Genomic DNA, 61,624 nt, shown 5'->3' with positions numbered 1-61,624 from the left:
CCGGGGAGGAAGTGCCGACTTTGAATGTTGTGTTTACACAACTGACTAATCCTGCGTAGTATGCCTTTAAGTAGAGCACTTGAGTAAATGTACTTAGTTACTGTGTGAGAAACAGAGCTCTACATGAAGACCAGCAGAAGAAGAAGAGGCGGCACGATGCAGAGCGGTCACTAGAGTTTATTTGAGGGGAAACAGCATCACGTTTTCTTCTGTACAATATTCAACAATCACCTCCAACAGAAGCCCTCAAACTGCCCACAGACAGTGAACGCACCACGCTGCCCAGGAGAATAATCAGGGGTTTAATTGGAATAAATCAAACAGGAATTTATTGGTTTTCATGTGAAATATCAAACAGTAGAGTCGTCCTGCAGCAGCAAACAAACATCACATCCAGCTGAAACTTTAAACATCTGTTGACCAACATTTCAGTTTAATTCAATCTTTGCTCCTTGTTTTCTTTCAGTAATAATCATGTAGTAAGTTCATATCTGCAGCCGCTCACAGTGACGTCAGATATCAACTTGATGAGTACAAAGTTTTTTATGTCTGATAGAAATGACGGACAGACCGACGAAAACTAATAAACTGGAGTTACATTCATTCATCTGTGAGGACGCTTCAACTGTTTTTACTGAACAACTGAACCATTCGAGGAGCCGACGACTGAATCCACTAAAATAAAAGGAAACAGACTTCCTGTCGGATGGTTATCAAAATAAAAGGACTGGGCTACAGACTCTTTATGGGTCATATGATGATATCCTTAAATATGCACAACAATAATTTATGAAATTCAAACTCAACTCATTATTATGAGTTTTTTATTATTCATATTCTCAAATCAACACTTCACTTCCTTTTCATTTATTAAAGAAGTTTTTATTATTTTATTTTCCTTTTTTCAAAAGTCAGTTTTTATTTCATTTTTTTCCAGTGAAACTCTAATTCACACACTGATGGTGCAGCTATCAGTAGAAATTTGGGGTTCGGTATCTTGCCCAAGGACACTACAACATGTGGACTGGAGAAGCCGGGAATCAAACCGCCGACCCTCTGATTAGTGGATGACCCGCTCTACCTCCTGAACCACAGCCGCCCCAGTATGTAGAAGTATATCTCGAGGCCATTGGCTGTAATCATATAAGCTGATACATTGACCAATCACAGATCATTTCTCTGTTCTCTGGAACTATAATAGATCAGGTTTGCTCTTTGTTCGTTGAGACAAGCTGATGCAAATCTTTGTGTGTTCTGTCTCCTTATTGTACAATAATAATTTATAATCTTCAACCCAGCAGTGTTTTGGATATTATTTCATATGTGTGTTTAATGTTTCCAGACGATTTCCACAACAATATACATACATACATATATGTGAGCTCACTGTAAAGTCACCAAACCTGCCAGATATTAGATATTAAGTCCCTGTAGGAATATTATATCAGGAATAATATAATATTAGGAATATTATAGGAATATTTCAGCATGCAGGGTTTGAACCATACAGTGAGTGAAGTAGTTGCTTTATATTGATTGTTGTTGATGACCTGCTTTATTTTTGTGTACAGTCCTGTTGAATAATAGAAGCTGTGATGAAACAGCTCAGCCGTAGGCTTGTAGAGGACAGTCACTGCAAATGTACGCAGGTCAACAGGTGGCAGAAATGCTGCTACTTTGAGCCCAGCAGAGGGCAGTGTTGACTGTGGAATGGTTCAGTGTCAATAGTCTAATACAGTGTGGAGGAGGATGCATCATGTTTATTGATATTAGATTATAATGTCTCACAGGTTATTACCATGTTGGTGCTTGTTATATATGTATATAATGCTACCAGCTTAGATCATTATTTTATACTTTTTATTCTCTCCACTTCAGTTGAAAGTGTGTGCTGACTGTGTGGCAGTGATAAATAAAGTGTTCAGAGCTTCAGTGGCATCCTCTTGTGTTTCTAACTGGACATGTTGCAGTGGGACAGCATGTCTAACCACTATGAAGTGATGGTGGTGAACTCATTAAGCCACTTCAACAATAGAAGACATCATCAATAATACTGATTTAAGTCAAGCAGATCAGTTTATTCAACCCTGAAATATCACTTTACTGTCAGAATATTGTTCAAGAATTTTACTGATGTTAGATAATGTAAAGTATATTCACTAAACCTAAATATACATCATATATAAAACACCAAATATAATAATAATAATAATAATAATGATAATAATAATAATAATAATGATAATAATAATAATAATAATAATAATAATAATAATAATAATAATAATAATAAACATAACAAGGTGCTTTACATGGAAAAACTAATTAAAAAATTAGCACTACAAACAAATAATATCATTAAATAATAGTACAGAAAATGAATAAAATAAGAATAAAATATTGTTTGTTTGTAAAGCAGGTTTACCCAAAATACACAGTCTGTGGTTTGCAGCAATGATTTGTGTCTGTTTTAAATGTATTAATACTAATTAAAAGATAATTGTAGTTCGTCAAGTGCAGTTGTTTCTTATGGCGGATATTTTTGGTCATAATTAAAATTAAAGTGAAAATGCAAAAAAAAAGTTAATTTAGTTATTTCTATTTCCATTCAAGCTTTACCATTTCCCATTTTAAGTTTCAATTTGATGTTTCCCTTTTGTTATTTCATTTTTAATTTCATCATTTCCATTTAATTTTTTTTCATTGTCACTTTACACTTTCAAATGACCATTTTACATTTTACATTTTCTTTTTAAGGTTAATTATGCAGTTAGTTATTATTAATTATTATTCCTGGTAGTGTTATAGAATAATTATCTTTTTAATTTTATCTCTTTTAATTTTCTGTTTGGACTTTTAATTTTAATTTGTCTACAGACACTTTACAAACTCTCTACAGACACTCTACAGACTCTTTACAGACACTCTACAGACTCTCTACAGACTCTTTACAGACACTTTACAAACTCTCTACAGACACTCTACAGACTCTTTACAGACACTCTACAGACTCTCTACAGACTCTCTACAGACTCTCTACAGACACTTTACAGACTCTCTACAGACTCTCTACAGACTCTACAGACTCTACAGACTCTCTACAGACTCTCTACAGACACTTTACAGACTCTCTACAGACTCTCTACAGACTCTACAGACTCTACAGACTCTCTACAGACTCTCTACAGACACTCTACAGACTCTTTACAGACACTCTACAGACTCTCTACAGACTCTCTACAGACTCTCTACAGACACTCTACAGACTCTCTACAGACTCTCTACAGACTCTCTACAGACACTTTACAGACTCTCTACAGACTCTCTACAGACTCTACAGACTCTACAGACTCTCTACAGACTCTCTACAGACACTTTACAGACTCTCTACAGACACTTTACAGACACTCTACAGACTCTCTCACACCTGAACCTTTATTCTTCGTCCTGTATTCGTTCATTCACTCCTCCTCTATAACAGACTCATTAGTTTACTCTGCAGTGAAGTGAACTGAGATTTCACACACTGATCAGGTTGCTTCATCACTCACAGCTTCAGAGTTGCACGATCAATGTTCGCATCTATAAAATGTGACACATTGCATTGTGGGATTGTTGGCAGACAGTAGTGTTCATGAGGCTTCATGTAGAGGATACATTTACACACTCAGTGAGTTCAGACACTCAAATAAAAAGGTGGACAGTAAATAGAGTTAATTCTACAGTAAATGCGGAGGGATCTGAGACACCAGGTTCTCCAGGTTTAGTTTTGACCTCCACCATCCTCGTCTTGACAAATGGAGAGAACCATCACATTCTGTAGAGTAAGGTTTTAATATTTGGCTGATTTTTAGTCATTCACATCATTATGAATGTCAGTGTGAATTTGAACGAGGTTTTCTAACTTTAGCATCAAAATATGTAGACTGATGAAGACCTTAACAAGAGGAGTGTGATCATACATTGATCTGTGGATTTACAGTTCTGAAACTTGTACTTGAATAGGAACATAAACATGTGCATAGAATCAAAACGTAGAGGTTAAGATTTGAATAAATAGTAATAATAAGTCTTGAGCCTTTGTTTAAAAGAACTGAGAGTTGCAGCAGACCTTCTGTTCAGATATGTGGAGCATAAAAACTGAATGCTGAAGTTCAAGTACTGTGGAACCAGAGAAGCTAATATCAGGAAATGCACTGGGAACTAAAAGTACATTTTGTGCATCCTGTTTGTGTTTCCATCTCATCTGAGGAACCAGGTAGATGACTTGATTTGTGCATTTTAACGTTAGAGATTAAAGCTGAATGCTTCACGCACAAAAACAATGATCTGTTTCATCTTTGTTTACTTAAAGAATCACCACAGATCTACATCACAACAACATACATTTCAATAAGAAGACAATAATGCTGTTGACTACAAACATTTGAAATGCTTTTTTTATTCAGTCAACATGAAAACACTTTAAAGGTTCACAGCTGCTCACTTCTGATGTGTCAAATCTAATAAAACAAATCAACATTTTCTTTCTTTTAATCTGTAAATTCATGTTAGTTCTTCATGCTTCAAAGATATTAGATGATCATAATTAGTCTTTTTATTTATTTCCAAACAGACAGAAACATCTTCAGGCTGAAGTTAAAATTGTTATTGAATATAAATATGAAACAGCAACATTAACAAGAAACACAGAATGATATTTGATTCTAGTTATATAATTGTATGAATTTACACACTGTGGCTGCAAATAATCATTTTCTTTATTAATAATGAATTGATTAGTGTGAAAGGAGCAAATCAGACTTCTGTTACACACACACACACACACACACACACAAACAATACTAACAGGAGATAATAATAATAATAATAATAATAATAATGATAATAATAATAATAATAATAACTTCATACAGCAGATAGATAAAGTTTAACAGGATCAACTTTATTAAACAAAGAACACTCAGGAGGAAGGGGTTTAATAAATGTGTATTTCTCTGCTTCTATAATTACTGAGTGTTTTAATGTAATGATGCTGCTGCTTTCCTTATTTCATTCTTGTTGTTGCTCAAAATGCAACTGTTAAGACCACGACCTCCATTTACTGTGTTTCTGTAATTCTTTCTGTATTTGAGCGACTGCCTGATCATTCTTTGGACAGGTCAGTAATCCGCTATTCGTCTCGTGGAAAAGAACGTGAACATCCAACACAACGTTGTCATACACGTCAGACCATCTTCTTCCATCAGTTGAATAGTCGACATCTCGGGTGTGATGCATCAGCACCAGGATCACAGGTTTCTGACCACAGGAGCCTGAAACACCAGAGAAGAACATGAGACTTCCTGTCCAGAGGAACCTGCAGGAGAACGTTCTCCTCCTTCAAATAAAACCATGACAGGAGTGTATGTTAGTGATTCTGGCACATTCATGACTTCAATAACTTATTCTTTCCTCTCAGTTTATTACATTTAAATGACTTCATGTGTCTCCTTCAAGTGTTCACTTTGTTTAGGCTCCTCACATATCAAACTGCTACAAGTTAAGATCCTTCAGTTACTGATGAAGACACAATGGAGCACAAAACAAAGTGTTTCTACTGCTAAACTAACGAGAAGAAGAATCTACATTCTTACCACAAGAGAAACTTCATCTGAGAAAATATCAGTGAAACAGTCTGATGATGTCATCAAAACAACAAGAAAACTGTTATGAAGAATCAATGTGGGAGATTTTTGTTGCTTCCTCAGACTTCTAAAGGAATATTAATATTGAACGATCACATCATCTTTAATATTCCAAGAAGAAGCTAAAGACAAATATTCTGTTAATATTTAGTGTTTAATGATAAAAACACATCCATGAATCTCCCTCCATCAAAATCCATCTCCTGAGTGTCAACAGGACAAATGACATGAAGTAAAAACACTGAATCAAAGAGCTTGAAATATTCATGTAAGGGGAACATTGAGTAATGTGACTATGAGGAATATTAAATGAAGGGAATTAAAGTTTCTTAGCTCAGTAATTAGTTACGTTCTGTTTTTCTGTGTGAGCACAAAAGCCTGAAATATTACAAATCTAGATTTTATTAAAATAGTATATTACTCATAAATAACACATTAAAGACACAAGATGAACTAATGTAGAGCAAATTAAATTAAATCCACTCGCCAGACAAATTAACTTCCTGCTTATTCTTTACGCCAACATGAAAGTGTTTTTAGAAACGTTTCTGATTCAGAACAGAAACTGTAGTTTTTATGCTCAGAGTCTATTTTTTTTAATCTGAACAGACAGCTGTTTAAATCACACACAGCTCCAGCTGTTCCTATGTTCTGAACTTATTATTGATATCTGTATTGATTGATCAGGACTCCCAGTGTGGCGGTAAACTGCCCAGTTTGACTGCAGGCAGATCAAATCAATAAATACAAACACTGTTGACTTCTTCATGAAAACTATGTTGGTTCTGATGTCTGCTGTCAGTCGGCCTGTGAAGACAGTTTGTCCTCTCAGCTGACGGACGGCTGAACGCAGGTTGGAGTCGATGTGGATTGAACGTTAGAGGTTTGCTGGTCGTTGAACCAGTCAGCTGACATTAGGCGAGAGGCGGAGTCTACCTGGACAGGTCACCAGTCAGTCACAGGGCTGACACACAGAGACAGAAAACCCTTCAGGCTCACACTCTCATCGATATTTAGAGTCAAAGCACCGAAGCTGCAGGAACCCTATTTGATTTTGATTTTGTTGGCGTTATTATTTTTATTCTGTTTCCGCTGATAAAAGCGTTTGTGCATCTAAAACCATAAATGAAGCAAAAGTGAAATTTCATGGGAAGGTAGTAGATCATATGAATCAGCTCCAGATTAAAAAAATGATCCATGTCAACCATAAGGGGGCGCTATAATGAAAGGCAAACATGTTTTGGGCCACAATTCGCTAAACGTACACGACACAATCAAGTACTTTACTTTTGTTTGCATGAAAAAACTCCACAGGGAGCTTTAAACTGTGGTTAATTCAGAGTAATATCCTGCTTAAAAACCTTCACGTTAATTGTTCATCTAAAGCTCCTTGTGGACTGCAGCAGCTCAGAGTGAAATTTGACTTTTGTGTTAAAATATTTTTGCTGATCTGACAGATGGAAACATGCTAACAGCAACATATCGGCCTGTTTGAACCAAGATGACGACAGAAACAAATAAAAGCATCAGGAGAGCAAAACCCCATCAAAGCTGATCAGATGTGCTGCTGTAATGTCAGCTACAGGTTGGTGCTGCTGTGTACTGCTGAATGTCCATCTCTGTTACAGACCAGATCCATGGTTCACTCATTTCATTCCCCACCTCCCCCTGTGATGTTCATCCTGACTGAAAGAAGCTTCAGACTCAACATGAACTCTGGTTCTGAGTGTTGATCTGCAGAATCTGATCTGAACATGATGTCTGAGCTGCACAGATTTCAGTCAGAACAAGTTAGAAACAACAAGTCTTTCCTTCACCTTTAATGTCTGTCATGGCTGCCTCCACATCTGATCCAACACGAGACGTGATTGGACAGAAGACGATAACGACGTGGCTTTCCTGCAGGTCTCCGGTGGTTTCCATGGTAACTGTCCATTTAATATTCTTCACTTTGTCCAGTAGGACTTGATGGGCTCCAAAGGTTTGACCAGTAACCACCGAGTACACCTTCACCTTGAAACCTGGACCCCATGAACTTGATGATGAAGATGAAGGTTTCTTTGCTGAAAGATGAAGACATTGTTAATATTTCTACATTTACAACATGAATGAAACCAGTAAAAAGACACTCACCTGTCTGTCTGGACTGTTGTGGCCTCTCCTGCTGGACTTTATTCCCTGAAGAGAAACAAAGTAGAATTCACTGTCTGTAAATGTTTTGACCTTCTGTCAGTCAGACAGTTACTGTTACTGGATGAAGGTCGAGTTTGATTCCTCTGTTTCTAACGTTGATTAAATGCTGTGTGAAACACGTCTGTACTGTAAGAACTGTGAAAAGAATCAAGGACTGAATGAACAGAAATACTACAAACATTTAACATTTTATGATTTCTTTGGAAGAACTTAATCAAACTGAAAAACAAACATTTGCAGGTTTACTACAGATAGCAGGAACAAAATGAAGCAGGGAAACAAATCTATTTTATCTTTGTTTGTTCATCTAAATCATCTGCTTCTAAACAATAAATAAAAACAGCAGCGTTATCTGGATCCACTATCATCTAGTTCTCTCTGTAACATTCACATACTCATGAATTCAGTGTGTATGTAACAGTATATTCAGAAGAGTCATGTGACTGTTTCTTCAGTGTTGAAGATATAAAAATGTTTTTAAATATATGATATATAACCTTTGTCAGATATGAGTTGTTTCAAAAGAGTAAAGTGATCCTGAAGACTCTGTGGGTCAGTTGGGGTCTTGTTGATGCAGTCGATCATCAAACGTTCAGCAGCTACAAAATGAACAGTTTGTGTGTTAATCACTTAATATTTTATTTGTATTATTGTTGTATTATAAGTATTTATATACAGTACAATCTGTAAAAACTGAAATAGAATACAAATAACAAACAATAATTGTAAATAATTGAACATACATTTATAACATTCATCTGTCATCAAATCCTTCAGTTCCCATAGAGCCCGTAGAGGTCCCCTGGTTTCACTGGTTTCACTGGTTCCACTGGTTTCTCTGGTTCCATGTTCCGTGTTCCTCTGAAACAGTGAGCACATACACATACATGTAAACTCAGAGACAACAGCACACAGCAGAAAACTAGAACATGTTGTGACCACAAGGCTTCAGTATGTCGTGAACATGTTCATGGAGAACCTGTGAACCAAGTTTCATTTTATCATCATGTTATATTGTTACTGTAGCGCCCCCTGTGGCTGAATTACATCACATGTTACACACTGTGCAGTGCAGCTGTATGTACAACATCCCACATTTGTTTCAATTCTGCATTGAAGAGTTATGTCAAGTTCATCAGGTCAGTAACAGACAGAAGGAGTGAAATCCACAAACTAATGCATACGTTTGTTCAGGATCATCTAAATATGGTACAAACCAAATTATGTGAAGACTGGAAGAAATTTGCACATCTGTGATTTTTGACTTAACATGACACGTTACATTAATACAAAACTTTATTATTATTTATTGCACACTGCATATACTGTTTTACACTGTGAACATGTACATTTGATTTCATTCTCTTATATTTTACCAGTGTTCGGCAAGTTACTGAAAATTAGTAATTAGTTACAGTTACTAGTTGATTCTCTTAAAGAGTAATTGAATTACTTTACCAATTACTGCATATATAAAATAAAGTAACTTTTGCGTTACTTTTAACTTTTAATGTGTAACTCGTCCCACAGTCTCAGTAAAGGCTCCGTTTTGTTTTCTCCAAAACACCAAATCAATTCAGTTCACAACTCAAAACAGGAAATCAAAGTTGGAAAAGAAGCTGCAGTTCAGTAACATTATTTACAATATATAACATTATAACTCCAGAGACAAAGCTTATGTTTTACCACGTGCCGGTTACATTCAAGAGCATTTGCTGTTCAAAGTGTGAGATGACTTCTGTGTGGATGAATTAGAGATTCTGTGGATTCAAGTCCTGCTCTTTCAACAACCAACATACCAGAATAACATATGTGATAACATTGACCTAGCCTTGGATGAAAGGAGAGATTTATTTGAGACTGGAGAATACAACATTGGCTGGAAAAGTCTGACGGGAAGAAAACTAAGTTTAGTAAATATATGGAGAGCAGGAATTGATCAGTACATTATGCTGTACCAAAGTCCTCAATAAACAGATGCAGCAGTGCAACTGAAACTATTATTGACCTGAAACTTTGTAATCAACCAAGTAATAAATACTCTAATGCTAAATGTGTCCTGCTGTCTTTACATTACACTATACGCATCACTGAATAAGCCAAAGACGCCTCCTCGAGTGACCTGGCTGTCCTGTGTGAGAGGGCTGCGCTCTGATTGGCTGAGACAGCACCTTCAGTATTCACAGATGTCAGCAGAGTTCAGGACTTTGAGGACATTTAAACACACACATTACAGCGTCTTCACTGACCTGTGAGACGTTAGTTCCCTCAGAGACAGAAGACGACTCCCTCACATTATCTGCAGACTGTTGGTCAACAGAACTGCTTCCCTCTGTGGAAACAGGTTCGGTGAGTTATTGATTTACAGTTTTAGTTATAACCAACATCTCTGCTGAGTGTCTCTTACCTTCAGATGGATGAAACATGTTGTATTCTGGAGCAAAAGAAGAATTAAAAATAAGAAGAAGCAGAAATAGATTCTGTGTTTCTGACTCATTTAAAGTCAGCTGTTAATCAAAAACACAACAAATGTCAGTTATGAGAGAAACATAAATACTCACAATGTCATTACAGGTTTTACTTTTAACTCACGTTCACAAATGTGATACGATATGATTTGTTGAGTCCAGATTAATCAGGATGAATGGTTTGATTAAACGTGAATATAATAAATATCCAGATTTAATCTAATATTCAGATGTTTCATCTGTGTGTGGACTGATTCAGTCCTGCTGACATGAGAATAAATCCTGAAGCATCACATCAGAGTCAGACTCAGGTCCACTGAGGTATTTATCACAGTGCTGCAGCACCACCTGCAGGTGACACTTGGTATGTGCACGTGGCCTCTAAATTCAGCTCACTGAATCACACCTGCATGAATTCCACTCACAGTTCATCAATATGAAGAAAAACACATGAACAAGTCTTCAGCTCAGTGAAATATGTGATAAATGAATCAGATGATATGTGACACACACTTTGTCTCCTGTGTACAGATTTATACACTCTGAACATCACTGGGTTAAAGTTGAATCCAGTTTGGATCAATACAGCAGCAACAACATCAGGTTAACTTTATCAATCTGTTACTGTGAGCCAGTGTTACACACAACAAGCTTTAACTAAAAACTGTCACAGATTGATTGTTTCTACAAAACGATTCAAAAGAGACACAAGTTATTAACAATCAATAACAAACTGTGACATGTCAGTTTAAACAGAGTAGATTATAACAAGCTTTAGTTTGTGTAAATAATAAAAAATAACAGTAAAACTGGCTCAGAACAACATTAACTCAGTATTGTATCGACTCAGACTGGGTCAAACTCTAACAGTGATGTTTAGAGAGTGATAAAAGATTCACAGTATGTCCATGTGATCAATAAAAAGAAACAGTTTCCTGTTAATGACGAAACAAACGTTTGAATAATCTCAAAACTAAAATCCTAAAAGTTAAAGAAGCTGTAAAACAGCTCGTCATGTGACGTCATTAACATAAAACCTTCATTAACCACAGAGAGCATGTAGTGCTAACATGCTAACATGCTAACATCATGCAGCACATGAAATAAATAAACTGAGGAGAGAAATCTTTACCTGCAGCTTTCTGTCACTCTGCTGGTCTTCTTCTTCTGCAGCAGCAAAGTGGAGACAAACACGAGTCGTATAAACGTTCCTCCTCCTTTTATCATCAGTTTTTTTTTCCACTTTCAGAAACCATGTGACTTATAAGAAATCCACCAGCTTCTCTGAAACCATCAGTGTGACTTTCACTTTCACTGTGTGTGTGTGTGTGTGTGTGTGTGTGCGTGTGTGTGTGTGTGTGTGTGTGTGTGTGCGTGTGTGTGTGTGTGTGTGTGTGTGTTGATGCTGGCTGTTGTATTTATGTTGATCATGACTCATGAAACAGTGAAAGGAAAGTGAGAGGAAACTGCAGATAGAGTCAGTAACCTGTTGGTTCCACTGTGCTGCAGAACTACGACAGCAGAAGAAGAATGCTCCCTTCTCGTCACCCTTTGTTTAAAGGTAGGAATATTTCTCCTCAGATTATTCAGTACAATTTAACTAAAGCTACTAATACAAATATCTGCAGAAAATACGTTTCTGAATAGTTCTAGTTTTGGTTTCATTTGTCTGATTTCTCAAAAGCTTCAAACCAGAGTTCAATAAAATGTGGTGAAAAGTTTAATCATCAACAAGTGATTCACTTTAAACATATTTCTGCAGTTTTTACACTTCTCTGTAAAACTGTTTTTGTCACTCCTGCTGTGAACAGAGATGTGTTCAGTTACTGCTAATGCAAACACAACGTTTCCTGCTTCAAATTAAAACCAGTGAGCCATGGACTGGCTTTTATTGTGAAACAGGAAATGTGATGTATTTGTCCCTGAGGTTAGCGCTGATTGTCTCTCTTCACTAAAATGTCATCAGTGTAAATGTTACTGTAAACTTTTATAAACTCAGTTCTGTTTCTTATTGTAAATATATTTTCTTAAAGATCAGAAACATTTATTACATTTATTCATTAAAACATTAATCAAAAGTATTGATCATGACGTTCTTCATATCTTCCTCTCTACAGCACTGTTTCCTCATGTTCATGGTAAGAAACACATTTAACAGCAGAATATAGATGACATGTTAACAATATGAATATTATTCTCCTTCAGTGTAAAACTTGGTTTTATTGATGTAAATCTGTTTCTTTTAAACTAAATTCTTCTTAAATTGAAACTGAAAACTGACTTCTGTTTAGTTTGGTTTCATCAGTTTGGATGAAATAAAAACATTAAAACAAGAAACAGTTTCCTCTTTGATACTAAAAGCTGCTTTAAATCACTGAACCTTCAATTCATTGTAATTTGCAGTATTTTTGTTTATTCCATGTTAGATTAACATCAAATAAAAAGTCTTGTATTACATGTTCATGTTTCCTAAATGTTTGTCTTTGTAGAATCTGAGCCGCCGCCTTCTCCCAGTAAGACATTAAAATCTGTTTCTGAATTCTGATCTTTATTGACACAGAACGACACATGATGTTAATGAAAATGTTTGTTTTCTCTTCAGCTCTCAGTGAACCATGGAGACAAATATCTTGGGGGTGAGTTTATGTCTCTGCTGTTTAACATAAAGGATGGAGTGTGACCGACATGTTTGTAGTTTTAGTGAGCAGCAGCAGCACAAACAGCTTCAGAGAGGCTGAATATATTTTACTGTCAGCAGGTGGAGTCAGGTGAGCTGCAGTATTGTTATTATGAGTCATATCTGCTCATTATTGAAGGCTGCTTCAGGCAGTTCTGTGGATCATAAAACCACAACTGCAAACATGTAGAAACACGGTGCGACCGTGGAAATCAGTGTCATAATACAAAACAGATGAATTCTGCTGAGGAGTTTTGGTCTCTATAGCTGATTTGCCCTTTCATGACAATCGTATGGGGGGCACGTTTTTTTATATCTCACCTGTTTACAGAGACAATGAGAGGGATCTGCAGTATGTGCAGGAGTACAAACCTGAAAACGAGGAAGTCAAACACATCCGAGTTCTGCTGTACGGGCTGGCCGGATCCGGAAAGTCCAGCTTCATTAACTCTGTCAGCAACGTCCTGCGACGCAGAATGAGCATTCCTGCTGCAGCCAGTGCTATCACCTCTGACAAGAGTTTCACCACAAAGGTAAAAACACTTGATCTGTGTCAAAAATGAAGCTTGTTAAAAGAACATCACTTGTTATTTGCTGTTTGGTTAATTTGTAATTCTTGGAGCAGATATCACAGTGATTCATAGGACGGTTTATGCAGGTGGTTTCACAGGCTGGAAATACTGCTGTAGGTTTATGTTCTGATCATCAATTTGAATGATTTACAATTTGTTTTGCACAAATGGGAACAAACCTCATCACTTTACTCACTGAATTCATTCCAAACTGATCCAGAATCTGATTTAAACAGCTGAGAGTCGAATCTTTAGCCTCATTCACAGAGATGTATCCAGGGCTTTTATACAAAGTCAAAGATGCATGTTTCTCTGTTTGTGTTTCAGTATGAAACTCATGAAATCAGGAAAGGAAGAGGAAACCCAAAGACCTTCTACCCGATCGTCTTCAATGACATCATGGGTCTGGAGGAGGGGAAGAACTGTGGTGTTCATCCTGAAGACATCAAACTGGCCATGAAGGGACATGTGAGGGAGGGTTACAAGGTACAACTGTCACATTATCATATCATATATTATGTCTGATCAGGGGTCTCCTTTATATTCAGCAGCTCCACCCAAACACAACACTGGACCGTCACATCATCACATTTCATGAGGAACTTGTTTCTGTTGTCAGAAAGCCTGTGTGCTCCTCTGATGATGCTGCATTAACTTATAAAAATGGCTCCATGTCTGGTTCCTCATTGAACCCTCTTGAGATTAAAGAGCCCATCCTACAAATCCACAACACCTCCCTCTTCAGGATCAGCTGCTCCTTAAGGGTCAGGGTTAGCCATCCCCCAGTTCCTCATAACAGCCTTCTTACTGGTTATTAACTGTATTTAAAGCAAATATCTGCAGCTTCTCATCACGCTTGATTCACAGAAATTACAGAACCAAACAGTTCATTTTAAGGCAGCTGACATCCTGTATTTGTTGGAACACGTTACATTTCAGCATCAAATGATCCAAAGTCTGCAACATGTGTGACGTCTGAGTGACTGTTGACTTCTCACCTTCAGTGTGATGAACAAAGAAATGTCTGAGAGTCGGAGGCTGTGTGGTCGTCTGTCTGTCTTCCACGTTTAATGATCTGAAAGCTCAGTATGAAGCTCTGTTTCACATTTCTCTGTTTTATAGTTGGTCAAATGTTTATCTTTAATGTTCAGTCCTTCATATAATGTGTCATTCATTCAAGTTCTACATTGTTTTCCAGTTCAACCCAGTATCTGCACTGTCAGGCAGCGATCCAGGATACAACCCGTCCCCCTCTCCAGACGATCAAGTCCACGTTCTGGTTTGCATCCTCTCTGCTAACACAGCAGAGATTAAAGAGCCGGTTCTAGAGAAGATGAGGGGCATCAGAGAGGCAGCCAGAGACCTGGGTGAGAACAGAGTTTACTGAAAGTGTGCATCCACTGATCCTGTTTTATTCAGGTTAACTTGATCTGAACTCCTGGTCTCCAACATTAAAACACATCGTTCAACTTTCAACGTTGACTTTATTTTCCTGGAGGGGAGATGAGTCTTGCATCCAGTAAACACAGAACCAACAGACAAACGTACATTAAATACATGAAACATGTACATCAAGTACATCAACCTAGTGTTTCACCTTCTAATAGTTAGATGGAAAACTTTTCAAGAGAAGAGTCATCACAAATATTTAAGTTTGATTTCCTGAGAGATAAAAGAATTCGAGACTAAACAGACACCTGCTGCTAGTCCGTGTTTCTTCATATTATTACATATTATTATTAGTCCAAGACTCATCTATGAATAAATCATCTCAGTTTGATACAGTCCATGATACAACGGTCAGGACTAAATATATATTGAAATAATGTGCAGACTCGTATCAGATTAAAGCTTTAAATACACTGAAAAAAAGTGTTTACAGCCGTATGTTTGTATTTTTAAAACTCAAAAAAATTAACAAAAATGATTTTAGACAATGGCTAACATGTTATAATTTATTAAGTCCATAAAGGCCTTTATGAACAAGATTTTAAAGATAAAACATTTTACTGTGAACAGAGGTTAAAACTGAGACATTTTAGTTTGTAGAAAACAGAAACTTTCTCCTCCTGTAAACAGATTGTTCAGCTGTTACTTTAAATTGACTTTGTTGTTTAATACAGTGATAACACACTGAGACAATCAACCCTCTGATCCGTGAATACACTGAACATGTTTTATTCACAGTAACAAAACTTTATTTATATGTCATGTAGAGAAAGTGCTGATGTGGGATTTTCATACAGGATCTCATTTATGTGTGTGGATGAACAATTATTTAAAAAAAATGAATTATTCATATTTTTATTGATTTATAGGCACATAAATACTTTCAATGATAAAGGCACAATAATGATATAAAATCACTTTACATGTAAACAGACTGAATTACAGTTTAATTTCTTACACATTTCTGCTGGATTTGTGTGTATGAATAATGAAACTAGATTTTTTACAACTTTAAACTGTTTTATAAAAGTATTTTCAGTGATTAGCACTAAAATGTGCACATTTATCAGCATCTGTATCATTTTTCTCATCATTTGGGTTTCTGTCAGTTTTATAATTTGTTAATTGACAAAATAATAAGTGAGACATATGGCTGAGTTTGAGCTGAAAGAAAGAGACCATGTATGTGGAGGTTTAAAAGGTAAAAAAGACAAACATGAATGCAGAGAAAGTAAAAATGAAGGTAAATGAAGCTGGACTGCAGAGGGTTAAAACCAGGTTTCAGTTAGCCTGATCATGTTAGCTTTGAGTCGAGTTTATAGAGCTGAGTGTGTTTCTGTATCTGCAGGGATTCCTCAGATGATGATGATCACAAAGATCGATGAGGCCTGTGCTGAAACTGACAAGAATCTGAGGAACGTTTATAAGAGCAAATACCTGAAGAAAAAGGTGAGTTTATACAGAAATGTAACCTGAAGCTTTGCAGTCAAAATAGTTTCAGCACAAAAAAAGTAAAACTTCAATGTTGTTTCTTTAACATGTAGATGACAGGTTTCAGCTCAGCAGTCGGCATCCCGATGAACTGCATCTTTCCTGTGAAGAACTACAGAGATGAAATCGACCTCAACGATGATGTGGACACTCTGATCCTCAGCGCTCTGAGACACATGATCAACTTTGGAGACGACTTCATCGACAAAATGTAAAAATTATAAACAGAAATGAGCAATAACACTTTATTAGTTTTACTTTTTGCTAATTATCTTTTATTTTCCATGTCTGTATTTTAAGGAGACATGGAGTCTGTTGCTGTCTCTATGTGCCACTTATAGAAACAGAGGTTATCTGAATTTTCTTGTAGTCGGCTGAAAGGAAAACAACAGTTTATTATAATTAGTTTATTTTCACAGATCAGGTCATTGATTCAATCAGGTCAGAGCAGGAATTTCTGTGGTCACATAAATATGAAGGCGTAGCAGTGGAGTCTTTCTCTTTTCTTTTAATTTAAAAATGTATTCTCATTTATTTAGTTTAACAAACAATGCACTAATATCATTACAGTATTAATCAGTCCTTATGAACCCAGCTCTATCTGGCTCAGCGTAGAGAGCTGAAGTCATGACATCACTTCCTGTTCAGCCTCTGTAACTCACTGAAATCTCTCATTCAGCATCTCTTTCTGAGAAAATGAAGCAACTTGATTTAAAGGAAATAATCTATCCAACCTGCCCTTTCTAGAGGCTTTCTTACATAACAATGATATTTATGAAAAATTTCAGTCTGGTTTCAGAGGTAAACATAGCACCGAGACTGGTCTCACTAAAGTCATAAATGATCTTAGAATGAGCGCAGATAAAAAGAACATTTCTGTTCTTGTTCTCCTCGATATGACCGCTGCATTCGACACCAATGATCATGAGATACTTCTGAACAGACTCGAAAGCTGGATCGGTCTCTCAGGAACCACGCTGAGCTGGTTTACGTACCTCACAGACAGAAACTACTTTGTTAGTCTTGGTGACTATGTTTCTGAGAAGCAAAGCATTCTCTATGGTGTTCCTCAGGGCTCGATCCTTGGTCCCTTGTTATTTTCTCTTTACATCCACTTGGTGAAATCATTTGTAACCACAGGATTCATTTTCACTGCTATGCTGACGACACCCAGCTGTATTTATCTGTAGCACCTGACAATAAGGATGCCCTACACCCTCTACTAAACTGCTTCTCCAGTATTGTACAGTGGATGAATGGCAACTTTCTCAAATTAAATGAAGACAAAACTGAAGTTTTGATCATTGGCACGGACGCTCAAAGAGATGAAATAATACATAGACTTGGAAATCTGGCCCTACAGGTAAAACCAATAGTGAAAAACCTGGGTGTCATTCTTGATCCTGACCTCAATTTTGACAATCATATCAGCAATGTTACTAAAACAGCCTTTTATCACCTGAGAAACATCGCAAGAGTCAGACCCTACCTCTCCCTGGAGGATGCAATAAAACTGACTCATGCCTTTGTACTCTCATGGTTAGATTATTGCAACGCACTGTATACTGGTTTGCCAAAAAAAACTATTGATAGACTGCAACTCGTCCAAAACTCTGCAGCAAGAATTCTAACAAAACCAGTAAAAGAGTTCACATTAACAGCAAGAGGTACGGCGACGCTGCCTTCAGTTGTTATGCACCGAGGATTTGGAACATGCTCCCTCCTCATATCAGACAGGCCACCTCGGTTGACAGTTTTAAGAGGCAACTCAAAACCTACTTCTAAAACCTTGCCTTTAATCGATTTTGTTTTACCCCGATGATTTTATCCCTTCTCTAGAATTTGTCTTTTACTCCTTTACTATGTTTTAACTGATATTTATCCTGTTTAATATGTATGTGTGTATATGTATGTATATGTTTATGTATGTATGCATATATATACGCATGCATATGTATATGTATATATATATATATACATGTATGTGTGTGTGTGTATCTATGTGCTTGTGCAGGTGTATATATCTGTATCTATGTTTTACATTTCTTTTGTGAAGCACTTTGAGCTGCATTTTATGTCATGAAAGGTGCTCTATAAATAAAGCATGATGATACATGATGTGCTGTCACTGTGTTATGGGTGTATAAATAGGTAGAGGTCTGGCTGAAATGAGGTGATGAGTAAAGTTTTAGTTCAGTAGTCAGCGCAGTCGTCTATGATCTGGGAGACTCCAGTTTAAGACCCGATGTGGGAACCTCCTTCATAAGGTAGTTTATTCATGAACACTTATTGTAACACTTTAATTTTCTAAAATTAAAAGTGTCATAAAAACAAAAACAGGATTTTTAAGTCTCTTTCTACTTTTATTCGAATACAAATACAGATACAAATACAAATACTGGGATCTCTGCACATCCCTACTAATAATAACACTAATAATACAAGTAAATGTCCTGCATCCAAATTTATTTCAAAGTACAGAAGTATCAGCAAATGTACAAGTACTCATGATGTAAATGTCTCCTCTCAGAGGGTTTGTGGTTTATTATTACAGTATTTGTTATATTACTGGATTAATATGACTGATGTATTAACATGTAAGGAGCATTTTCGGTGATGTAGCTAATATTCATTATCGTTGTTATGTGAATGGAACTCAAGTGCTGGATGGGTTAGGGTTAGAACTTCCTCCTGCTAAATAAAAAACAATCCTCTTAAGTCCATCTCCTCCCTACAGAAGAGTCTCTGTTGCTCAACTTTTAACAACATTAAAGAGACCAGATCACACCAGTCTTCTCTTCACTGGTCACCAGTCACTGTTAGAGCTTCATTTTAAGATTTTATTGATCACATTTAAAGCACTTCATGGTTAAGCTTCCCGTTATGTTGCTGCTGCTCCTCTATGAATCAGATCCAGTAATCACCATGTTTTCCTGTGTAATAGCTTGTGATTTTACTGTACATCATGACGATCCATACAGTAACCTCTGTAGTAATAATTATATATATAAGTAGAATTTTAAAATGTGGTTTAGTTTTTGTATGTTGTATTTCTTTATATCAAAATCATTTTTAAAGTTTAAATCCATTTGATCTGACTGTTTTTTACCTGCAAAAATAACTGCTGACAGTTTGGGAAGGAAATAGTTGCTTATTTTAATCTTTTTATTGCAAGATACATGTGATCCTACTTTTGTATAAAACATGTAAAACTGGCAAAGACTGAGAATCTAACTATGGATGATACATCTGTTGAGGAACTGACTGGCCTGTTGCTAGCTATCCTTACTGTACATCCAAGTAATATCAACGTTATTATCCACACTGGGTCTTTTGACATTCTGTGAAAGAAAACAGGCTCTGAAATCCTGCCAAAAGATTTTTCCCTACTACTGGAAAAACTGAGCGACTATAAATCACAAGATACACTAATTTCTGGACCAATCCTGACCTGGAAGAAAGGAATTGATTCTTTTAGCAGACTCGCTGGCCTGAATACATGGCTGACATCGCTGTGCATCACCCATGGGATAAACTTAAAAATAGACAATTTCAATATTTTATGGAACTAAAGAGGCTGCTTTAAACCTGATGGGATTCATCCAAACATCACTGGGTCCAGACGACAGGCTCCCCCGTCACCTGACCCTCTGCTTCAAATCACTGAAGGCATCCAAAAGATGGACCCAACGACCCCCCTCCCCCCTGCAACACAGGACTTAGTTATAAGTACCAGACTGAAGTTCAGTCAAACTGATGAACTATTGAACATAAGAACCACAGTCATCACCGCTCAGGTGTCCACCAGAGATGAGACAGAGCCCATGCTGCTTCATTAAACATACTGGTGATCTTAAACAGCCGGTGGCGTGTTCAAACACATCATAGCAATCACAGACCACCTGGTACCTGTCTAATCCATCTGTTAATCCTGAACAGAGACCTGAACATTCATATTAATAAATAGAATGACTCCAAATCTGTGGAGCTTGTAAATTTACTGGACAGTTTTGAACTCACCCAACATGTAAATGAAGCCACTCATCACCATGGTAACACTCTAGATTCAGTAATAACAAAAGGGTTAAACTTTGATAATGGTCAGTATTTGAATTATCATTTCTGATCATAACTGTGTGTTTTATGATGGAAAAGCAGGGAGCTGAACAACAGATTCTTGAACAACAGTTAAGCGAGCTGCAGGGAGAGTTTAACCTCAACCCTTCAGACGACCTGAGACCTCAGACTGACACCACTACAGCAGCTCTAGACCCTCCTGTCTAAAGAGGCTCAGAAGTCCGTCCTGTTTCACTGCATGAAAAGTGTGATTTTCATCAGTAAGCAGCACTGTTTATTGCTGTTTAGTGCAGGTTAACGACTGTTCACGGGAATTTGTAGACAGCACAGACAAACTGCCAGGAACTGATGTGGAGTTTCAATCCTGGCAGTTTCACAGTCCTGAGAAGCTTGGCAGGTGACCCCCCAGCCCCCAGGACTGGACAGGACTGTGTGCCACTGCTAAAAGCAATGATCAATAATGTTATAAGAAAAGATACACAAGACAGTACAATTTATTTTATTTCTTTGAAGGTCAGTAACTTGTTTTACAAATCAGTACATACATACATGAAGGGATCGTTATATTCTGTTTCCTGGACTGAGACACAAACCTGAGAACTGAAAACTCACCTCTTCAGTCTCACCTGTCTATAAACTCTATAATTGACAACATATTTTATTTATATTTAAAAGAAAAAAACAATGTATTACATGTGTTTAAAAGAAAAAATGCCTTTAAAAGAGAACATAAGCACTCGTAAAATCATGGGAAAGAATCTTCAGTTGTGACTGATTCAGAGTCAGTTTCACTTTTCTTTTCACACTATTTTGGTCTAAATGTTATTTCCATGTAGCCCTTTTTCAGATAACCAGGTCATTTTTAAATGATCTGTTTAATAAGCCTGAAATAAATATTTTATTAATAAGACATTTACATGCACAAGTGCACAGCTGTCATAAACAGTATTTATGGCATATTTGTAAGTATATAGATCATCTTTACTGTCTTAAAGCTTTCAAAGAAGTCGTGTTTCTTTGCTTTGTCTCCACACATTGTGATATATTCTGTCTTGGCTTCATAACCAAACTTGAGAAATTGTTCATCTTTATTGAACAGGATGCAGGTCGGAGTCTTTGGGGCGTCCAGTCCCAGCTCTTTCCCCACCGCTTCACATGTGCAATCTGTGACTCTTTGGGTGTCAAACTGAAAGCTTCTTTACTGTTTTTAGTGTCAAACTCTATTGCTATGATGTATGAATGACTCATTGTATAAAACAGGTCCAGATAGTCTAAGTGGAGAAAGAAGAGGCAGTGAGCAGCAGTCACAATGTGTTTATTAGCTTCCTCTCAGTAAGTGTTACATCAGTAGTATTACATTACATCACTCTATAGGATTAAAGTAAAATCTGCTTCGACAGTGTTTTAGGTGCACAGAGAAAAATAATCTGCAAAGTGAAATCTTTGTATCATACAGACATATTTCATCACTTAAAGAAACAAAATACAACAGGAACAAAAGCTGCTCTGTTATTTTTTTTTAATTATTTATCAACTGACAGCTCATCTTTTACAAGATCTGATTGTGGAGGACGGAGACCTCAGGAAACACTTCTGGGTTGGTGATACTATGGAATGACTCCAGTCAAGAGTCAGTGAAAAGATTTTATTCTGGATGTCACAATGAGTTTCATTTACATTCTGTAAAGGTGTGTGTGGTCTGGAAATAACAGGAAATAATCAACGTACATATATCAGGAATCACTGAAGTATTGTAATAAGCTCTCTTACTGGTTAACAACTAAATTGGCAAAAATGCATCTTCAAATAATACCAGTGAAAATGATTATTAGTGTACTGACTTATTAATGGATGAAATACAGTTTCAAATAGAAGTCTGCCATACTGTGAATCAACTGTAGTGGCTGTAATAGTGACTGAAACAGTCCATCTGCTCGGAGAACATGAGCAGGTGCAGCAAGGTAATTAAGCGAGCACACGGTCATAAATGGTGACTGAGCAAACAACCTTTAATTAACTAACAAGTAAATTCTTTAAATAGTAGGTATGAAGGTTAATGAGTTCTTATTCACACACACACAGTGATGCAGGAGAGCAGGAATAAGCTTCTGCACTGTGTAGCAGTCACTGATTGGTTCTGGCTTAATTACCAATTAAGGGGGGCTGCATTAAAGGGCTTTCTGTTACATATGTACATACTTTGTGTAAATTATTCATGTTTCAATTATGTTCTTAATTCTAACATCCGTGGCCAACCGTGCACCTTATTACCTTAACAATATCCACCTGACTTACACTGATGTATAGTGTGCTGTACTGTAGCATATTAATAACATTGAACAGTGTGTATTCAGCAAATAGTATATTACAGTTATAATTATAGTTATATCTCTAGTCTCTATTCTATTTTATTCTATTTAGTTAGTTCATTTAGTTATTGTGTATAATTTAGCCTTTAATTGTATTTGTTTCTTTTACCATCCTCATTGTTTTATATTTTGATTCATGTCAACTGGATGCAGTTTGGTTGATCAATGTTCTTAATTTGCAACACAATGATTGAAAACAAGGTTTCTGTTTCAGGAGTCAGGCTGGGTCATATTGTTCCCATCATGCGATGGATGCGATACGATATGAATCATTTTCAGCTTACACTGAAAATGATTTTTATTCTTAGTCAGTTCAGTTTCAGAGGTTTACACACATTAAACACTCATTAATATTGTAATTATATCAGTGTATTGCTTGTAAAATAAAATGAGATTTTTTTATTAAAAATAAAAGAGAAAGACCTAAAACGTCTGTTTAAAGTGATACTTCACAGCTACGTCTTCATATTTATACCGTGACCACAGGAATTCCTGCTCTCTGATTGGCTGGAAGGTGTCTGTTAGAATCATATGTGGACACTTCAAATGTAGCTCTGATCAAAAGTTTAAGCACTGCCATGTCAAAGCACAGGTTACCATAGCAACAAGCTAACAGCTAATAGCTTAAAGGAAAACTACAGTTTGGATTGAACTTCCTTATCTCAGTCCAGAGGTGATAACAATGCTGCACTGACCAAGTTCATCCCTGAGTTCTGGGAATGCAGCAAACATTGTTAAAAAAGGTCCAACAGAGAAACAAGATCAGACAGGTTGTAAACAAACCAGCATTTATCCAGATGAACCGAACCTCTTTATCTAACGGAAAGTGAAACACCTGAAATGTCATCAATGAGATCTCATCATGATCAAGATACCGAACCCCAAAAGCAGAGTCATCAAGATACCAAACGACCGTATACAACCGTGTATGCAATTCCATATCCAATCCCATATCAAATTCCACCACCGCTCCTCGTGGTACGGGTGATCTGAGGAATTCCTGCAAATACAGAAACACAATCAGCACTTTGAGACAAACAAAAGTGATGCAGTGGAATAAAGGCCTTTTGTTTTGAGATGATAACTCAGTGCCATGAGCTCTCTGAAAGGTAACATCAGTGAGATCTATTTGTAACCTCCTTCCTGAAACTGTTCATATATTATTGATTAACCTCATACCTGACTGCATCACTGTCGTGCCAACAATGATGTAAAGCACACCCTCTCGTGTAATATTGCCGTTTGTTGCTAATGTTTGACTTTGGTGAGTTGTTGAACTGATTGAATCAATGACCTGATCTCTGAAAATAAACCCGTAGTCATATTAAACTGTCGTTTTCCTTTCAGCTGACTACAAGAAAATTCAGATAACCTCTGTTTCTATAAGTGGCACATAGAGACAGCAACAGACTCCATGTCTCCTTAAAATACAGACATGGAAAATAAAAGATAATTAGCAAAAAGTAAAACTAATAAAGTGTTATTGCTCATTTCTGTTTATAATTTTTACATTTTGTCGATGAAGTCGTCTCCAAAGTTGATCATGTGTCTCAGAGCGCTGAGGATCAGAGTGTCCACATCATCGTTGAGGTCGATTTCATCTCTGTAGTTCCTCATAGGAAAGATGTAGTTCATCGGGATGCCGACTGCTGAGCTGAAATCTTTCATCTACATGTTAAAGAAACAACATTGAAGTTTTACTTTTTTTGTGCTGAAACTATTTTGACTGCAAAGCTACAGGTTACATTTCTGTATAAACTCACCTTTTTCTTCAGGTATTTGCTCTTATAAACGTTCCTCAGATTCTTGTCAGTTTCAGCACAGGCCTCATCGATCTTTGTGATCATCATCATCTGAGGAATCCCTGCAGATACAGAAACACACTCAGCTCTATAAACTCGACTCAAAGCTAACATGATCAGGCTAACTGAAACCTGGTTTTAACCCTCTGCAGTCCAGCTTCATTTACCTTCATTTTTACTTTCTCTGCATTCATGTTTGTCTTTTTTACCTTTTAAACCTCCACATACATGGTCTCTTTCTTTCAGCACAAACTCAGTCATATGTCTCACTTATTATTTTGTCAATTAACAAATTATAAAACTGACAGAAACCCAAATGACAAGAAAAATGATACAGACGCTGATAAATGTGCACATTTTAGTGCTAATCACTGAAAATATTTTTATAGAACATTTTAAGATTGTAAAAAATCTAGATTCATTATTCATACACACAAATCCAGTAGAAATATATAGGAAATTGAACTGTAATTCAGTCTGTTTACATGTAAAGTGATTTTATCTAATTTTTTTGCCTTTATCATTGAACGTATGTAAACCTGTAAATCACTGAAAATATTAATATCTCATCTTTTTTTTGGTGAGACATTTAAGTCAAGTCAAGTCAGTTTAAACTAACAGCTGAACAACTTGTTTTTTAGGTCAAGACAGTTTCCATTTTCTACTGTATTATACTACATTACAGCACTGCAGGTAAAACTACAGCTGCCATTTGGTGCAAACATCCTTCATCCTTCTATCTTCTCTTTAACTTATGTTCCCAATAAAATGTTGAATGTAATGACATGTTTTATCTTTAAAGTCTTATTCATAAAGGCCTTTATGGACTTAGTAAATAAAATGATAATACGTTAGCCATGAACTAAAGTAGTTTTTATGTTATTTTTTAGCTTTAAAAATGTAAACACAAGGCAGTAAACTGTTTCTTTTTTTCAGTATATTTAAAGCTTTAACCTCTTAACATCCACCAGGCCAGTTGTAAGCGGTTTAGCATCACGCAGTAATGTGTAACAGCAATTGACATAGTTTGGCCGTTTGGAGATGTTTTTGAGAGGTTGGAGAACACTAGCGACACCACAAACTAAAAACTCTAAGATTAGGTCTAGAGGTCTGGTTGACAAGATGTGGAAAGTATGTGGTGATTTCCATAGTTGTGGCATAAAGCTTGTGCTAGTTATTGTTATTCAAATATGACTCATTATAGACTTTTTTGAGCCATGTTTGAACTGATGTAGTTTTGGTTGTGTTGTAGCCACATGCTAAACAAGCACATTTCCAGAAACTAGAACTTTAAGTTACTTGATGAAGCCTGATGAAATGAAGCCTAATACATGCATTTTGGCCTTAAAGTTTTTCTGTTGTAAACTTTTCCATTTGGGTATGCCAAATAGATGAAAATCTAAAAAAAAGGGTGGATTTTAAGAGGCTACCCTGATATGACATGAATATATATTTAGTCCTGACCTTTGTATTGTGGACTGTATCAAACTGAGACAACTTATTCGTAAAATGTCTTGTCTCTGGACCTCATGGTTTAATGTTGGAGACCAGGAGTTCAGATCAAGTTAACCTGAATAAAACAGGATCAGTGGACACACACTTTCAGTAAACTCTGTTCTCACCCAGGTCTCTGGCTGCCTCTCTGACGCCCCTCATCTTCTGTAAAACTGACTCTTTAATCTCTGCTGTGTTAGCAGAGAGGATGCAAACCAGAACATGGACTTGATCATCTGGAGAGGGGGACGGGTTGTATCCTGGATCGCTCTCTGACAGTGCAGATACTGGGTTGAACTGGAAATCAGTGTAGAACCAAAATGAATGAGACATTATATGAAGGACTGAACATTATTTTCCAGTGGTCTTTGACTGAAACATTAAATCATCCCATAGTAACCAGTGTTCCACATGTCTCATGATCTGAAAGCTCAGTATTAATATCTGTTTCTCATTTCTCTGTTTCATAGTTGGTCAGATGTTCATCTTTAAAGGATGGAGAATGTAATGGTGCTAAAGAAAACAAAGAAATGCTGGGGAGCTATGAAATCAGCACAGCAGTCTACTAGACAAAGAAGACAAGCAGCAGAGAAGAATGCTATGGAAAGTGGGTCCTTGCAGGTGAGCAACTCAAGAGTTGTTGGTTCTAATAAACTCCATAATGAGAGAAGAGATTGGGTCTGCTTTCAACTTCAGCCACAGCTGGATGCTTTAAAGGTAGAACTTGACTGCTGTAGTCAGAGGCTAAGGGAGATGGTCGGCATGGACTGTCGTGTTGCTACACCTGAAGCGACAAATAGATGCCTAATAAAGGAAAACAAAGAGCATAGAGACAAAATAGAGAGGATGGAAATACAGAGCAGAAAGTTTGTGCGTGTTTGTACGTGTGTTCGGATCAAAAAGCGATCAAGAAGAATGATCCCATTGCCTTTATGACAAACTACAACGAAGGTGTTCTGAGAGGAGAACCCACATGAACCACTGGTTCACAAAGTAGATACATGATCTCTTTTACAAGGGAGACTTGGCTAAAATGGTGTCAATACGTGACATAAAAATACATTAATTCACAACAATCACATCCAACACAATTAAACAGGATCTGAGAAATATGAGAGATAAAACTTGACTATTTAAAACGTTAATAAAAAGTTTAATGTCTCATTAACTGTCAGAGTGGAACGGTGCAGTATTGTGCTGAATTAAAATAAACTTTTAATCTGATGTGTGGAGAAAAGTTCTGTCATGTTGTTTGTGTTGAATGTGGTAAAAACTCAGAGTTTGTATGTGAACAGTTAAGGTCTTTGTGGGTTTTGATGTGTTAGTGTTCCAATTGATAAGTTAGTCTGGACTTGCCGTTGTGTTGCCCTCATAAAGAAAGGAATCACCACAGAATGTTTCATTGATTTAACTCTAACCAGGACTCTGCTGCATCTGCGTCTGGCTCTCTTGAGGTTATCTGGCTTCACTGACACAAACATTGGCCATCCAGTATCATGAAGCTGGTTATCAACAAAGTTTTCCAGCTACAAGCGAATTAATGTGAAAGAGGGGGGAGGGGTTAATCACAAGCAACATCATCCGAACCATGAATGAAGTACTTAATATGATATGAGGTGAAATAAGAAGTAATAATTCCCAAATATTAAAAGTAAGGCTAAAGTTTAAAGTAAATGTGAAGTGTTAAAAAGTAATTTCAGACTTTTTTTCTTTTCAGAGAGGAAAGGTAGTTAATGTCTGATGAGGTCTATCTGACTCACTTGTTGTATTTATAATGAAGGGAGCTAATCACAGTGTGTTATTCTGAGCTGCAGCGATGGAATCAGAGTGTAAAATCAGATCAATCAGAACTGTCCACTATCCCTTTAGGAACAGAAGAAAACTTTGCACAATTAAAATGCAGCTGATTATCATTGTGTTTAGTGTCGTTAACTTTCCCTCCTTCTGTTAGAAGCTCTGCTTTAAACTCAGACTGGAAACAGAAAGTCTGGAACAATAAAATGATTCTCCTGAACCATAAAAATATATTTTGCTCTTTTTTACTTGTCATATTATTGTAAACTCAGGATCCTGTAGGAATGATGATTTTCCAGTGATCTGATTGGTCAGTGGTCGTTCAGCATAGGTTACCATGGTGATTTATCCCCATTAAAAGTGAACCAGCTTCATGAGACCAGAAAACCTGAGTTAAGCCCAAAGAGAGCTGCTAACACACTGATGTCACTTCGTGGTACAGGCTCCTGATCACAACAGATGGTTTTTATTGCTAATGTGACAGTTGTACCTTGTAACCCTCCTTCACACATCCCATCATGGCCAGTTTGATGTCTTCAGCTTGGACGCCTTGTCCCGTTCCCTCCTCCAGACCCATGATGTCATTGAACACAATTGGGTAGAAGCTGTTTGAGGTTCCTCTTCTGATTTTATGAGTTTCATACTGAAACACAAACAGAGAAACATGCATCTACTGACTTTGTATTAAAAACCCTGAATACATCTCTGTGAACGAGGGAACTTTTTTCAGTATTTTTGTTTGCAGCAGTGAACTGCAGCTAAAGATTTGACTCTCAGTTGTTCAAATCAGCTTCTGGATCAGTTTGGGATGAATTATGAGTGATGAGGTTTGTTCCCAACTGCAACGACAAAGCATTCATACACCTCTGATAGCTGCTAAGGCTCATGGGTAGTGTAGTATTTAGAGCCGTCCAACTGCAACCGCCTGCATAAACCATCCTATCAACTCTGTCTCCTAGAAATTACATTTATATACAAATAAACTGCAACAACAAATATGTTTTGTTAGAAAAATAACTGCTTAATCATGTTTTCTCTCAACATAATGAGAAAATGTTGTTAATTAAAATATTTAAGTTGCAAAAATGTTGATACTGCAAGTATGAGTGAAATGTTCAGAGACAACGTACCTGTTTGTTGTTTTTACACCAAAATCTCTGATGTCACAGTAAAATATCAGCTGGTAGAAACTACAGCAGTGTGAAAGTGTGTGTGGTTGTGTTCAGACTCTGGCAGCACTTGCTTAAAGTCAGAGAAAGATCCTGGTCTCTGTTTAATACAGAAAAAAGTCTGCAGTGACTTGAACATGTCAACATGCTCAACATGTTTATGAACATTTAAGCCACAGCAGCATCTTTCACTAACCTGAACCAAACCTGAACACACACAGGACTCAGGATGTGAACCCGAGTCCCTCCCACTGCAGAGACATGTATAAATGTAGCTTCATTCATTCCACAAACCCTTACTGTGAACATCATCTAGACAGAGACGTCACTGGAAAACAGTTCAATCATACAGTGGTGCTTGAAAGTTTGTGAACCCTTTAGAATATTTTCTACTTCTGCACAGTAGCACAGGCAATATTTGCACATTACAGTAGGCACAGGACCAACTGCTTACTGTAGATTTGACATTGCTTTAAGACATGCATATGTTGGGCCTCATATGCCATGTGCATGAGACAAAGGCAGGCCTGCATGCAGTCACAAAGCATGATAACAGGTGCCAAGTCAAACAAAAGGACTCCAAACGGACTTCATCTCCCATCATGCTCTGTTCAACTCACACCTAGGTGTGAAATCCAGCAGAGTCAAACTCTCGGCTCTCATTGGACAAGACCCACCGGAAACCAGGGGGATTCCCCTCCCCAGGCTGTGACATCACCAAAGGTATAAATACCAGAGCCACTGTTCAAATCTCGTGGTCAGCTCATGACCAGAACTCTTGCGTGACGTAACCCCTCATGGTTCATGTCCGCCATCTTGTTCCTTCTCCTTCCTCTCTCACAACCCCCCTATACCATGGGTGTATAAAGAGAACTGGATACTGGAACAGTGCTCGTCTTTGGAGCAAATTTGACATAGTGGCAGCGGCGCCGGAATGAGTTTTGAAGTGGGGGGACATCCAGCTATAGATAACGTAATCGTCATCATTTCAGCCATAACTCTAATGTAACTCACCACGAAAACAGTCACATAGTTTAGTAATTAATGTTACACAAGAGCATTTATATTGCAATGTCTCTCGAGAATAAAACATGAAACGCTACTTTTGCTGAAAAGAAAGTTGGAAAAAATTCTATGATGAGCCCCGCTAACCCAATGTCACATTCATAAAAAGGGTAGAATATAGAGTTATAATTGACCAGTCTGGTGTGTGTATAGATGTGTGTTGTTATTCTGTAGAAGCCTGCGGCCAGATACATAAAACTCTGTATAGATTAGTGACTAAAACTGTGTGTACGCACAAAGCCAGAAATATGTAGACGCATTCATCATCAGTTTTATAAATCTCAGTCACTGATGAACTGGCCTGTGCACGAGCCTCATGTCCACTTCCATAATGAGCCATAAATGGATGAAGACACACTCTGAACCAGCTGTTTTCATATCAACATGATGTCTGCTCCACCAGTCTGTACAGCTGAACAAACTGGAGATAAAAAGTGAAGTTTAGGTTCTCCAACAGTGGAACAGCTGTTGGTACGCACAGCTGTGCAGCTCTTTTCACCATCCATATCATTAATTCAACACATGGACTGTAAACCACTGTCAGCAGTGATGTCTCAGAAATGTAATCATATTTTGCAGCGCTCATATCTAAACCGACTTTACAAGGTGTGACACAACTAAGGATAACATAAAAAGATATTTGATATATCTGTGTCTCAAGCTGCTTTGTGGTTACTGTGTACATTTACTTTGTTTGCCTCATATTGTATATAGTAGATGTTCATATAGTATTCTAGTTTTAAGTTTACTTATTAATACTCTGAACATGTTGCTGTACTTCATTTTGCTGCTGTGACACTTTAATTCTCCTGTGTGGGATCAATAAAGTTTATCTTGTCTTGTCAATACAAAGTTAATTAAGAATATGACTAAATCAAGGGAACAAAATAATTATATTGAATTCATGCAGATTTATTAAAATTTATCTCTGTTGCTTTAAAGTTTCATCAAAGTGTTGTTAAATTTTTATAGTAATAAAAGTGAAATAAACTAAAAATATACTAATAAAAACACTTATCTGGGATCATTTTTGACACAGATCAAGTGTTCTTACTGTTGTGGTGAAACTCCTCTCAGAGAAGAAAGCACTGGGTGTAGCTAGATGGGTCATTCTGCGTCGTACAATGTTGCTGACAGAGTTGATGAAGCTGGATTTTCCAGCTCCAACCGGCCCGTACAGCAGAACTCGGAGGTGTTTGATTTCCTTGTTAGTGTTTACAGGCGTGTAACTCTGCACATACTGCAGATCTGTCTCTTTGTCTCTGAGGATAAAATTATATTTGAATTAAGATAAAAATATAAACGTGTTTAAATTTTTAACAAAACTTTTTGATTTCATCATCAACAAACTGAAAAAGAAGAAACAAATACAGACATATTTACACAATAGTGAGCACAATTAGTGTGAACCTAGAGGAAAAAACTTATTGGAGATAATATAGAAAATAATAATAATTCAATATATGAACTATTGTATAATAATAATAATAATAACTAGAAGAAAACGAGTGTGTTAACTACTTGCAGATTCAGCTGCTGAAAGATTTACAGCAAGATGTTTCACTTTTATAAAACTTATAAAAAAGCTTTTATAAATTTTTTTGCTTCTTTCAGTTCTCTGATTAAAATGTTTGTTATAATACAACTTTTAATGTGATTTATGGTTTCATGTTGGATCTCTTCCCTGCAGTTTAATACCTGCAGTCAGCTTCCTCAGCAGAATTCATCTGTTTTGTATTATGACACTGATTTCCACGGTCGCACCGTGTTTCTACATGTTTGCAGTTGTGGTTTTATGATCCACAGAACTGCCTGAAGCAGCCTTCAATAATGAGCAGATATGACTCATAATAACAATACTGCAGCTCACCTGACTCCACCTGCTGACAGTAAAATATATTCAGCCTCTCTGAAGCTGTTTGTGCTGCTGCTGCTCACTAAAACTACAAACATGTCGGTCACACTCCATCCTTTATGTTAAACAGCAGAGACATAAACTCACCCCCAAGATATTTGTCTCCATGGTTCACTGAGAGCTGAAGAGAAAACAAACATTTTCATTAACATCATGTGTCATTCTGTGTCAATAAAGATCAGAATTCAGAAACAGATTTTAATGTCTTACTGGGAGAAGGCGGCTGCTCAGATCCTACAAAGACAAACATTTAGGAAACATGAACATGTAATACAAGACTTTTTATTTGATGTTAATCTAACATGGAATAAATAAAAATACTGCAAATTACAATGAATTGAAGGTTCAGTGATTTATAGCAGCTTTTAGAATCAAAGAGGAAACTGTTTCTTGTTTTAATGTTTTAATTTCATCCAAACTGATGAAACCAAACTAAACAGAAGTCAGTTTTCAGTTTCAATTTAAGAAGAATTTAGTTTAAAAGAAACAGATTTACATCAATAAAACATAAAGTTTTACACTGAAGGAGAATAATATTCATAGTGTTAACATGTCGTCTATATTCTGCTGTTAAATTTGTTTCTTACCATGAACATGAGGAAACAGAAGAAGTGCTGTAGAGAGGAAGATATGCAGGACGTCATGATCAATACTTTTGATTAATGTTTTAATGAATAAATGTAATAAATGTTTCTGATCTTTAAGAAAATATATTTACAATAAGAAACAGAACTGAGTTTATAAAAGTTTACAGTAACATTTACACTAATGACATTTTAGTGAAGAGAGACAATCAGCGCTAACCTCAGGGACAAATACATCACATTTCCTGTTTCACAATAAAAGCCAGTCCATGGCTCACTGGTTTTAATTTGAAGCAGGAAACGTTGTGTTTGCATTAGCAGTAACTGAACACATCTCTGTTCACAGCAGGAGTGACAAAAACAGTTTTACAGAGAAGTGTAAAAACTTCAGAAATATGTTTAAAGTGAATCACTTGTTGATGATTAAACTTTTCACCACATTTTATTGAACTCTGGTTTGAAGCTTTTGAGAAATCAGACAAATGAAACCAAAACTAGAACTATTCAGAAACGTATTTTCTGCAGATATTTGTATTAATAGCTTTAGTTAAATTGTACCGAATAATCTGAGGAGAAATATTCCTACCCCAAAATATGCATTGATCGATCATTCTTCTTCTGCTGTCGTAGTTCTGCAGCAGTGGAGCCAACAGGTTACTGACTCTTTACCCACAGTTTCCTCTCACCTTTATCAGTTTGGTTCATGAATCATGTGACTGAAATCCACCAGTCTGTTACTTTCACTTTCATCCCTCCACCCACCTCTGTTTCTGTCTGGACATGAACATGTGCTGCTCAAACACACAGTACAAAGTGCATAGTGCAGCAGAAGGCAAAGCAAGGCAAGGCAAGTTTATTTGTACAGCTCATTTCAACAAGGCAATTCAAAGTGCTTTACATAGAGCATAAAAGGCATCAAAACAGAATATAAAAGCAACACAAGTAAAAAGACAAAAACAATTAAAAAGTGTTAAATTTGGAAATAAAATGAAGCTGAAAGGGAATAAGACAGATGAAACAGGAACAGTTACAGTGCAGTGTAAAATATTAACCCTCAAATTTGGTTTAATAAAAGGCGGCAAACAGAAAAGTCTTCAGCTGTGATTTAAAAGAACTGAGAGTTGCAGCAGACCTGCAGTTTTCTGGGATTTTGTTCCAGATATGTGGAGCATAAAAACTGAACACTGCTTCTCCATGTTTAGTTTTTACTCTGGGGACAGAAAGCAGACCTGATCCAGACCACCTGAGAGGTCTGGATGCTTCATAATGTAGCAGCAGATCAGAAATGTATTTTGGCCCGAAACCATTCAGTGCTCTATAAACATACAGCAGTATTTTAAAATCAACTCTTTGACAGACAGGAAGCCAGTGTAAAGATCTGAGAACTGGAGTTATATGATCCACTTTCTTGGTCTTAGTGAGGACTCGAGCAGCAGCGTCTGAATCAGCTGCAGCTGTCTGATCGATTTTTTAGGGAGACCTGTGAAGACAGCGTTACAGTAGTCAAGTCTACTAAAGATAAATGCAGGACAAGTTTTTCCAAATCCTGCTGAGACATAATTCCTTTAATTGTTGATATATTCTTCAGGTAATAGTAGGCTGACTTTGTAATTGTCTTAATGTGGCTGTTGAAATTCAGGTCTGAGTCCATGACTACACCAAGATTTCTGGCTTGGTTTGTAGTTTTTAACATTATCAACTGAAGCTGAGTGCTGACATTTAAACGTTCTTCCTTGGCTCAAAAAACAATTACTTCAGTTTTGTCTTTGTTTAATTGAAGAAAATTCTGGCACATCCAATTGTTGATTTGTTCAATGCACTTACTCAGTGCTTGTACTGGACCATAGGCCCCTGGTAATATGGTTATATAAATTTGTGTGTCATCTGCATAACTGTGGTAACATATTTCTGAGCCAGTGGGAGCATGTAGATGTTGAACAGAAGAGGCCCCAGAATGGAGCCTTGGGGAACTCCGCATGTCATTTTTGTCTGCTCAGATGTGTAATTACTATAGACACAAAGTAATCCCCGTCCTTTAAGTAGGATTCAAACCAGTTTAGTAATGTGCCAGAAAGTCCCACCAAGTTTTCCAGTCTGTCTAGTAATATGTTGTGGTCGACCGTGTCAAATGCGGCACTGAGATCCAATAATACTGATACTGTAATTCTGCCACTGTCAGTGTTTAAGTGTATATCATTGAAGACCTTAACAAGAGCAGTCTCAGTGCTGTGGTGTGGTTGAAATCCTGACTGGAAGACATCAAAACAGTTGTTTAGTGCCACAAAGTTGTTCAGCTGTTGAAAAACAGTTTTTTCAATGATCCTGCTTAAAAATGGGAGGTTTGATATGGGCCTATAGTTGCTCATTAGTGATGTGTCTAGATTGTTCTTTTTTAAGAGTGGCTTGATGACGGCAGTTTTCAGGGCCTGTGGGAAGACACCTGAGAGAAGAGATGTGCTGACAATCTGTAGAAGATAGAGATCTGAGGCCATGCAGTTTGAAACAATTTTGAAAAAGCCTGTAGACAGAATATGAAGGCAGCCGGAGGAGGATTTCAGATGTTGTATAATGTCCTCCAGGTTTTTATGGTTGATCCGCTGGAATTGTGTCATACTACTCAAATTGATTTTAAGTGGACACAGGGACAACGCATATCCTGCACCTGATATGGAGGCATTGACTGCTTGTCTATTTTTCTGAATTTTTTCAGTGAAGAAGGAGGCAAATTCATTGCAGGCCTTGGTGGATAGAAGTTCAGGGGCTACTGACACAGGAGGGTTTGTCAGCCTGTCGACAGCAGCAAATAAGGCACGTGCATTATTATTATTTTTGGCAATGATGTCAGAGAAGAAGGACCACCTGTCATTTCTCAGTTCCAAATTATGAATGTGAAGTCTCTCTTTATAGATGTCATAATGAACCTGGAGATTTGTTTTTTCGCCACCTGCGTTCAGCTTTTCAACACTCTCTTTTTTCCATTCTGACCAGCGTGGCGTTTCTCTATGGAGATCTTTTCTTACCAGAGACAACCTTCACCTTAGTGGGTCCCATGGCATCAATAACCTTTGTAATTTTAGAACTGAAATGATCCACAAGCTCATTGACCGAGACCCAAAAGAAGGCAGGTATGACAGAGAGGACCTGAATAAATATTTCACTGGTGTTTTCAGTGATATACCGTTTTGTGATTACCTCTGTTTGAACATTTGTGTGCACAGAGATAGCACACCCAACACATATCAGGTAGCGCTTGCTGTATTTTGTACACAAATAACTGGATGTGCTGTGCTCTTATCAGACGGAGGAGAGAGAGGATGATTCTGTAGCCATTGTGGAAGGGGGGGAGGGGGCGGGTGCCATAACTGTGGCAAATGTGTCGAGACTGGTCGAGAACTTAAAGTCATCGGTGGAGGTGGACGCCGAAGGGGGTTTAGGGGAGAGAAAATGGGAGTGTTGGGACGGGCAGTAGTGCGTTTGGTTATTAGCAATAATTTATAATTATCATAGATAATTATGAATTATGAAAATAAGATATTGTTAACCTTAATCAACAATTCGGGCACCAACTGTTGGATCTGTGAGGAACACAGTTGATTATTTGCAATAATTATCAATTATTAAGGATAATTAACTAATTATGACAATTAATAGAATTATTAATATGAATTAACAAATACGAGGCACCACCCGGAGACCGGGACCAATAACCAAACAAGGTAATCTCATAAATGGGAATTCACCTAGAATGTTAATATCTGAGATATCAACATTCAAGGGTGAACAAAGAAGGGTTGAATTCGAACTCTGACTCCTTCAATCAGCCACTTTTCACAATATTACACACATTAATGACAGAATAACTTCTCTTTAAAGATATAGCAGTGTTTATTAAACTTGGCAAAATTAACAAAGTTAACAAATGTTTCATTCAATAAACAACTATTCTAAAATCTAATCACACACATCTAATCACAGCGTGCGTGTGACAAGATGGCGACAGGGCCTGACGTCGTCAGTCTGCGACGCGGACGTGACTATGGGAGGAAGTCACGTCGCGCGAGAACCAGATGGCAGAAATGTGGCGGTGTCTTGGTTAGACAGAAGCAAGACGGCGTCTCGCACTCACCCACTTCTGTGAAAAACACACCTGTCCGATAGCGGATAAAGAAAGACAAAGCGAAGCTTTGTCCGACGTTATCTGACCATCAGATGTGCAAAAGATGTCAGTGCGTGTATGTGTGTGTGCGCGCGTGTGTATGTGTTAGTCAGAAGAGAGAGGGAAGAAGGAGAGAAAGCGATCGTGAGAGGGAGAGAAGCGGCTTTGTCCACAGACAGTGCGCATACAGAAGGCAGTCTGTAACGCACGTTGTCTGGTTTCTGATCGACAAAGCAACTTACTTCCTGACTCACGATGGCACAAACACAGCAGTAGTCCCGAGCGACAAACACAAAACAGTCTAGCGTGGTGAACACAACTAAACAGGCAGCAAACTTAAAATACTCCTAAGAGTAAACAGAGAAAAATGGACTCGGCGGTCCGTCAACAGCCCAACAAACAATAGCAAAAGCTAAGAGCTAAATGCTAAACAACAGCAACTGATGCTGATAAGAACACACAATTAACACTGCCTCTGCTCAGACTTATGCCTCTTACTTGGGTCGCTTCAGAAAGCGAGCAGGGTTGGTGTGTAATCCGTCTTTATGTCCGGCTTTGTCCTGGGCTCGGATGCAGACGGTGGCCGTTCTCGCACGGTCAGCGAAAAACACGGCAGCTGGCTCGACTCGGTGAAGAAGCGTTACTTCCTTCGAGGGAATTTGAGGACACTGGTTGCAGCAGCGGTCTCTCTCGGATCCGGGAATGTGTTCGGGTGAACACGGGCGAAGTCTGGTCTCGTCCGGCGAGGGGAGTCTTTGATGAGGGGAAAACACGTGCGTGGGGTACACTCTTTAGTCAGCTGTCTCACAGAGGAACAGGAGTTACCCCTAGCTCAGTGACATGGGAAAGGCGTGTGCTTCAGGGCACGTTCAGTTTTTAAAGGGGCGGTGATGTCATGGCTGCATCATCAGGACGCTCCGCTGTGCAGGAGCGTCTCCGCCAATGAGACTGTATGTTAACTGCTCCTTGCTGAGGTGTGAAAATCGCAAAGCATCCTTGGAAATGGAGTTTGCAATGGACTCCCCATTGTCTGTAAGCATTTTTGGCGCTATTCTTTTGTCTCGGGGAAAACAAAATAATAAAGCACCTCGTGGTCAGGCCTCACAGGTTACATGTAGGCCTTCTTTGTGTGACCTCATGGTCTGAGGCCCAACAGGAGTAGGGCTGGGTGTAAGTTTGGTCCCAGCAGTGACCAGCTCTTTCATTTGGTCAGGGAACTCCAAGAGGGGGGAGGAGGGAGAAAGGGTGACTGGAGAAGAGAGTGATCTGGATAGGGTTTGGGGGGGTGAAAGGGGTGAATCCTCAAAGGTGGTGAGGGGGGTGGTGACGCCTCCTCTCGACTCTGATGACTGCCATGTTTAAAGCTCTCTTCAGGCGGCTCTCTTTCAGGGTTTCTGCCATGTTTTGTTATGTCTTTTTCTTGTTCTTGTTTTGATTCCTCTTGTCTCTTGACCTTGGCAGGGGGAGCAGATGGGTGACACAGGAAGTAAAATAAGTTAAAAATGATCAATTTTACTCCTGACTTGTTAAGGAAAAGTCCATCTGCCTTAAAAAGATGTCTGCGGTCCCAGAAAAAGTTGAAATTGTCAATGAAGTGCAGTGAATGGACAGTACATGCAGTTGAGAACCATGTGTTCAGTGCCAACAATCTGCTGAATCTTTCGACTTGTTTTCTGACTGGTGGTACAGGGCCACTGTTAAACGAACACCTCAGCATTCAGAGAGCTGACTGTGTTCAACAGATCACTTAAGTCTCGTTTCAGCACTTCAGACTGTTGCTTCACAACATCATTGGTCCCTATGTGCAGTATGTTGTTTTTCACATTTGGATGTGCAGCCACGATATGCAGGACTCTCTCAGTCATGTCAGAGACCACATCATTGGGAAAACAGAGTATTTTGGTGTTTTAACCGCACATGCTTCTTAAATCTTTTATAGCACAGTCACCCAAAATCAGAGTTTGAGGCCCAGTCGTTAGCTTTCCCTGTAGCCTTTTATTTTCAGATTTACTCTCAGTCTTTACCCAGCTGTGTGAAGACGAGAGGTTATCCAGATCGGACGGAAATCTAGGGTCCTGCAGCAGTGGAGCAAATCTGTTCTCCAGTTGCACATTCGGTTGTTGGGGAGGTTTGTTGTTAGCTCTCCCTTTCGCAGCTTTCCACAGCTGTGTCCTACTAAGAACAGGGGTTGAAGAGGCACTCTGCCTGGATGATAGTGCAGGCCAGCCAGTCGCATCACAAATCTCAGGGCACTGGGTTCTGCCTGTTACTGGTTCTCCCATTTTCCCGGGAAATTATTTACTCTTAGACTTTGCTCCAAGAGAGTTCCAGGGAGGACTACCACTTGTAGATTTATTATCCGGTTCACAGCCCTCCTGTTTCTTGGTAGTATTGGTGGTGCTAATTAGCTGTGTGTTAGCATGCTCTTGTCCACTGTTTTGAATCCATAGTAAGGTGGTGTCATTCCCACATAGTCCATTCACTTCAATGTTCACTTCCAACCGGTGAATTTTGGTTTCCAGCACTGCAATCTTCTGTAGAAGTCTGTGGTAGTTGTCCGTGGAAAAGGGAGGCATCTTGCTGCTAATTAGCTTTAGCTAAGTGCCACGTTTCCAGTTACTGCAGTACAGGCTTGTGCTGCTGGTCAAATTTGAAGCCCCCATCTTTCAATTCCATGTAGATGAAAGAAATGTGGTAGGCACATATATCATGTACACACACAAAAAAAGCCTCTTGGAGCTATACCATAAATCCCACAGGAAGTCAGCTATTTTGAATTTACTTTTTTCCAATTTGCAGGCGTTGTATTTTTAAAAAATTCCTCCTAGACATTTTACCCGGCCGACTTCAAATTTGGTCAGTGTCTTCTAAAGATCTTTGTTATGAAAAGTTATCAAAATCTTGAGTTTTCATTGAACACCATTGCCATGGCGATGCGGTGAACTTTGATGTTTCGCCATGAAAGAGGAAGTTGCCATAACTTAAACGTATATCATCCAATCTGCACCAAACTTCACATGCTTGATAAGAGTCCCAACCTGAACACATCTATGTGTCAAGGTTAACTCATAGTCATGGCGCCACCTCCTGACAACAGGAAGTCAGTCTTATATGAAAAACATCATCCGATTTACATGGGATTTACATGGTGTGGTCTACACATTATGCAGCAACATGATGTATAATTAGTGGGTGTTCTCTACTGCCACATAATGGACAGAGGAAGTGATATTTAACTTGTTCATGCAACGTTTGAAAAAAGCCCAGTACTGAACACATCTGCATGCCCACAATAAAAGCACTTAAACTGCAGCACTCCCCAAGTCCACGAAGGTGTGAGGGCCCAATCATTGCTGCTTGCAGCTTTAATTATATTTGAAATGTAAATATAATATAAACTGACTGATAGTTGATATTGTTGGTTTATCCAGTGAAGCTGTTTTCAGTTCTGTGATTTAAAATACAGACTGCTTCAGCTTCTGCACTGCTAGATGTTGATAAATAAATATCAACATTTCTATATATGCAATGAACAATATAAGAAATACATAAACATAAAATCTAATGTCCTGTCATCATTCATTTTAAATGTGTGAGGTCATCGTCTGTCCATGATGCTGTAACATGATTGATGAACATGGTCAGGGTGTGTTTCTGGGCTTCATGTTTTGTGTATAATTATTGTTCTACCTCACACAGGCTCCACCCTCTACTGGACTGGACTCCGCCAATCACACGCATACAATCACTCACTGAAATTTGCATGCTCATAGCCAGTCAATCAGGACGCACCTACTGATTATGTGTGTCTCACACAGTATACGTCACGTCTCACTCCACTGCGTCAAGAGCAAACCAGAGCTCAAGATTGCGTCGAGGATGAGTCCCCTGCTTCGCCCAGGCCTCCGCCACCGCCGGATGCCTTGGCTTAGACTGTCTCAGCAGCTTCACTGATAGATGACGACAACAACCTCTCATCTGTTTCTGCAACATCGCTGACCTTCGGAAATCCACTGCCAACTTCAGTTGGCCATGATGGTGGCGAGCAGCGTTATATCCTCACTGGGGAATAATACCTCACGCCTGCACATTGTCCAGGGGGAGGACGATTCATGTCTGCTTAGTGTCAGCTCTGTTTTCACTGCACAGGACCAGCATCCATAGCTCACCTCTCAGTTTACGATAGCGTGCTGTAGGGTAAAACCCCTGCATGTTTTGAAGGCAGACAGCACAAACCTTAAACAACCAACCAGCTCTTTCTTCAACACTCCAGGAATGCTGGCCAATAACATATAAGTGAGAGTCCCAAACTCCTCACTGACCAGTCCATCTAAACAACCTCCTGCAAACAGAAGGATCAGATAAGGAGGGGTTCCTTATCTGATGAATGAAAAATGCTACTACAGTAAAAGTACATAAGTATTATGAGCTTGATGTAGTTAAAGTATTGCAGTAAAAGTAGTGGTTTGGTCCCTCTGACTGATATATTATTATATATGACATCATTAGATTATTAATAGTGAAGCATCAGTGTTAGAGCAGCATGTTACTGTTGTAGCTGCTGGAGGTGGAGCTAGTTTACACTACTTTATATACAGTTAGCTAGTTTAGTCCAGTGGTTCCCAACCTAGGGGTCGGGCCCCTCCAAAGGGTCAGCAGATAAATCTGAGGGGTCATGAGGGGTACATACTGCTTTTTGTAAGACATCAAAAGCCAAAAAAGGTTAGAAACCACTGCTTTCATTTTTAACAGTGTGTTGTATTTTAAAAGCTTGTTATATTATCCATTGTGTCAAATCATCTGAGAAGAATCATCATCTGAAACTAAAGCTGTCAAATAAATGTAGTGAAGTAGAAAGTACAATATTTCCCTGAAATGTAGTGGAGCTGAAGTATAAAGTAGCATCAAATGGAAATACTCAAGCACAAGTACCTCAAAATTGTACTTAACTGCAGTACTTCAGTAAATGTACTTAGTTACTTTCCACCACTGTTCCCCTGAATATAGATCAATGTTTGTAATAAACAAAATAACAAAATTGACTTATGGGGGATTAATTTACTCAAACTTAAAACCAAATCAAGACAACAGTTGGACTGATAGATGAATCAGTCAGGTTAATGATGAATCAGCATTTTGTTTCCTAATAACTGCAACTATCTGTCAGTTTTAGTGTTTTAGTGTTTACAACGGTAATTGAGGTCAACAACCTTTTAACAGCTTAAGATACATGTCAGAGTTGTTGTGTAGTGTTGGTACCCGTATTAAAAGATCTGTAAGTCCTTTCATAGCAGGTTTGGATATCGTGCTTTGACTTTAGTTTGTTAGACTGTCCTTTAGTTTACATTTGGATAACAGATTGTGCTTTTTAAAATATTTACAGAACAGTAATTCATCTACATACATGTAGAAGTCAGACCAGTTTGTTCTGCCTCCTGCTTTGAATGTGTTCATGTGTCTCCATCACCTGACGTCTGGGCTGCTTCTATGTGTTTCTCTTTCCTCAAACTTCTTTAAATCTTCAATCAGGTGCACCTTCTTCCCTCTTGAATCAGTTCTTAACTTTCTCATTGTTTTTCTTTCAACACCATTAAGTTACATCATGTGGTTCTTCCTCACTTCTGATTCCTTCACTTAGTCTGAAAATATAAAAAACCTCCTTTTAAAATCTGACGGAGCATGAACTTTAACTTGTATGGTGTTAATTACAGTACTTGTGGACAAACGACACACAGTGTGAATACATCAGTAGTCAAGTTATCCAAACTATCAGCTACATTAACATCACTGTAATGTAAAGCAGCAGCAGATAAACTGGACGGTTAAAACAACACTAATGTCAATTTAACACACTTTAGTTCCACTGAAGAGTTTTTCTAGCTACTTGCTTTGTTGTGTTTGGTCTGACATTATTATTTGATGCCGTACATCTTCATGTCAAATATGATCCTCTGAACTATGATTCATTCGTCTATTCAAGCGGCTCTAGCCTGCCTGCTGGCTTCAGCACGGAGGGTTCGTAGCAGGAGCTGCTGGTGGTTTGTTGGTCCGTGTTAACAGTAACGTCTCCGTGTCTCATTCATATTTATTGCAGTCTATGGTCTCATACAAGGACACAGTGTTCAAACGAGCGCTCCTAGAAGCTACGGCAGAAACTGCAGTAGGAAGCAGGTCTGATTAACAGTGATGAAAGTCTACGTAAGTTACGTTATTTCTGAATTTGAGAGCCGGCTAAACGGCGTCATACACATTGCGTTTTTTATATTCGGGCTACACTCAAACCGTTCGGGATTTAAGCCTCAAACTGTCGTCTCAAAGATAGCAACACACACACACACACACACACACACACACACACACACACACACACACACATACATACACACACACACACACACACACACACACACACACACACACACACACACAGTGAAAGTGAAAGTCACACTGACGGTCTGAAAGCAGTTGCTGCTTTTCTTGTCAGTCAAATGTTTTTTGAAACTTAAAGCAGGAGGAACGTTTATACGACTCGTGTTTGTCTCCACTTTGCTGCTGCAGAAGAAGAAGACCAGCAGAGTGACAGAAAGCTGCAGGTAAAGATTTCTCTCCTCGGTTTATTTATTTCATGTGCTGCATGATGTTAGCATGTTAGCACTACATGCTATCTGTGGTTAATGAAGCTTTTATGTTAATGAAGTCACACGACGAGCTGTTTTACAGTTTCTTTAACTTTTAGGATTTTAGTTATGAGATTATTCAAACGTTTGTTTCGTCATTAACAGGAAACTGTTTCTTTTTATTGATCATATGGACATACTGTGAATCTTTTATCACACTAAAGATAAGAGATAAAAACAAAACAGTTAAAACTACAACTGACAAGAGCAGAGTTAAACAGGACAGAGAACAGTGTCTGTTTTAGTTTGTTCAGTGAGATGATCGCAGAGGGAATAAAAGATGTTTGTAGATGTTTTTCTGGGACTTTGTAGCATCGACCTGCTGGCAGTAAAAGGAAGGACTGATGGAGGGGTGAGAGGTCCTAGAAACACACTGAGCCGTGTTGGAAGTCTCTCTGACAGAGAAGCGTTCAAACATCACTGTTGACCGGATGCTCGATGCTGTTTCTGTGTCTGACTTCCTGTCCAGCTTGATCTGCTCTGTGTTGCTTGACGCGATCTCCGTCAAAAATAGACGAGGCACCTTTCTTCAGCACAGCGGAGCGGAGAGTCGCGTCTGACAGGCGGTGGGATTTAGGCGTAACATGGGGGTGTTCCATCAACGCAGCCTGGCTAGAATATAGAATATGTCAGTGCAATAAATTCAGTTATATTTAAATGTCAACATGTAGTATTCAGTATTGTATACATTTCAATTCAGTTGCTGATATAATTCAAATTATTCTGGCAAAGATTTGTTTCCATATGATTCAGTGAGCTGAATTTTAGAGGCCACATGCACGTATCAAGTGTCACCTGCAGGTGGTGCTGCAGCACTGTGATAAATACCTCAGTGGACCTGAGTCTGACTCTAATGCAAGAATGTACATAAGGCCGGAGTAAAGCTGCCCGAGCAGCAGCCCATTTGACCACTTTGGCTGAGCTGCCCCTCTGAAGGAAAAAAAATGAGGCTGTATGAATTCAAGCAGCCCATAACTGCTAAAGTTAGACAAAATTAAATCTCCATATCATCCAAACTCTGTAGGCCAGAGCTGTAAAAAAAAAAAAAAAAAAAACGTGACACATGTCCTTGTTTAAAAATAATTACGTTTTATGATGTGACTTAAGGTCTGGTTAGGTTTACACACAAAAACTGCGTGGTTAGGTAAAGATCATGGTTTGGGTTAAAATTTTATTTTTAAAATATTTTTGGAGAACAGGAGCGAGGAGCAGAGGAGAAGAGGAGCAGAGGAGAAGAGGAGCCGAGGAGCAGAGGAGAAGAGGAGCAGAGGAGCTCGGACAGGAGAAAGAAATGAGTGGAGCAAAGAGGAGGAAGCTTACACACTTACGGTACGTCACACATCACTTCTGATCTAGCTAGTTGAAGTTTATTGTCCCTTGGTTCATTTTCAGTCTGTTGTCAGGTTTGTCATCATCATGTCTTGCCATCAGTGCTTTCACTCAATATTAAGGTTTTCCTTTTCCTTTGTCAATTCTCCTCATTTAAATGCAGAGATGAGCAGGACAGGGCAGATGATGAGAGAGGAGCGGAGCAGTTTGGACAGGAGAGAGAAATGAGTGGAGTAAAGAGGAGGAAGCTTACACACTTCAACAAAAGGTACGTCAGACATCACTACTGATCTAGCTTAGCTAGGTACATGTGCTGAAGCCGTTTGTATCTTTTGTAATATGTTTACTAGGTAATCCAATCATGATGTAATTTATTGATATAATAATAATATAAGTACCAAACTGAATCTGATCTAGCGAGTTGAAGTTTATTGTCCCTTGGTGCATTTTCAGTCTGTTGTCAGATTTGTCATCATCATGTCTTGCCATCAGTGCTCATATTTAATATTAAGGTTTTCCTTTTCCTTTGTCAATTCCCCTCATTTAAATGCAGAGTAGAGCAGAGGCAGGGTGATGAGAGAGGAGCAGAGGAGCTCGAACAGGAGGGAGGAGAGAGGAGCAGAGGAGCAGAGGAGTTCGAACAGGAGGGAGGAGCAGAGGAGAGAGGAGCAGAGGAGCTCGAACAGGAGGGAGGAGCAGAGGAAAGTGGAGCAGAGGAGCTCGAACAGGAGGGAGGAGCAGAGGAGCTCCGACAGGAGAGAGGTATCCATTGTTCTGAAACAACAGCTTAAACAGAGTTTCCACAGTATCGTAAGATGGCTCTGCATTACCATATTCAACTCTACGAGCCAGTGCCAGTCGTTTCTGCTTACAGCCACAATGTTTTGTAAATCCACAGATACTTTCTGTGGTGACTATGATTTGGATTGTGATTGTTTGTTCGTGCTTGTTGTCGTAAACTTTTTGCATGCATTTGATTTGTTCATTCTAAATTCACGGAATTAATTGTGCTTAATAGCCCAGGATCATTGAATCTCGTCTTTCTTTTGTTGCATCAAAATTCATTAACACCCTATAAACAATCCTGCCCACCCATAGTTCCCCCAGTCACAATTCTCTGGTGCTGCTGCTGCCGCAGCTTGTTACATTTGCGTCATCAGGCAATATTGACTTTTATTATGCTATCACATGAACAAATCTTAGCTAGCTAGCTAGCTAACATACAGGCAGCAGGCTACATGCAAGATAACTCATCAGTAGGGATGGGTATCAAGAACCGGTACTAAATTGGTACTAGTTCATGACTGGTCAGTACTGAAATATTGATAAGCTCCTGGACAAATGGTGTTGCTATCGGTCTTTATATAACGTTAATTTATTCTAACATAGCTGGCATAGGTAGTGGTAACGCCCTTTCAATGCTGATTGCTACCCGCCATAAAACAGAAAGAAGAGAGGAAGAAGAAGAAAGTGCTGCAGCAGGCTGAGGAGACAGCTGCTAACCAGGGTGAGTCTGAGACGGAGGCAGGAGCAGGAGAGCTGCATGGCGAGAAGAGAGGCCTTGCATGTGCTTGTCAGGCTCAGAGATAGCATCATCAATTTGAGACTTGCTTGACTATACTTTGACTAGTTTTTGGCTGGACCGCAGGGACCAACACTACAAACGCAAATGTCTGTCCCTGATTGACTGACTGACTGACTGACTGACTGATGAAGTTACACGATTGGTCGGCCGAAGCTTTGGACAGCTAAGTATCCCAGAATGCATTTTGCACCAATCAGCAGAGATAGCAGAGATTTTGAGTCAGGCTAAAAACTGTTGCAATTTTCACTGCAGGACTGTTAATATGTCACTTAATTAAGTTTTAGTATTTTCTAAAGTAACCGTTTAGATTCCCAAAATGTGGTCAGTTTATGCAAATAACACCTCTCTGTGAATCTACTGCAACATTTTTGGAGATCTTTCAGCACCGCTGGCTGGGTGAGACCAGCCGACCACCTCTTTGCTCATTCACCGCTGGATCTAATGTCTTTGCAGCATTTTGATATACGATATAATTCCTTTTGGAAGATAAATGTTGGTCTCACAAATGAAATCTAACAATCATAGCTGTCACATTAGTTTGTCTGAATGTAAAGTGAAGCCTTATGGGTTTTACTGGACAGAACAACAGCGCTGCATATGTACAGATATCACCACATTTGCATATATATGAATGTATTAAAATGAACAGATCAGTCTTTGTTAAATTTTGTTTTATTTCATTAAGCTACATAACAGTTTGGATTTTTATTATAGCTACATTACAGACTGAATAACATAATTTACTGCATCTCTCAGCAGGAACACTGCTGTTTCAGTTGCAGAATGATCGTACTGTGTTGTCCCGTCCTTGGAGGTTTGTTCTCCCAAGTTGAACTTGCCAAGTCCGAACTTCTAGGTATTGCGAAAGACCCTATGTCAAATTGGCTTCAGTTAAAGCCTGGCACACTTCATGGAGGCTTAGTTTTGCCACGTGTTGCCGCTTTTGTATCCATCCCTCTAGTGTTCATATATGGTCCAGTCATATACAAGGTTTTGACTTAGTCTTGTTCACGTTCGCACATGTCTATCTTAAGGGGCAAATGTGAGTGAAGCACTTGCACTGTAGAGCCATGATTTAATGCTTTAATGAGGACTAGGAGTCCTTGTGATCTGATGTCTGCACTGGGGAATGAATCACCTATTAGTCTGTCTTGTCTGACACACATAATAATTAAATTGAATATACTGTATCTGCTTTTTTTCTCTTTTGTTAAATACACAAACAGCTACTAACCCTGTGACGAAGACTTCACCACCAAAGAAGCGCCTCTTACCCAGAGATGAAACTCATCTAACAGTGAAGAAGAGGAAGATGGGTAAAAATGAATTTTTTCTCTTTTTTTTACACTGCAAAGGAACATTGTAATCATTCAGATTGGTTGTTGTTCTTGGGGTTTTTTTTTGTCTTTTTAAGACATCTGTGGTTATAATATCCATAAAAGTTAACTGATATCACCAACAACCAAAACTGTACAAAAGTTTATGTAATGGTGTTAAAAAACTGGACTTTTCTAAGCTCATTAAATAGACATGACTTACCTGCTCTTGCACCATACAGCTGAAAGTGTCTTCAGGCTCTTTATCGCATCCTTTCAGATGCTCCCTTGTCATCCGATTGTGTTGAAGCCTCAACGTCTTCCTGTAATCCTGCAAACAGAATCAAAAACCTGAAGCAGCCCACAACCGGTCCGAGAGCTTTGCCATTTAAAATCCAAAGAGATGGTATGTTTGGATTTTATCATATTATTCTATTATGTAAGACAATTAAGCCAGACTGTGATGCCAAAATGTACATTTTATGCCACTGGAGTGTTTAATGGGTCCTTGACTTTCTGACTTTTTCAGATGCTGCAGTGCTGACCAGCACTGCTGAAAACTCACTTCATGTGTTTGTCAGTCGAACCAAAGACCTGGAACAGCCTGAAACTAGCCAGCTGCTAGCTACAGTCCAGGCCCATGGTGAGTTGGGATTGCTGAGATGCCAGAATGGACATTGTAGTAGGTATGGTAATTGTAGTTAGGTATCCATCTTTAGGTTTTGTGAGAGCAGGGTACTTTTTTGCTGAATCAGACCTCTTTCTTGCTGTTATATTGGTCGGGTTCTGTTTTCTGATGCTGCAAGGGTTTTGTTTACATCAGTGCTGCTTGTCAGTGCTGGAGGAACACAAACATAACATACTCAATATAGCAGTGTCATTCATTTAAATAATGATAACATGTACACATCTATGAGTCAAACTGTGTCCTAATATATAAACTGCTACAGTAGGACACAAGGGGGGCTTGCCATTTATTCTGACACCAATGACATTACATATACAACATCAATGAAAAGTAAACAAACAAAAAAGTACTTACTCCAACAGCAGAGGGTAGTGCTGAGAGAAACAAGCAGTGTTGGGCAGCTACTTGGAAAGTGTAGTGAGCTAAGCTACCAGTTATTCAACATTAAATGAAGCTCCACTACACTGAAGCTGTTCCCCAGAGAAATGTAGCAAGCTAAGCTGCAGCAGCATGGCTAAAGTAGTTTGCTACATCAAAGCTACTTTTATATTTTTTATTGTATGATGATGATAATTATTATTATATTTTACATGATTTGCAGTTTAAAAAGTGGTATTTTTACTAGGCCCACTCTGTACTAGTAGCAATATCTACATAAATTCCAAGCAAATAATTATGACTAACCACCATACTTTGGTTTTGTAGAGACTTTCATTTTTGTTGTACCCTCTGCTGGTCAGTGTTAAAAACTACAAATGTAATATTTCAGAGTAATCTAAACCTTTCCTATATTATAGGAGGGAAGAGATGGAGGAAATGAGGAACAATATCCTATATTGTTTTACTTTGTATTTTGCAAGTGGTCGGGTGGCTACTTGTGTTCCGCTTTCCGTCACAGTCACAGTACCTGTTAAGACTACAAGAGTTTGGAGGTTTATCACAGCTCACTGGGTCACTGTTGATGAATAAGGACCTCCTGTCACTCATGCAAATACAAATACTGGCATAATAAAGCGACTATAAGTTGAAGTAATAGTTGGACCAACCAAACAGTGTCACTGTGAAATACAGTAAAAAACTCACATTCAGGAGCTGAGAGGAGAAATACAAAGCAATTAAATCAAGTTATCTAGAAGCGGGTATGTTTAATTAAGGCTACAGAAAAGAGTCATAATACAATATAATTTTGAATGGTTTCTATCTGATAACATTTTTTAAGAATGCAACATATTTCTCAAAATCTTTGATAATGGATATAATATTTAATATTTACCTTGACAGTGTCAGGCATATGTGATATTAGTGTTATCAGTCTCCCATCAAGAAGAACAGATCAAATGTTAATATTATGTGATAACCATCTGTGGGGATTCTGTCATAGTTTAGCATATGTATGTTAATATTCATGCTAAACTTACAAACTTCAACTTCTTGTCTGTTGATTATTGTTGGTACTAAAATCAATCAATCAATCAGATTTTATTTGTATAGCACTTTTCATACAAATACGATGTAACTCAAAGTACAAAGCTACATTTAAAAAAAAATGTTTTGGCCATGTTTTTGTTCTGGCCTGTGCTGTTTCCTGAAATAGCTACATCCTTACATTCTAAAACTGCACTTGGTGATTTGACAAGGTAGGTCTTTTGAGACCTCAGGCAAGAGCTTCAGACACTCTGAAACTAACCAGTTCACATCGCTGCAGTTTTCTCTGCATTATTCTAAAACCGTTTTGTCTAGTTACGAATCATTGATCTGAACTAGGCTTTAGAAGCAGCAGGGCAGATGGTGGCACCCTGGCAGGGACATTAACGGCTAAGTTTAAAATTATTGAACACTTCTTACAGGGGGACCTTTCCAATCTCTTCCTTCCTTGCAATCACTGTCCAAAGGTGACTCTTAGATGTTTTTGTCATTACACATAACGCTCATACCGAAGAAGATTTGCACATAATATAGAATCACAATCCATTGTCCTCAGCTTATTGTGCTTAATTTAGAATATATGAGCCCCCCACCCCTCCATAAAATGGTATCACTCTACTTTAAAAAATGCATGTACAGGATTTTGAGACAATATTGATTAAATGTTTGCATTTCAATCATGAAATTTAACTATAATACAATGTTGATTCAATTACATCTTTTCAACATTTAAACTATTAAAAGGTTGATACAACATGGATTTTAACCTTAACCAAAAATCAGCCTTTTTGACCATAACTCAATGTTGAATTAACAACCTTTGCTATCTGGGTACAACAGAGAGATAAAGAGCTGAGGGCAGCTAAGGGGAGCGCAGGATTCAGACTACCAGCAGGCCAGCAGGTGAAACAATGATAGAAATGTGAACCATTCCCTGCATGATTAATTTAATGTGAAGTAGGCCCATTTTCTCAGTAGCAAAAAAAAAGTGGAAGTAGGCTAATAACTAACTAAAAACGAATATTTCAATCAATGATAAATACACAGTATATAATATCTGTGCATAGTAACACATTTTGTAATTATTGTGTATTCTAGTACATATTTTTACATACAAAACTAGATATAGCCTACTCCAGACTTATTTTCTGGGGTTCATCAGGAATCAGCATTGCTTTCATTTTTCAGCCCTGGAGGTTGCCATCTTTCAGCATCACGTCCATGAAAATTAAACGCCAAAGTGTTCAGTTGTCTTAGTGCATTTTTTGCAGTGAGAGATTAAAATTGACGATTCAGTCGGACATTCAGTATTGCAATGATTAGAATTGTTGAACCAGCACAGTATATATAAGGAGACACATCAAACAGGTACATATGAGGGTGATAATGGCCGAGTGTGAGAGAGTTACTATAAAAGGGCGATGCCAGTTAGAGTGGGATAAAGAGAAATATGGATGGTGTAGACAATGGTAGACAGTTTTTAAATTTCATTAATCTAGCCCTGTTTTCAACATTTTTGAAAAAGACAACATTCAGATTTAATAAAACCATTCTTCCTGGTTAATCTGGACTCAACAAATGAGTCATATCACATTTATGGATGTATTTATATCTGATGATGGTCGTGTTCAAGGCTTTAATGAAACTAGTTCTGCTTGTTGTTTTTATGTTTTTGTCCAGAATCCAACAGGAAGGGTCAACAAGGTAAGAGACTTTCAGCAGAATGAATGAATATATTTATTGAAGTGTTTAAGTGATCTCATGGGATTGTACACCTTCACCAAACATCACAGTTTCCAGCTGTTTGTTTCTCCAGATCTTCTTATGGAGGGAAACATTCTGGTAGTCGTGTGTAGATTCACATGTTACAGACTGAAGCACATTCATGTATTTATTCACACACTGATGTCTTCGTCAGCTGGTTTTTGTTGTTCTCACAGCTGCTCTTCTACTGAGCTGCAAACGCTGTATTTATGTCCAATTTGCCAGCTGTGAACCACAACTCGCTGCTTTCAGGATCTCTCATTTTTTTCACTTGTTTCTTCCACACCACAACAGATAGGCTGAAGACAAGAAGATCAGCTGGAGAACAACTCCAATACACCAACAGACTGAGTTCCCAAAAACACAAACTGCAAAGATCACCAAATCACCAAAACTCACCTCAGAGTTTCTCTTCTCCTGTTTCAAAAACTGAAGATACCCCGAGAACAGCAGTGTTTCTCTGCTCTTCTTGTTCAAAAACTGAAGATACAAGTGCACAGCAGCACTTCTCTGCCCTTCGTGTTGTTCCTCTTCTTCTTGTTTTTCTCTGGATTTTATTGACGGTTGGAAACCAGCCTACAGGTACATTCAAAGTTTTCTCTTCTCTCAAGCTTCACATTATCTTAAGCTTCAAATTTTACATTGTGGTGTTGTTAAGACAGACTCGTAAAAACATCAACCTGTCCTTTAAATACAATTTGGAGGACTTGAACTTTACTTAAACTTCTGTTTTGCTCCTTGATACTTCTGATACATTATATTTATTTGACAGCTGTACTTACTTCTGAGATCAATTTTACATGAAATAACAAACTTATAAATCATGCAACATTTTTAAGATTAAACCAGAGGTTCCCAAATTGTATAATAAATCGGTGTGTAGTAATGGAGTATTTTTAAATTGCTGTATTGGTACTGAATACTTCTTCCACCACTGTCAACATCTCATCTCACCTGTTTCCGTCCACAGGTGATGCTGGAGACGGATCACAGGTGAGTGAAACTCGCTTTAATGCTTCACTCTCCTCACTCCTGAACACTGAAACTGTACTGGGAGCTGTGGGAGCTGTGGTCCTGTCCACTCTGCTGAGAACAAAAACTAACTATATGAACCATTTTGATGCTTTTATTTTTGTGGATTTTAACTCACTGCTGACTTACTTTCAACCACAGCTTATCATTTTTGTAGGTTTGTCGGTAATATTAAAAGAGTCAGCAACAGTCCACTGCTGCCTCAGTGTTTAAGCAAAGTTAAAAATACTTCCACAGAAAGGCAGAATAGGCAGATGGAGCTGAAGGACTAAACCAAAGGGAGACAGACCTCCTGAATCATCATCCACATTAATTAAAGTCCTCAGAGTCTGTGTGATGAACTCAGACCTACAGGACGTTATTACAGAAGGACTGAATGAAGAAAAGCCTCTAAAATTCATCTTACTGCTGTACTGTCCAGTTAATCTCACTCTGTAACCTTCTAACTTGTAGACAGAAAGTGAAGATGAGTTTTTGTTGACACTTTGTGTGTTGACTCAGTTCTGTGGTCAGTTCTGAGACTGTTTATTGTTGTAGTTGTGGACAGTAAAATGAAAAGGTGTGAACTCTGAACTGACTTGGGTTTTGTCCAATCACAAGAATTGTCCTTAGCTTTCCCATTTCATCAGATGCTTTTGTGTTTTGCACCTCAGGGCCATCGTACTAGTTTTCTTCGTTGACAAATCAGCAGTTCAAGCTGTCAACAAGTTTAATCTTTTACAATTTACCATATCGATATCCATTCAAGAAAAAATATTTATGTTTTGTCTGTAAAATCTACTTAAATTGTAAAGTAAAGAGTAAAAGTACAATATCTGACCTGTGAAGCTCCTCAAGTTTCAATCCTGGGTCCTGTTTTGTTCTCCCTTTCCGCTCATTCTCCATCAGTTTGGCTCTTATTGTTGTTCTGCTGATGATATGTATTTGTTGAACCAGGAGAACTTAAGTATAATTGTAAAGAGATCAGTGCCTGGATGCCTCAGAGTGTCGTGCAGTTATATCCCAACAAAACTCAAAGTTCGGGTCTTTGCTCCAAATCAAAGCTTTGCAAACAGCTCATAGTTTTCTGAATCTGAGTCTTACATTTAGTTTAAAACTCTGCTGCATGATTTACTTACACAGACTCACCAGAGTTCCCACATCACTTTGCTTAGTGATTTAAATATCTTCTTAATACCTTTTCATTCTCAAACATGTTTTATTTAAGCTTCCTCACCTGATTGGTTCTTATTCTTTCACAATCTGCTGTCTTTGATTTGAATCTTCATTCAGATGCTTTTTCTCATCTTTTATGTAACTGAATTTTTTGGTTTTAAAACTTATTATATAATCTTTTGCTCAGTAACAAATCTGTGTCTGTGCTCTCATATGTTAACGTTTTCACTGAACTGTGCTCCTTCAGTTCTTCGGTCATCTCTAGGCTTCCATCAGTAAGAGTCATATAGATTTTTTGCATTTCTTCACTTCTTCTGGTTTTGTGTTTTAGAACCTGATGGAGAACTTACAGGAACTAAAAGGTTTAATACCAGAAGAATGTTTCATGCGTATGTACAATTACTTCAATTATTGTTAATGTTTGTTGCTTCAGCCAGCAGCTTCTCATGTGTATACGCACTGAGTGTCACTTTCAGCGGTTTAAAAGACAAGAAGAAGAAGCCCTGCAAGTGTTTGGGGGAGCCAATAGGTCTATTTGGGTCACTGGAAGAGTTAATTTTTTTCTGTTGTGTGTGTGAGTCCGTCTGGCAAAAATAGACCCAGCAAGTAGAGATAGCGGAACGAATCAACATGTGTAGAATATTGTAAGAACGCAGGTGATATTGATTTAGATTTCTACACATGTATGAACAAAGATAAGGAACAACTAGCACAAGGACAGAGTTGCATATAAGAGTCAAACATTGATAAAGTCTGTGGACATACAGGGATGGACACTCAGCAGCAGCATATAGAGTACAGTAGTGTACAAGATACAGCCAGTAATGAAACATGTTCACAGTGGTGAACAGTATCCAACTTCTTTAGGCTCTGGTCCGCTGCATTCATAAAGAGCACAGAGGTGCTGATATCAAGTGTTTCCTTGCCTGGAGGGAGAAACAGGATTTATTCCTAAAGAAGAAACTTAACTTCAGTTTCAGCTTGGAAACAGGTTTTAATGTGTCTCATGCAGTGGAATCTGATTTTTTAAGGATTCACTGTAATGATTAGACAGGCTGCTTTCAGTAATCGGAAATGTTTATCACTGCAGCAAATATGGTGGGACATTGCATTTCTGCAGCAAAACTGAAAACTGTCATTGTAAACTTGACAAGACAGAGGAAAGTCTCCAGAGGAAACACAGTTTAGACTTTCAGCTTTAAACAAACATGTCCTGACAGCTCAGGATTCATTCAGAGAAATGCTGCTTTATTACAAACACTTTCAATCTGTGTGTAACAGCTGACCTGTTGGATGTGCAGAAAGACCATCAGGAGATTTAAAGAATTAATGAAGTTACCGCCGCTGTGTCTCGTACGTAGATGCAAACAGCACTTATTGTTTCTGCTGCTGTGTGATGCTGCAGGTATTTAACAAACTGAACTATTAATTGCAATCAGCTGTTACTAATTAATTCTGTGAGTCACTTGATGACAAAATGAAACTCATCTGTTGTTGGTTTGTGTGTCTGTACTCAAACAAAGATCATCTGTGAGGGAAGAAGCTCCACTCTGTAACACAATCAGAGTGTTTCTGTAGTTCCAACAGAGTGAGACATCTTCACTCTAGAGGATCAAGAGTCACATTCTCCACTTCAACTGTCATTCACATCAAATCAATCATTTCATCTGATCAATCAATAGTTTTCACTCAGGACCCTCAGGATTTGGATTAAGTAGTTCCTGAAAAATAATGTTTGCTAAGTTTATTGCTACAGCTGTTATTTTAATGTGTCAGATACAGATGGAATAAACATTGAATATCTTCTGTTGCTATGCAAATATAAGTATCAGATCAGACTCTGCATTAGCAGATAATCAATATCAAAGGACCAGTGTGTAGAATTTAGTGGCATCTAGTGGAATGGACTTGGCAGAAATAGAATATAATATTCATAAGTATGTTTTAATTAGTGTATAATCACCTGAAAATAAGAATTGTTGTGTTTTTGTTACCTTAGAATGAGCCTTTATATCTACATAGGGAGCGGGTCCTCTTCCACGGAGCTCGCCATGTTGCACCGCCATGTTTCTACAGTAGCTCAGAAAGGACAAACCAAACACTGGCTCCTGAGAGGCCTTTCATGTGCCGTAGGTTCTCCTATACACTTTAAGCAGGAGGGCTGGGGGTATACAGCTGGTTGCCATCTGCAACCTCACCACTAGATGCCACTAAATCCTACACACTTGTCCTTTAAAGGGCCATAATAATAATAATAATAATAATAATAATAATAATAATAATAATAATAAGATGTGTAATTGTTATTAACAAAAAGAGACTTAAACACAATCTGTCTGTTCTGTCTGTAGATGCTGAACATTTTGTGAAAGACATCCCTGAGGTCCAAGGGAACCGCACAGATCTGGTGAAATTCTTTAAACTTTTGAAGGAACATCTCATATCCCAAAAGCAGAGACCTGATGGAGGTGATCAAATTTTTTTCTTTATTTCATTGAAGAAATGTCATGTGACTCCTCTGAATATACTTTTACATATAGACTGAATTTATCAATATCTGATCTATTGATTATCTGGTTACCGCCACTGTGTCTCCTACATAGATGCAAACACTACTTATTGTTTCTGCTGCTGTGTGATGCTGCAGGTATTTAACAAACTGAAACATTAATTTTACACGTTACAGACTCATCATTTGTATTGAAGTCATGTTTCCACTGCTATGCAGGTCAGCTGTCACTAATTAATTCTGTGAGTCACTTGATGACAAAATGAAACTCGTCTGTTGTTGGTTTGTGTGTCTGTACTCAAACAAAGATCATCTGTGAGGGACGAAGCTCCACTCTGTAACACAATCAAAGGAATGTAATAATAAGCTATGTAACTTTATCAAAAAGAGACTGTTAGGTCCCCAGAATTGATCTGGGCGATGAAGAGTCTAACATAAAAACATTGACCCAGGGACAAAGAAGTAAGGACATGGAAGTATATAAATGAACCAAGAATTTATTAACAATGTAAGTCAAATGTACAAAAGACCACAAAACAATAACTGAAACCTACTCTCTATACAAGAGGAAAGCTGAACTAGTTAAACAAAGAAAATCAAGCAAACAAACACTACAACACAACACTAACAAACACAAGTCACCGACCCCAGTACACCACAGCTGGAGTAAAGAAAGGTTTACAACCAACACACAGCCTGAAAGCTGCTGACTGGCCCACTGGCACAGTCTGCTCATCTCTACAGGACTTTATCCACCTGGTCCTAATAATTTTCACAAGTCCTAATGAGCAATTTAGGACAGGTAAGAACAAAAAAAACACACACACACACACTCACAAACTGCAGCTGTAACAGAGACTTTAACACACTTTTTTCTGTTCTGTCTGTGGATGCTGAACGCTTTGTGAAAGACATCATCGAGGTCCCAGGAAACCACACAGATCTGGAGAAACACTCTGATCTTTCAAAGGAACATCTCATATCTCCAAAGCAGAAACCTGATGGAGGTGATTGTATTTTTTGTCATGTGACTCCTGTGAATATACTGTTACATATAGATTTCATGAGTATCTGATTACACTCAGAGGCAGTGCGACTGTACAAGACAGGAATCTATCATTTCTGGTCTTTGGGAATTTTTTTTAACTATTTGAACTTTTTTTCACAGTTCTTACACAGAAACCTGTTTCACACATAATTTGATCAGATTTATGTTTCTAATGGTGGCATTTCATTTAGTGCAATTTTTTGGTACATTTACTTGAATATTTCCATTTGATGCTGTTTTTTATTACCTGTGCTCTGCTACATTTCAGAGGGAAATCATGTTCTTTTCTCTTCACTTTATTCATTTGACAGTTTTACAGATTACAACTCACAAACAAAATATGTGATGATGATGTGTATTTCTCTACTAGGTTCATGTAAGTTTGGCAAATGTATAAACTTAAACAATGTGTTGATCTTTCAGCAAAGGTGAAGGTGTACTCGGTGGTTACTGGTAAAACTTTTGGAGCCCATCAAGTCCTACTGGACAAAGTGAAGAATGTTGAAACCACCAGAGACCTGCAGGAAAGCCACGTGGTTATCGTCTTCTGTCCAATCACGTCTCGTGTTGGATCAGATGTGAATGCAGCCATGACAGACATTAAAGGTGAAGGAAAGACTTGTTGTTTCTAACTTGTTCTGACTGAAATCTGTGCAGCTCAGACATCATGTTCAGATCAGATTCTGCAGATCAACACTCAGAACCAGAGTTCATGTTGAGTCTGAAGCTTCTTTCAGTCAGGATGAACATCACAGGGGGAGGTGGGGAATGAAATGAGTGAACCATGGATCTGGTCTGTAACAGAGATGGACATTCAGCAGTACACAGCAGCACCAACCTGTAGCTGACATTACAGCAGCACATCTGATCAGCTTTGATGGGGTTTTGCTCTCCTGATGCTTTTATTTGTTTCTGTCGTCATCGTGGCTCAAACAGGCCGATATGTTGCTGTTAGCATGTTTCCATCTGTCAGATCAGCAAAAATATTTTAACACAAAAGTCAAATTTCACCCTGAGCTGATAAAATGCAGCAGAAGTAAAAACCTTTAAAATACGAGGATGTCAGTCTAGACGGGATTTAAATGACAGGAGGAGCAGCGAGTTCACTGAAGAACAGTCGCTCACAGTTTTTCCTTTTATAGTCAAAACTGCTGTAGATAATTATATCAACACAAGTCTTGTTTAATTCCTGATAAATATGACCTCTTATCATCTAATAATGTTAAATTTTCCCACATGAAGAGAAGCATGCAAACCGAGGCCACCTCATTCTGAGTCCGGCTGTTTAGGTCGTACCGTAGACTGAAATGGACAGTGCCTGGAGCTGAAATGACATCTAATAAATATACCATGTGAATAACAGATAATAATATAATCAACTTCATTTAAATAAAACAAGAAGGTTGCCCTGTGAATTCAGACACAGTTTTAATTCCACTATTTAAATGAAAAAGATCTGCATCTCACAGTTGAACAGAAATGTCATGCTGGTAACTGTTAACCTTTAAATGGGCACGCACATATCAATTTGCTGAAACAAGGTGCAAAACACTTGAGAGGTCTGTTATGTAATTATTAGAAGTGTAAGCGAGGAAAAAGACATCACCTGCAATAGTCTTGCAATGTGACTGCGAGCAACAGGATGTTAACTGCAGCTCATTTAACAGCCACAGGTATCACTATGAGAGGGAATTTCTGATTCCTACAAATCGAGCCGTTAAATGTGCAAGCAAATATGAATATTTTGGAAAACTAATTAATTGCCATTTTCCAATGTATCTAGGCTAAAATGACAAAATTTCATATTGTTTTTCAAAATATGAGGTTCATTTTCCTATTTACATTCTGTATCTCCTGAGATTCTTTTCCTATTTCAGGTATAAATTTAACTTTTTCCCCCTTTTTATAATAATAGTATATATTAATAGTTCACATCAACTTTTAAACATTTTATAAATAATTAGTTAGCTACTTTCTTTCATGCTTTGCAAACAACATTTTAAAAAAGTGACAAAAACTGAACAAAACATAGTTATTCACATGTTTGAACACTGCAAACAAATTTAGTCTCTGAATAAGCAACAAACTATTAACATTTATGAACAAAACAACTTATTCTTGTTTTTATACAACCATCTTCCCTGTAGTGGCAACATTTTATACAAGAGTGGAATGCAGTGGCTTCTTACAGTTTAAGTAATAACAAGTAAATGTTCATTTTGCTCTAAATTCATCCCATACAATAGTGATTCAACCTATAGCGACTTCACTAAAGTTTTTACATTTGCTGTTATAAACATGTATGAGGGGGGAAATCCTCTGCTGCACAGGAAGTGGTGCATTTTAAGTGTATGGAAGGAACAACAATGGTTCGTTTGGAAAAAATATGAGAAGTTGCAGTCTGAGTGTCTTTATTACTACAGTTTCTCAGCCATTGCCGACACTGAGTGCAGAACACCAAAGCAGTTACCAAACGTGCTATAAAATCACAAAAAACAAGGACATTGAGGATTTTTACTGTAAATACACAAAGCCTCCCCTACACTAGCAATATCCTATCAGCAATAGAAGCTGAGTAAACAGTTGTGAGCAGTTTGATCAGTGACAATGCAAAGCCTCACTTTGCACTTCTGACACATGATGGAGGTCTGTCCATCCTGACACATCCTGCATCGGCCTTTCTGACAGGATAGAGAAGTGATCAATCCCATCATATCTCATATCATCCACAGATCTGGAGACTTTTGGCTGTTTGATTACTCTTAGTGGTGTATAGTCTTCATTTCCTTTGGAGGGTCGTCCCCTTTTCTGCTTCTCTGGGTAGATGAGTCCTTAGGCAGCATTCAACCTAAAGTCCTTGAAACACTGGTGTTTCTGACCCAGTGCTGGTGCATCACGCTGATAGAGAAACCATGCATTATTGACAACAGTGTCAACCATCTGCTAAAATATGCCTAGGTACCACCAATGGGACTTTACAGGGCAATCATCAAATCAGCCAAATCCACTCTCCCCTGTGAGTGAGTCAAAGTAGGGACTCATTTATAATGCAGATTTTATGTAAATAGCTTCAGAAACAGCCTGCTGGAGGACAGAGGGGAGTCTGGGCTGTAAGGAAAGATGGATTTAGAGAAATCTAAACAACTTTTGGTGAATAAAATGTCAGATATGTTTAAAATAGACTCAGTATTTATAAAAATGAGTCAAAAAAGGCCAGAATAGAAGATCTTTAAACTGAGAGGGAAAGATAAATTAATGTAGCCATGAATGTGCCAGAATAGGAAGTCTCATGTTCTTCTCTGGTGTTTCAGGCTCCTGTGGTGAGAAACCTGTGATCCTGGTGCTGATGCATCACACCCGAGATGTTGACTATTCAACTGATGGAAGAAGATGGTCTGATATGTATGACAACGTTGTGTTGGATGTTCACGTTCTTTTCCACGAGACGAAGAGCGGATTACTGACCTGTCCAAAGAATGATCAGGCAGTCGATCAAATACAGAAAGAATTACAGGAACACAGTAAATACAAGGATTCATGATAGTTTTAGAGTTTTTAAAGGCTGCATTTGGAGCAACAACAAGAATGAAGTAAGGAAAGAAGCAGCATCATTACATTAAAACACATTATAGAAGCAGAGAAATACACATTTATGGAACCCCTTCCTCCTGAATCAAAGTGTTATTTTTTCAATAAAGTTGATCCTGTTAAAAGAGTAAATGGGTAAAGTTTATTTTAACTTCAGCCCCTGCCCTGACCAGGTACAAGTAACATCCACATGAATGCCAGGATCCAAGGTTTCCCAGCAGAACATTGCTTAGAGCATCACACTGCCTCCGCTGGCGTACCTTCTTCCCATAATGCATCCCGGTGCCTTCTCTCCCCCACTTAAACAATGCACACACATCTGGCTGTCCACATGATGTAAAAGAAAACATGATTCATCAGACCAAGCTGTTGTGAAAAATCTTCAAATGGGCCAATAAATCTTCAGGTCCACCACAATTTAGTATTAAACTCAAAATTTATAAGAGAAAGACTCTTAGAGTTCGTAGAGTTCAATGTGAATAGGTTTACTGTGCATATAAAAAGATACAGAGCGAACCGAGGCCTTTATTCCGGGACAAAGAAAAA

The 61,624-nt window shown here is 38.1% G+C and overlaps 4 protein-coding genes and 1 long non-coding RNA gene across 6 annotated transcripts; 3 read left to right on the top strand and 2 right to left on the bottom strand.

Annotated features, from left to right (window-relative positions):
- Nucleotides 1–4,926: 4,926 nt before the first annotated feature.
- Nucleotides 4,927–11,571, bottom strand: LOC122991920. The gene is made up of 8 exons (XM_044365398.1): nt 11,481–11,571; nt 10,288–10,314; nt 10,130–10,212; nt 8,624–8,741; nt 8,378–8,479; nt 7,821–7,865; nt 7,505–7,750; nt 4,927–5,315 (listed from the first exon to the last, which is right to left on the bottom strand). The coding sequence occupies exons 2-8, from the start codon at nt 10,304–10,306 to the stop codon at nt 5,083–5,085; spliced, it is 846 nt and encodes a 281-aa protein (XP_044221333.1). The 5' UTR covers nt 10,307–10,314; nt 11,481–11,571; the 3' UTR covers nt 4,927–5,082.
- Nucleotides 11,572–11,751: 180 nt separating this feature from the next.
- On the top strand, nt 11,752–16,781 carry LOC122991919 (interferon-induced protein 44-like). The gene is made up of 9 exons (XM_044365397.1): nt 11,752–11,909; nt 12,466–12,486; nt 12,838–12,861; nt 12,951–12,984; nt 13,357–13,558; nt 13,925–14,083; nt 14,796–14,964; nt 16,395–16,495; nt 16,591–16,781. The coding sequence occupies exons 1-9, from the start codon at nt 11,879–11,881 to the stop codon at nt 16,750–16,752; spliced, it is 903 nt and encodes a 300-aa protein (XP_044221332.1). The 5' UTR covers nt 11,752–11,878; the 3' UTR covers nt 16,753–16,781.
- Nucleotides 16,782–21,913: 5,132 nt separating this feature from the next.
- LOC122991914 (interferon-induced protein 44-like) lies at nt 21,914–33,686 on the bottom strand. Its single transcript, XM_044365393.1, has 10 exons — nt 33,393–33,686; nt 32,810–32,836; nt 32,433–32,456; nt 32,310–32,343; nt 31,362–31,569; nt 28,564–28,716; nt 26,408–26,576; nt 24,747–24,847; nt 24,494–24,651; nt 21,914–23,983 (listed from the first exon to the last, which is right to left on the bottom strand). The coding sequence occupies exons 1-10, from the start codon at nt 33,415–33,417 to the stop codon at nt 23,830–23,832; spliced, it is 1,053 nt and encodes a 350-aa protein (XP_044221328.1). The 5' UTR covers nt 33,418–33,686; the 3' UTR covers nt 21,914–23,829.
- Nucleotides 33,687–43,273: 9,587 nt separating this feature from the next.
- On the top strand, nt 43,274–45,609 carry LOC122991928. Of its 2 annotated transcripts, none has more exons than XR_006405937.1 (4): nt 43,274–43,555; nt 44,834–44,968; nt 45,132–45,236; nt 45,522–45,609. It is a non-coding gene; the product is annotated as an uncharacterized LOC122991928 (long non-coding RNA). The 2 variants fall into 2 exon arrangements; XR_006405936.1 differs by having other exon boundaries at nt 43,277–43,555; nt 44,839–44,968.
- An 86-nt stretch (nt 45,610–45,695) lies between these two features.
- Nucleotides 45,696–61,206, top strand: LOC122991913. The gene is made up of 13 exons (XM_044365392.1): nt 45,696–45,730; nt 46,415–46,475; nt 47,780–47,869; nt 48,150–48,275; nt 48,399–48,512; nt 51,663–51,686; nt 52,041–52,328; nt 52,717–52,739; nt 54,265–54,322; nt 56,285–56,401; nt 57,333–57,449; nt 57,914–58,096; nt 60,802–61,206. Exons 3-13 carry the CDS (start codon nt 47,866–47,868, stop codon nt 61,029–61,031), a joined length of 1,284 nt encoding a protein of 427 aa, XP_044221327.1. The 5' UTR covers nt 45,696–45,730; nt 46,415–46,475; nt 47,780–47,865; the 3' UTR covers nt 61,032–61,206.
- Nucleotides 61,207–61,624: the final 418 nt, after the last annotated feature.

The sequence above is a fragment of the Thunnus albacares genome, chromosome 11 (genome assembly GCF_914725855.1).
Source record: "Thunnus albacares chromosome 11, fThuAlb1.1, whole genome shotgun sequence".
Classification (NCBI taxonomy): domain Eukaryota; kingdom Metazoa; phylum Chordata; class Actinopteri; order Scombriformes; family Scombridae; genus Thunnus; species Thunnus albacares.
Note: the sequence above shows the minus strand (reverse complement) of the source record. Positions and strands in the feature narration are given on the sequence as shown.

Coding starts and splice junctions, on each gene's coding strand:
- LOC122991919 (XM_044365397.1), top strand. CDS start 11,879: ATGCTCCCTTCTCGTCACCCTTTGTTTAAAG. Junction 12,862..12,950: donor TGAGCCGCCGCCTTCTCCCA/GTAAGACATTAA, acceptor TTTTCTCTTCAG/CTCTCAGTGAACCATGGAGA. Junction 13,559..13,924: donor ACAAGAGTTTCACCACAAAG/GTAAAAACACTT, acceptor TTTGTGTTTCAG/TATGAAACTCATGAAATCAG.
- LOC122991913 (XM_044365392.1), top strand. Junction 48,513..51,662: donor AGCTACAGTCCAGGCCCATG/GTGAGTTGGGAT, acceptor GTTTTTGTCCAG/AATCCAACAGGAAGGGTCAA. Junction 56,402..57,332: donor AAAGCAGAGACCTGATGGAG/GTGATCAAATTT, acceptor TTCTGTCTGTGG/ATGCTGAACGCTTTGTGAAA.
- LOC122991920 (XM_044365398.1), bottom strand. Junction 8,742..10,129: donor AGGGAACTAACGTCTCACAG/GTCAGTGAAGAC, acceptor TCACTGTTTCAG/AGGAACACGGAACATGGAAC. Junction 5,316..7,504: donor AGCCATGACAGACATTAAAG/GTGAAGGAAAGA, acceptor CTGGTGTTTCAG/GCTCCTGTGGTCAGAAACCT.
- LOC122991914 (XM_044365393.1), bottom strand. CDS start 33,417: ATGATCGATCAATGCATATTTTGGG. Junction 26,577..28,563: donor GTGTGAAGGAGGGTTACAAG/GTACAACTGTCA, acceptor ACTGATTTCCAG/TTCAACCCAGTATCTGCACT. Junction 24,848..26,407: donor AGAGGCAGCCAGAGACCTGG/GTGAGAACAGAG, acceptor CTGTATCTGCAG/GGATTCCTCAGATGATGATG.